Below are 60,948 nucleotides of genomic sequence, written 5' to 3'. Positions count from 1 at the left end.
GTGAAGGTAGGATATAGGAGGAGATGGAGCGACTGATTAAGGCCTTATCGGCAGTAATGAACTTGGTTTGAAAGATTAGGTGAGGAACACCGCCATCTAGTGGATGCTTAGGGTGGCGCTGCTCCTCCACTGCATTTTAAGATGTTAGGTGGTTCAGAATTTCTTCTCGTTTTTCTCCTGAGGTTTTCTAGATGTATCCCAATGGAACTTAATATTTAAAGTTTTAGAGCAATGAGTCCTGACTGTCTCAAAACCTATAGCCATGAGTGAACAGATATTTCTTTCTAATAACTGGTTCTTCTTTCTGCCACATGGTGGTGCTATAATGCAGTAACAGATGTTTTGTCAATTTCTGTACTTTGTCAGAACAAAGTACAAAAATTCAAATATTGATTAGTTATGATCAAGAAGCAACCATAATCCCCTTAAGAGGAGAAACATTGTGGACAAAGCTGTTGTCTCCCAGTTATTTGTGTTTCCCATTTTTTACTCCTTGTAGTTCCCCCCGTCAGTCAAAAACATTTTAGTTTCTTTTAATTAAAGACTGACCTCACATTCCCCTTGCAGATTATGGATCTGAAGTAATGACTTGGGTTTTAATCACAGCAGATCCATCCACAACACTTCCTAAACACATTACATGATCTCTGGCTGTTCACCAAGGCCTCCAAGGCTGGGCATGTGAGGCAGAAGCAAAATTCTGCACAACCTGCCAACTCCAACATGCCTTTCATCGTCAGACCAACCCACTTTCTCTCCAATTTCTCCTGAGGGAAAGATCTCACTCTGAACCAAATCTTGAGTGGAAAAAATGGGCAACATGGCAACTGAGATCGTTGCCTTTCTTCTAACTATCTCTGGGTGGATCTTGATATCGTCCACAGTGCCCACAGACTACTGGAAGGTGTCGTCCGTGGACGGGACGGTTATCACGACTGCAACGTTCTGGTCTAATCTGTGGAAAACATGCGTGACTGATTCCACCGGGGTGTCCAACTGCAAAGACTTCATGTCGATGCTGGCACTGGATGGTGAGTTAGTGGATGTTTAAACTTTGTGACTGCTGGAAGCCAAGACCATATTGAGGTATATCATTGTGTACTTGTGTAAATCCACAATAGGGAAATTGATTTCGAACTTAATATTTTCACCATAAGTTGCAACGTCTTAATAATAAAGACCACCTGAAGTGTGTCAGGGAAGTAGGTGTGCTAGACTGGTAAGACCTCCCATTGTCATATGACCCAATGCGACAAAGTCATACAAACATAAAGGGTAATTTGCGACCAACCAGAATACACTAAGGGCCTTTAAATACATCTTATTTAGTTTGTGCATTGGTCCATTTTTCTAAATACTAAATTTCGACGTCTCATTATTGCAGAACCATGGCCATGTCTGCACAAGCATTTGCTGTAATGGGAAAGTTTACCCTTTCATCAATTTTTACTTCCATTTTTTTACCTGTAAAACTACTTCACTGTTTGTTTTGTAACCTAAGTCGTTGCATCATAGGTTTGTTTTTTGTAGTTATTATGACAAAAGTCATAAAAATGCTTAAATCTGACATCTAAGGTGTATTTAAAATGACTTCCTATTTCTCCCACAATATGGCAGATACCCTTGATCAAAACAAAAATCCTAAGGTGGAAATTTATCTTTAAAAAGGAACAAACATAAATGTCAACCTCATACAATAGCAGACTTGAGTAGTTTTTACTAAAATAACACACTTTCAGTCGTTTCTCTAAATGTATTTTCATGTTAACTTTTAAACAAACAGTTTACTAAGATTTCATTACTGGGCTTTAATATTTTTTGTTGAAGCAGTTTTGGCAGGAATTACAGTTTTAACTCTTCTTGGGGATGTATCTACAATGGGAGTGAATACTTGTGCTTAAATGTCACCATTTTTTGGTGGAATGAGAGAAATATTCCAAATAGATTGTTTCAACTAAATACTTTATTAAACATTTGTTGAAGACGTTGATATGAAGGTATTGTAAAGCTGCACAGTTACTGCCCACTTTTGCAAAAATTCCGTTTTATTCTCAACTTACAGCACATATCCAGGTGTGTCGGGGTTTGATGATCGCTGTCGTTTGCCTGGGTTTCTTTGGTGTCGCTTTGGCATTGTTGGGAATGAAGTGAACAAAAATAGGGGGCTCGGACACCACCAAGGCTCGTCTGACTGTTCTGTCAGGCCTCCACTTCATTCTCAGTGGTGAGTCTTGACATACGAGTTGAAATTCAATCAGAATACCCAAACTTCCTCTGGAAATTAATGAATATTGTCTGAACAGGGATCTGCTGCTTGACTGCATGTTCCATATATGCTCATAGGATCACAACAGACTTCTTTGACCCAATATTCGTTGCACAGAAGTACGTAACCAGGATCATAAAACATCTCAGCCAAAGATTCACATGAACCTGTTGAGCAGATTTGAGTTTTTTCCCTACGTAGGTTTGAACTGGGAACGGCTCTCTTCATAGGCTGGTCTGGATCCGTGCTTTGTATTTTAGGTGGACTCTATTGTGCCTCTCCCTTTCTGAAAGCTTCAGCTTACGGTCAGCATTTTTTTTTTAAGTTTTACAAACACAATATGATAATATATGTAATCACTTCTTAAATAGTTTTTCTAATTTTTGCAGAGGCAAATACTCTTACACAGGAGCACCGTCATTCGGTACAACACACAACAACATGGCAAACAGCCTGCAAATGGAGCCATGAGAGCTGAGGAAACACATAAGAAACGCTTATGTGTGAAACAAACTGGACTCTGTCTTCTTTCTTAGGTTTACTGCATAGATTTCTATTTTTTATGAAATAACCTCTCAATAACAGAAGCACATATCTAAGGCCATCTAAGGTCAAATTTTAGATTAAGCTCAGAAATATTTAAGAAAAATACTATCAAAAGTTAAATGATTTTTTTTTACTTTTGAAGCTTTTATGAATTTCCGGTAATAACGTCGAGCTGACGCATTACATACATCACGGACAAATTTCAACTTCAATAGAATCCATGGCTTCCAAGAAGCAATCGTTTCTCATTGGTCGAGAGTCCAGACCTTCTGTACAAAGCCATTAGCATTAAAAAAAAAAGGACCTGGTTTTTACCAGGCTACCTGAGCAGTTGTTCATTTTTAATATCTCACTACAATAACTTACATCAAAATGCCAACTGGAACTAGTAACAAAGAACAGTTCTTTCATCTCTGCTATGAGAACATTCATTGCTCCCGGGAACGCTCATTATCTTGGATTTACCTGTAATTAGAACAACACAAAGACCCTATGGTGTCTCTCTGGGAACCATGGCACAGTGCGTACCTGGTGAAACGATCAATAACCAGCAGCTTACAGCCCAAGGCACAATCGAGAGTGATGCTTCAAGCAGCCCCACTCATGTCAGTAGTGCTATTACATGTTTCATGTAAAGGTCAAAACAACTGAAGCATACAGTTTACGGTAGCATCAATCAGAAGATAGAAGTCGTAAAACAAAACACAAAGATTTACGCCTGATGGGAGATGTTTTGTTGTAAGTTAAGGGTCAGAAAGTGAAGTTGGGCGAGTGTGAAATTGAAAGGGTACGCCAGTATTTCATGTCAGAAATCAGCCACAATGGAGAGGTTTTGAGAATTAATGCTGTGTTTTAGGTCATTTCAATCTGATTTAAGGCCACACTTTGACTAGACTTAAGCCATAAATGTGGTTAATAACAGGTAGCTTTTGATCTAACAGGAGTGTATTTACTTCATCTGGATCAGGTTAGTTAAAAACTGGCATTTAAAAACTGCATTTTGTATTTACTCTGGTAATTTCTGTCTGACATTAAACTTTTGCTTGAAGCGCTCAAACATTTTTTGCATGACAAAACATGAAACCATAAGACGGACATAATAAAAAAGGTACGTAAAAGTAGTTTGGCTTACCTTAAAATTGGTTTCAGACAATTTTAAGGCAAAACTATTTTAAGATAATTTTGTCTTATTTTGGACATATTCCTGAATCTGCAAGAAATTTGAGTAGATACATTAAGTTCTGTGTAACCTGATATTTGCTTGGTTAAGTGGTTTTAGTCTAGATTCTAATCTGGCCGTTTTCAGCAGTGGCTTCTGGGAACCAGAGTGAATTCTGTCTCCCACCCACATTTTATGAAACACCTGATCTGGTAAACACTCCTGCACTGCATCAGACCAATTCACCTGCTCGACTTTCTTTGAAGACTCATTGGGCAGGGGACCGACCACATAATCTGGAGAATAAACCCTAAACATTGGAGACGGTAAACATTGCTGGATGAGAAATCTAGAAGGAAACCCACCTGCAGAGGCCTAAAAATGAAGATCAGAGTGGTCCAAATCTGGGGATTTTTAATGACCGTGTTAGGCTGGATCTTTGTGGCCTGCACCATGGCTATGGAGGGCTGGAAGATAGCCTCAGTTGGTGGTATGGGTGGTTCGTCCATCATCAAAGTGGCATGGCACTGGTCCAGCTTATGGAGAAAATGCTTCACCGATTCAACTGCTGTCAGTAATTGCTATGATTTCCCTGCGCTGTGGTCTGTGGACGGTAAGTAAACACATAGTCATGTACTTTGATCTGTATCCACTTTGTTTGCAAATCTGCCTATATAAATGTCTGTCTGTGATTAAAGGGTACGTTCAAATAGTGCGAGGCCTACTGATGGGAGCCCTTTCTTTGGGTATGCTGGGGTTCATACTCAGCCTGCTGGGTATGGAATGCACCCATATTGGGGGTAAAGACCCTTCAAAGTACAAGAAGATCTTTACGGGTGGATTGTGCCACATCATCAGTGGTAAGATTATTTTATTTTTTTCAAAATGTGTATGATTTAATAAATCCCAGTTCTTTGTAATTTTCATGTTTTGTCATATTGCTTTAAAACATGTCCTCCTGCCTAATTTTTTCCAAAAGATGGAGTCGCTTAAATTGCTAACAAGAAAATTACCAGCTCAGACTTTGTCTTACTAAAATGGCAGAAAACTAGCTGAAATTGTTATATTTTAATATACCAACCAAGAAAAGGTTGCTATGTTTAAACAAAGTACTAAAAATCAATGTACTTTGATTTTTTTGTTGTGCTAGCTTAGTGGCAGTAAGTACTTTCCCCAGAAGCACAGGCATGCTAGCTAGCTCTAGTACTATTAAACTAATTTGAATGAAAATTTTTTTTAAACAGCTCAAAATATGACCAAACTCGTAAAAGATTGAAAATTCAGTTATCATAAATTGTCTTTTTCATACAATTTCTTTTGTAAAAAAAGATGAGGGAACTTTTGAATTTTACCTGTGATAGCATGCTAGCAATAAGAACACTACAAAGGTTCTGGAATGACCATAAGTTAGCTAGCAGCTCCAATTACAATTTGACTTTAATTAAAAAAAAATAAAAATAAATAAGTAAAAAATAGGAATAAAGATTATTCATGCTACTCTTATTTCTGCCATATCTCTTCAAAAAAAAGAACTATATTATGCATCTTTGAATAGGCTTTTTTAAAAATTCTTACTATAGACAAAATGTCAGCTCAATGAAACAATTACTTTTGCACAAGGTCTCTTTAGGTGACGTGAATGTTAAATGAAATTTGCTTCTGACAGACATTTTTAGAATTGTACTGAGTTTCATTGTGAATGGATAGAATTGTGTCATTATTTTTGAAGGTACATGGTCCTTTTGATAAAAAAAAAATAAAAGGATTTAATGAACTTATTAGATAATCCAGCATTATTATTGTACAAGATGCACAAATTGAGTTGTGACAGGCTATCCACCTATCACCCTGCAAGCTTCCAATCCTCCTTTGGAGTTCATGAGTGCCAAAATGAGAAACTTTATGATATCCATTAAACCTAACTATTCTAAGAAATTTGACAAAGTCTAGTGACTGGATACTCCATTAATATTTTTCAACATGATTTTCTCTCAGGTGCATTGTCCACATGTGGGTATGCCGTGTATTCAGAGTACGTCATGATCAAAAACATCGATGTTAAGCTGATTGGACTCGAGTAAGTTAACAGGGCTGATCAAACAAACATGCATTGACCACCTTACCTTTGAAACCATGACTTTCTTTTCGTTGTAAATCTGTTGTCTTTTTAATACAGGTAAAAATCTTAGTGTATTAATCTTGCATGATATCCATTTAACTATTTTCAGGTATGGCCTTGGCACTCCGATGTTCCTTGGCTGGGTGGGCTCAGCCTTTCACATGACTGGTGGTTTTTTCTATCTGTGGTCCGTATGCACGCCGCTCTGTGGAAGAGGAGAAAGGTCAGTAATGGAGTCATTACCTGCCATTGTATGACCAAATTGAAGTGACACTACAATACTCACTTCCACAGACGATAAACGATAAAACAACTTCAGTGGGCACATGGTTAGGGATTTTAGTAAACAACCTTTGACTTCACTATGAAATACTTAGGTCAGAATTTTGTGCCTTCAAAAAATTTGCAGCGAAATGTTGAGAACAGCTCATTTTGCAGTTTTACTTGTTAAAATGTTGAAAAAGATGCATATTTTCCTTATTCTTCCTATTTTCTGCACTACTTTCTGTTAGTCTATCCAGATTCAGATGTTTTATTAACCAAATATACTGCTCAAAAAAATAAAGGGAATATTTCACTTTAATTTTGTGTGTGGCTCCAAATCCAGGCCTCCATTGGTTAATAAATTTGATTTCCATTGATGATTTTTGTGTGATTTTGTTGTCAGCACATTCAACTTTGTACAGAACAAAGTATTCAATGAGAACATTTCATTCATTCAGATCTAGGATGTGTTATTTGAGTGTTCCCTTTATTTATTTGAGCAGTGTACTATATGACCAAATGTAATGCTTTTAATCGGAGGTAAATGGGAGAAGTAATACTAGCATTTTGGCTCTTATGTTAGCACTTTGTGTTTCGTGGGTGCTTTGGGATGTGGATTTCTTCAGCCAATTAATTTTAAAACTTATCCTCTCTCTTTTTATTCTTTTTTTGTTTAGGGTAATTAAGATAAAACCACAGCCAGACCTGGAGAAAAACAAGCCCACCACAGCTTCTTCTGCCGTATCAGAGGTCACCTCCAATACCAAACTGTCGTCCATCTCTAAGCTTTCATCCCGGTCCGAGCGTTCGGATGTATCCTCCTTGGCTTCCAAATCGACACACACATCCAAATCTGGGCGTACGGCCATGTCGGGACGGACCCCCAGATCAAATGGAAACTCTGAATATGGTTCGGGATCCAGAACAGGATCTGAGTTTCAGTCAGGCCTGTCCTTAGAGTCCAGCCTGTCTACACTGTCGGAATCAAGGAGCAGCAGTCGGAGCAGCGGCAGCAGTCGGAGCAGCGGCAGCAGTCGGAGCAGCGGAAGCAGTCAAAGAAGCAGCCACAGCAGTCGAAGCAGCCGCACAGTGTCCTCTCTGTCTGGCAGTTTGAGAAGCGGAAATACACCGTTTGTCAAAAACTCCTACATTTGATCAGATAAATTAAAATGTCGAATGTCAAAATTACTACATAAACAACTCTGCAAATGTTTCTGACATAAAGAAAATTCTGATTAAGTTACCAGATGCAAGCTAACTGAATCATTAGCTTATGAATGTTAGCCATTTTATGTTAAGCAGATTTGAGTTTTATTTTAACGCTGCACTCCAAAAATTGTTTGGCCTTCCCTTGACTTTTTAATGGTATGTTCCCTTTAAATACTGACACATTATTGATCTTTCAGTCACGAATACAACAAAAATGCCTCTTGATGTCACAAATCCAACTGTGTAAGTTAGTATGTTCTTACAATCAGTGTCCAATATGGCTGCCGCACATACAGAAAGTGGAAGTTGCCTAAATGGGAAATTCCACTTCCTTTCACAAGATGCAAGCTGAATAGTAAGGTCAAGAAATTCAATATTACCCTCTTTTTAATTGAAAACATGTCTGTTCAAATTCTGCATATTATTAAGTTTTTTTTGTTTGTTTGTTTCTTGGGCAAACTTTAAGATGCTAACACAATACACTGTATTCGTGCTGTAAATAAAGCTTTTTTTTTGTTGAAAACCTTTTATTTGAAAATCTCATGAAGATTTTACACTGACTGCTTATAACTACTTCACATAACCACAATTGAAAACCAGCAAATTAATTACTCTAATGAAAATTGAAACTGTGTGGAAAAACTTTACTAGTGAATGTTTTGTAATAATAGAATCTAAAGATTGATACATGAGTTTGTTGACTTTAGCTGAGTTTATCACTTAGGTTTTCCTAATTTGTTTATCCAAACATTATTTCAATGAGACCTTTTTGAGATTTTATGACCTGTAGACACCAAGCGAAATGCCACCATCCTGGACAGGTTTGGTTGACAGTAAACAAAGCTTTCTTTTGCTGTCATTCAGAAATTCAAGCAAATGCTCGTACAGGCTCAGAAAGGAAAATTCATCTGGAAGAAACGCATTGTGGTTTTAATGTTATCATTATATTATAAAAGAGTTTTTTTAAAGTGATGTCGAGGAGAACCATTCAGATCCTGGGTCTGCTGCTCTACATGCTGGGCTGGGTCTTCGTGGGCTGCACTCTTGCTATGGGACACTGGAGGTAAGCAAATAAATGGTCAAGAAAAATAGAAATTCTGTGACTAAGTAAAAATAGTTTCTACTAGCAATAAATGGTTGTTTGAGTTAACTTTTTTTTTTTTTTGCAAAAGCCATCCTAAGTATTGAACATTTTCTATTTTCCATTTATTGACACAAGACACAGTGGTGCTCAACTGTAAATAAAATGAGGATGTTACAAAAATAACATATTTTTGTAACTTCTACAAAAATATGTTTTCCCATATTTGTTGAAACTGTCAACAAATACACTGTCACGATAATACTGTCGTGACAGTCTAATATGAGACACAATCTGTGAAAAAGATCGAGCTCCTCCCCCTCCTCCCTGTGCTGTTATCACCATGTGAAGAAAGACACCACTCCCCAATCAAAAACAACCAATCACAGCACGGAGGAGGATCTTAGCAGTATCGATCAACCTCATGAACGCACAGCTAGATGTACTAATGGGGAGAAACAATTCACTGTTACAGGAAAACAGTTTATCCGTTGTCAGTGGCCATGCTAACTAGCCTTAGCATTCACAACAGGCTCTGCTGATGGGGAGAAGCTACACACACACACACACACACACACACACACACAAGGGCTGATTGACAGCGCTAAAGCCCTCCTCCCTATGATAAGATACATACTGCTGAAGAAGTATCAGAAATTACTTTTTGCTAACATGCTAGCGTTTAATTATTGTGACTGGTATTTTCAACTGGCTGCTTATGGTGGATCTCAGTTAACTGCAGAGCCCCTGATTAAGTTAAAAAGATGTACTGTAAGGTTTGTTCAGACACAGAACTTCATTCTTGTCTGCAGTTTTCACTGCAGCATGTAAACGAGGAAGTCAACAGTAACTGGTCAACATTACTGCATGTATCCCTCTCATCATTTGCTTGTGGTTTAACTCGGTGTCAGCGTTGTTGCACCCCATTTCTTAATTCTACTGTGTGGTTAAGATCGGGTAATTTGCACTAAGTATCAAAGCATAATTCACTTCTGATATAAGAATTTGAAATGTTCTTATCAAGCTGCTTCAATCTCATAATTAGATAAAGTAGTATTTCAATTTTGATTTTCTGAATTAAGAGTGGCCCAGCTTGGCGGACACGGGGGCTCCTCGGTGGTGGCGACAGAGTGGTACTGGTCTGACCTGTGGAAGGACTGCCGGCAAGACTCCACGGCTGTCGTGAACTGCGTGGACAAAGGTCTGCTGTGGGCAGTCAAACGTGGGTACAAGATATATATAAAAAGTAAATAAATAACCGGTGTTCATTTGGGAGTATTTTACTGTTTTTTTTTTTTTTTATTTTCTAGGGTACATCCAGGCAGTCAGGGGTCTGCTGCTGGTTGGGCTCTGCCTCGGATTGCTCGGGACCGTGCTCTCGTTTTTTGGGATGGAATGCACATGGATTGGCGGGGGGCCAAGCACCAAGGACGGGATGCTGATGGGAGCGTGTGCTGTCCAGCTGCTGGGCTGTAAGAGGGATGAGTTCTAGAAAGCTTGAGCTGCTGTTGTGAAAACAAAACTCCTACTGACCGGTTTGCCTCGTTCCCCCACTCCCTCTCTTCCACTTCCACCAGGCATCTCAGACGTGGCTGGTTACTGTTTATACATAAACAAAGTGATTTCAGCTGTTTTACACATCAAAGCAGATCCATCAAAACTGAGGTGAGGTGACGTTACATAAGAACATTACTATTATGAGTAAACATACTTTTCAATCACGTTTCCTCAGCTATGAGATCGGACCGCCCGTCTACCTCGGTTTGGTGGGGAGTCTTCTCCTGTTGCTTGGCTGCACTGTTCACTGTGCAACTGCATGCAGAGTTATCCGTCCACAAAGGTTAGCTTACTTACCTTTAAAATAAAAACAAAACTATAAAAAGTTTCACATTATACTCTCCATTGCAGACACGCTACATGTCCCTCCGTCAGACAGGACGAAGAACGCGTCAGCAAATCGAGGATTTCTTCTTACAAGATGGCTGCCGTTGTCGTCGTGTAACGAAACCTCACCGAAGCCGTCCATGTTTGATTTATTCTAGAGTCAAAATTGAATCATATCGTCCCCACACCATGATGCTGCCACTCCCATGTTTAACTTTTGAGGATGGATTGACATAGGTTTTGCTTTATATATAAGCAAATTAAACATTTTTTGGAGGAAAAAACCCCCCCTAAAAACTAGACGGAGTTCTCATACAAAAAAAATTTAGTTCAAATATATCAATTGATATTAATTACTGCTGTATAACCAGTTTTATTGAGTTATGCAGCAGTAAAGTGATCTAAAGCACTCAAATAAGAGCAAAAATTGACCAGTGGCCTAATCAAATCCCATGAGATGCCATGGTATGATGCTTAAGCAGCTTAAGGTCCTCCGAGCTCCATTAAGCTTAAATGGGTTAGTCTAGATATCTTTTACACTTTCGTAAATGTTTTTTTTATTTCCAAAATGTATTTGCTCTGGTTATTTTTTAATATATATTTTTTTTATTTGTTCTGAATCATGCGAGACAAAAACAGACGTTGAATTCCTCTGGTCTATTTTTGTTAAATTATTTCTGTGCAGCCACTTGGAAACTGTTGTTTGAAGGGAAGAAAAGCTATATAAATAAAATGATATTGACAATTTATATTGTTTCAATGAACTATAAAGAAATTTCACCTGCATTACTGTTATGTTTACATGCCACAACTATACAGTATATATTTTAAAAGTTGTAATATAAAATAGCAATGAGCAGAGCAGTCATATTAAAATAAAAAAAAGTTTTTAAAAATAAATATAAAAAATAAGTTATTTAAAAGTTCCTATTTAGTACAAGCATAAAGCTTTTTGAATAATAAGAATGCATCTTTATAAAGGAAATCTAAGAATGTTGATGACAAACAGATCTAAAAGTAAAAACATTGCGAATTTTTACTTTAATCTCAGATGTTTTCTAGGAAGAAAACATGGAACTTTCTTAGTCTCAAGAAGTCAAAAATTTTCCACCTTTGGAAATTTTTTTCAAAAGTCCCGTTTTTTTTCTAGAAAATGTCTGAGTTTTTGCAGAATATACTCCTTTTTTTTTCTATCCACAAAGGCATTAATAGGCTGCTGTATAGACATGTAGAGGAGTGGTGTAATATAATCCCTTCGCCCAGCTGGGAACAGGAAGGATGCTTACTTGGCAAAACTATCTCAAAGATAAGATGAGACACAGCCCAAAGCATTATGGGTCTATTACCTGTCCGCACTGCAGGGATAACGCAGAGGGAACCTTCAGTCCCGGTTCCCACGGCGAGACGTTATTATTTCCGTTTTTAGTCGAGAATCAGCGCCGACCATGGAGTACCGGATGGTGATTATGTACGTGGAGATCGGCTGCTTTGTAACCAGTCTGTGCGGCTGGATCCTGGTGTGTTCCACTCTTCCCACCGAGTACTGGACGTTCTCTGAGGTGAACAGCATCGTGCTGACAACCTCCAACTACTACTCCAACCTGTGGAGAGACTGCATCTCGGACACGACGGGGGTCTCCGACTGCAAGGACTACCCGTCCATGTTGGCCCTGCCTGGTAAGGCACTGAAAACTCCACAACAGACTTTTTTTTTTTTTTTTTTTTATAAATTGCTGTACTTCATTTTCAGAAGCAGCTATAGCTAATTTTATTTCTACTTTAGTGTACCTGCACGCGCTCAGAGCACTGGCGGTCTGCGCCGTGATCACGGGGTTCTTTGGAGGCGTCCTCACGCTTATCGGGATGAAATGCACGAAAATTGGTGGGACAGAGATTACCAACGCAAGGGTGACGTTTTCTGGTGGTATAACCTACTTAGTTTCAGGTGAACTTTTTTTTAAGTGTTCAGATTTTTTTTTTTTTAAATGATAAAACTTCAAATTTAAATAAAGTGAATGCTTTTTTTCTCTAGGTTTCTGTGGGATGATAACATACTCATGGTGGGCTAACAGAGTCATAACACAGTTTGTGGATCCAAACTTCAAGGCCCAGAAGTGAGTAATACTGAAAGCTTTGTTAGAATATTACTAAATAAAACGGATTGTGAACGAGTTCTGTCTTTCTGTCCAGATTTGAACTGGGCGCTGCTGTTTTCATTGGTTGGGGAGGATCCATCCTGCTCATTAGTGGGGGAATGGTGCTCACTTACTTCTCTGGAAAAGAAGGTCTACCAAAAAGGTAAATTGCAGCCCGGTCGTTGCGGTCGGGCTGGACTAGAAGCCACAGATCCATCAGAGCTTTCTCCCATTGACTTTGATTCCTCTGGTAGAATTTCAACTGGCAACATTTGAAGTTGCGAATGATGACATAATTTTTCTGCACCGTTTTGGAATTGTGGTCTGACTGGAGTTTTAGGAATAGCAGCGTAGAAAGTTAACGATACGATGTGTATTAGGGCCATTGAAGAATGGGGGGAAAAAAGCTGTAAATTTCTGCCAAAAAAAAAAAAGGTGGTTTAGCAATTGGAGATTTTAATTTCCAAGCTTTTTCTAGGAAAAAAAACTTGGACATTTCTGAATTACAAAAGTGGGAAATTTTCAACTTCTGAAACTCTGAAATTTTCACTCACCCCCCGCACCCCCAAAATTCTGAGATTGATCTAAAAATGTCTTCGCTTGGCAGAAATGTGCTCATTTTTAATGTTTTGCTTTATCTACAATGGCCCTAATATGTTGTCGTAAAACGAAGCAGTTCAGTCCATGGTGGCCAGACTTCCAAATATTAACAGCCACTGTGTTTGGCTCGGCATTTCTCTTTTTGTAGTGGAGAATGGTTGTTTACAGCTCAGGCAATTTTTTGGTAAGCTTCAAAGCATTAGCAATTGGATAAAATTTAAATCCAGGCTACACAGAGTGACATTTCAGATAAAAGATGATAACAACCAGGGCTGGGTGACATGTTTGTGTCTCTGTTTTCCATTACAGTTCATCAAAAGGACGACGAAAGCCGGCTTCTTATGCTACCGTCCGCACCAGACGGACGTACATGCGGCCGCCGTCGTCGTCCAGAGTGACGCTGGTGCCGCCGCTGTATTATCCAGATGGGAGGAGTCAAACAACCAGAGGGACAAGAATAACCACTCCCATCGAGAACCGAGACACCTTTGTATGAGCTAAAAACTCAAAACAGAGTGACTGAGCGGATTCTGTGGATCCATAGTGCCGTCTGTTTGAAGAAGTTAAATTTTTTAAGAGTTTAAAGAGAAATACAAGTTCTCCTTTCTGGATAAATCCCCGATAGTTTCTAAAGGAAGCTTTTGATGAAATGCTGAGTGCTTCCTAAAAGTTTAAACTGTTTCCCCAAAGAGAATAAGTTTCTGGAAAACCACCCTGTATTCTGAACAGAAGTCAAAGGTTTAGCATTTAAGAGTCGCACTAGTAAAGTTAACTGATAAATCATAGTTTTATTTAATCTGTTTGCTTTAATTATGAAAGCATTTTTCAGTGCTGATTTTATTGCCCACTACATAGATTCTTCTGTTCTTGAAGCATTTCTTCTGCTTATGTTTTATTTTTTAAACAGGGTTTAATTTTGGATTTCTTATTTTCTATACTGAATAAACCCTTATGTTATGTGTAACTGTAAGCTATTTGGTGGCCAGGCAGAACTGAGCAACGCTGAGGAAACTTGACTAATTAGATTTCTGATGAAGTGTGTTGTATTCATATTTTTTTGTAAATAAAGTTTTTTTTTATGTTGGGAAAAATACAAGTGAAAAATGTGCACCTAGCCTGAGATCATGATCCTATGCAACACAAGACCATAACTGATCATTTAAAAAAATAAACATAAGGGTAAAATAATTGCCATTTTAAATTTAAAAAACATACATATACATTTATTTTCATTTAAATGTTTTAGTTGCTCACATAAGCAGTAAAAGGCAAGCTAAACTATTTTTGCTGTCATCCAATCAGTAATAATCATTTCAGGTATTTGATTAAAAAAAAATGTCTGAAGACTAAATTTAGAAAACTGGAGTGGCTCCCTTTAAACTATGGGGAGTGGAAGGATGACCTGAGTGCTCAAAATCTCATCTTTATTGCTTGAATAAATATTACATGTAAATTAATACAAAATTTGATGTACAAAATCTGATAGAAATGTACAATATTTTACAAAAACATTCCGTGGCTCAGAAGATTTGAACATACAAAAGAAAATATATGGAAGTCTGACAAAAAAAAATTGAATTGGCACAAGGCATTAAGATAAAAATAGAAAGCTGTCACCTAGTTTGTAGTTAAAACGTTAACAAGATAATTCATATTTTTTAATCAAAATCTGATTCTGGTCCTGAACTGCCTACTTGAAGGTATTGCTTCATTCTCTTTTTTTTAATCACAAAGTCCATAGAATAAATAAACAGAATAACTTTTCTTTGGCTGGAGAAGTGAGAGGCTGAGGTCCTCATGTTAGCTACGTTACCTGATCTGCTGCAGTGCTAATGCTACTTATTGCTTATGTCCTCCGAGTCGCTGATGTCGCTGAAAGAGCACAGGCTGCTCTTCAGCGTGCTTCCTGTTCCCGTTTCGGTCAGACCTGCCAGGCACAACAGCAGCAATTACAGCATCACACACAGACCAACACGTTTGGAGCTCAGAGGAAGCCTAAGAGTCGGAATGACTCTGACCTGATTTGGGGGCTTTTCCTGTAGACGTCCCCCAGACGCTGGTGCTGGACGAGTCCAGGCTCTTCCTCAGGGGTCCGGAGCCACGGAGAGACGTTTGCTTAGACGCTCCCGGTTTGTCCTCCAGAGAGGAGACCATCCACTCACTGCTCTCCTCTAGATCCGTCAGCTGTCGACACAAACCTCATTCCTTTGGTCCTGCTGGTTAACATTCACTGGGAATTAGTTGCTTCTAATCTTGTTTTCTTACCGAAATCTCCTGAACTTCGTCCTTTCTCTCTGGAAGAACGCTTACACCCCCTATAGGCTTTTTTACTGCTCTCTCTGATATGTGCAGTTCAACTTTTCTGGCCAAATCAGCAACTTTATCTGGAAACAAACAGAACAATTCCAACACCTCTGACTCAAGAACTGAAGATCAAGTTAATCTACTTGATACTCTGGTGTGTAGCTAACCTTTAATGTGGCTTCCTTTTTCATTGTTGCTGTTGTGGTTTTTGAAGCCATGCAGCTGCCTGGGGTCAATTTCCGCCAAATCGCTCACATCCGACCACTCCTCGTCGTCTTCGCTCTGCGCCTTCGTGGCCCTGTGACGGGACTGCTGTGGTTTAGAGGAGAACGACGACTGGCTGACTGCGCTCTGCCTGGACAGAGCCGGAGGGGTTTTGTTCGTTTTGATCTGAACCATCAGATTTAACGACTTGACTCGCCGGAGGTCTGGTGGCTCCTCCTCCAGGTCGGACTTTGAGTCGTCAGAGTCTTCGTCCGAACTAAACGGCGGGGTTCTTAGGAGTAGAAAAAGATGTTTCAATTTTGTCAAATTGAAAAAAAAAATAAGGGATAAAAATCAGCTGAAAGTGAGTATCTCCATACTTGCTTGTGCTGCTCTTCAATATGGGCTTCATGTTGGGGGTGGACGTCTTCGGCTGCATGAACCCTTTGGTCCTGGGTGCCGGCTGTGGAGTCTTTGGCTGTGTGACGGTTGCTGCAGGAACCGCCTGACTGGCTCTGGAGGGCAGGCTGCTGGAGCGCGGGCGAACCTGCATCACTTCACATAAACCCGTTAACAGCATTAGAGACGACGCGTCGGGATGATCTCAGGCGTTAAGAGGCTTTTGTTGCTGACTCACCTTGATGGGGCTGTTTGGATCTTGGCGCGGCTTCACTGCCTCGCCTCGGTCCGCCCAGCTTCTGCTGAACCATGCTTGCGATCTCCTCCCAACAGCGCCAGTAGTCGGGCATCGTCTTGGCAACGGCCTCCTGCTTTAAACGCATCTTGGCGAGGAGGGAAGCCAACTCCTTGTTCGTCAAGCCTTTCTGGTTCTGAAGAGGAATAGAAGTAGGAACGCTAGTAATCAGTGAATCAACCTTAATCATTAACATTGATTGGTCTTATTAATTGATGGTTAACTGATAAGTAGCTGTTTCCTTAGAAACTTTAGTTTTCTCTTGTATCAAGAGTAGTGAATACCATTCCATGGTATATCTCCACCGAAATGTATGAGCTTCGAACTGGTGATAAATTTTCACTTATTTGCCGCTGCTCCGTCATACAGCCTGGCTGAATGAGCATTATTAAGGCGATAACTTTAATGAGCTTGTCGAGTGTTTATGTTTCAAAACATAACCACATAAAGTGTGTTTTTTGTCCCACACCACTCCGTTTAGACCGTTTCTCTTTCCTGTTTTAAAGTGACGCCGCCATCTTTAGTCCTGGCTACGCTTAAGGATAACCAGAGGCGCCCTCTGCTGGAGGGCGGCCAAACTACTACACTAAAGGACTGTAAGTGGATGGTTGTTAATCCATAGGAACTCATTTTAATCTAACCATTAATTGAAAATTTATCATAACTCAGCTAATTGTTTGCATCCCTAATTAAAAGTTAATTAAATATTGATTATTCGTACAGGCTTGACCCCCAGGCTCTCCAGCTTCTTGGTAAGGGAACGTTCCAGCTCGGATCGCATCTCCTTCTTGATGCTGGGGTTCTTTTTCACAGCGCTGGCCGTCACCTTAGGTTTCTTAGGCTGTTCGGTCGCATGTTTACCGGACAGCGGTCTCTTCTCAGAGATGCTGGAATCTGGAAAAGAGAAGACAGACACTCAAAAACAAACCAGAAAAAATAAACAAACAAAAAAAAAGTACAAAATGACGCATGCATCAATGATATCCACAGGAAGCCATGCCATGAGGGGAGTTAGATGCAAGTTTGTTTTTTCTCTCTTTAGCCACCAACCAGACAACAAACATGATGAACAATCTAAGAATTCATCACAAATCAAAAACATTTCTTATTCCAAGATTTTCTTTTTATTCTCTTGGCACAAGAGGAGACTGGTGCACTCATGCAGCATCATGCAGCCGCCCCGGTTCCATCAGCCTGACCCGCGTTTACCTTTCTCCTCTTCCGACAACTCCTGTATGGGATCCAGCTTTAGAGCAGAGGCTGGCTCCGCTGAGCGTTCAGGTGAACAGGCAGTGGGAGCCAGAACAAACGGGGGGTTACAGACGGGAGACTGGGCTGCTTGGGAAGCATCAGCCAGATCATATGTGGACAGATGGAAAAAAAAAATAAAGAAGCTTGTTCTGATTAACTCACCCTGTGAGAATTTCTTTGGTTTGGGTTCTGGGACTGGTGCGCTGGCAGCGACTGGAAGACAGGAGGGATTAGAAGGTTTATTTTAAGGATAGTGTCAAAAACCTGCATTTTCGTTTTGAATATGAAGATACAAAATACAACTTTAATGATTTAAAGAAAACAAGAAGCCTTCCAGGAATCCTCACCTGGTATTTCTTGCACTTTAGTGGGCGGACTGATGGAAATGGTCCTCATCTGTGGAATGACATCACAAAACAAAAGGAACTTTACTTTTTACTTCTTAAATTTTAGTTCTTGTAAAAACTTGAATGTAAAGAAAGGAAAAGTCTAATGCTTTTGTTACTGTATGTTATCAGAAGTAGTGTCTCAAAATACAACAAATATTAAACTGGTTAGCAGTTTCGCATTTCATCAACTAACAAATATATTTTTAAAAGATTCCTACTTATTTATCACATTAGATAAACAGACAAGTTGTAGAATGAACTAGTTTTTTCCTACAAGCCAACAGCGGTTAGAAACATCAATAATCAGTCATTTCGCAGCTCTTTCTGGAGCTCCTCCAGGAAAGCAGCATTCACTTCCTGTGTACAGTATCATTATGCGTCAACGCTCAAATCCAGGATATCCTGAACAAGGGGCTACCACTCCGCCCGCTTCCCCTGGCGACATAATCTCCGACTGCAGCGGAGAGCGAGAAAGCGGAGGCCACCTGCTCTCTCTGAGCCTTGATGGTCTGCGCCTTCTCCTGCAGCCTGCGGTCCATCTCCTGCTGCAGCCGCCGGCTCTGCTCCTGGTGCTCCGCCACAGACGACTGCATCCTGCTCAGCTCGTTCAGCAACTGGAAAGCAAAAAAACGGTTGGGGGTTTGGGAGTGGGGGATGGGGGGTGTTACAAGTCCACTTGTTTCTGCTGAAGACGGTTTGATAATCATGTGTACCTGATTCTTTTCGGACTCATGTTGAGCCTTGATCTCTTTGATTCTGGATTCCCACTTTTTGTCCTAGGAGGGAAATGTACAAAATACAAAGATATTTCCTTTAATTTTTTTTTAATTTCATGCCACAAATATCCACCAACTTTTTACTTAGAAATACACTTGGGCAAAATTTTTAAAACAAAATTCAAATTTTTTGTTGCTGGAAATTAAGTAAAGAGAAAACCCCCCCAACATTTTACAGATTTTAGAAAATAATTAGCCCAAAAAGTTAAATGACTGTAAACATTATGGCAAATCTCTTACTAATGTTGGTTTCATCAAAATATTACTTGTTTAATTTACTGTTGTGCAGGTAAACGCTACAAAAACACAAAATCTTATCAAGTATTTTAGTCTAGTTTCTAATTGAACTAAGACAAAACTAACTTACAGCAACTCTTTAACAAGAAATACAAACTTGTTTTAAGTCAATAATTCCTTCATTTTGATTTTTTAAAAGTATGTGTTCCAATTAGCAATATAACAAGGCATTTTTCCTGTTATAAGTGAAATAGACTTGGCACTTCTTAATCAATATTAAATAATTATTAACTGAAAACAAGCTCATTCATGTTGTTGAAAACTTAATTGTAAGTTAGTTTAGTTTCAAGTGAACTAAGACATTTGCACTAAAAACTAGACTAAAAATACTTGGTAGGATTTTGTGTTTTTGCAGTGAAGGAGAAAGAATTCACAACAGCATTATGTTGGCGTTTTTGACTGGAGACAAGAAAAAGCTAATTTTGGCCACTGAAGAATTTCAGTGCGAAAAGTTTGGACACCTGAGTTAGAAGATTTGTTTTTTTCCTCCCTGGCTGCTAACCTGTTTCTTCATCTGCTGCTCCAGCTTGTGGATGGCTTGCAGCTGCATGTCTTTGTAAGCGTCTTGCTGTGCCTGAGAGTTGACAGGGCTGCTTGGCTTGTCCTGCTTGGCCGTCTGATTCTGATTTGCTTCCTGGGAAAAGGAAGGATTGTGTTAATTTGACAAATTTTAACTGAAATGATGCAGTAAAAAGAAGCAGAAGTGAGCGGAGCGGTTCGGTCCTCGTACGGTGAGAGCCTGAATGTTTCGGTTGTAGAGGAACTCCATCTCCCTGCGCATGCCGTCCCTGCTGTCTTCCAGCTTCCTGTCCATGCGGGCCATCTCCTCCGCCTTGAAGCGCTCCAGCTCCCTCAGCAGCTCTTTGTGCATCGACTGCTGCTCCTTTTCCTACGCCAAAAAAAAAAACAAAAAGAAAACATGGCGGCCGTCTCTCTTGTTTTTATAGAAACAGTATTTGTAGTTTTTATAATCCTAATTTGTGCGATTATAGGATAGCGAAAACAATCGTACCTGAGCAATTTTGGCCTGCAGATCCTGTTGCTGCTGAGTGATTTGATCCTTCAGACTGCTAATCTCCATTTTCAGACTATCAATCTGAGATTTCTTCTCGCTGTCGGACTGCAGCTCTGGAAGCACAAAGGTTCAAAACAATCTGTCAGTCTGTCCGATCGACGTTTGTGGCAAGTATTTGAAGCCTGCGATGGACTTACGCGACTGGTGCTGGTCAGGATGCCGCCGCTGCATGTGGTTTTGAAGGAAGGAGGAGTTGAGGAAGGATTTATCGCAATGTAGACACTAAAAAGAAAAAAACAAGAAAGAACATTTTGTTTACATTGATCACCTGTTAGAGCAGTTAATCAGTTTAACTGGTTTAAGGAAGGAGTGAAAAGTGTTAAACAGCAACAACAAAATAATTACTGACATGAAAAGCACAAAAGCCCTGAAACTGATACGCTGCTTTTCCGCTATTGAAGTAGAAGCTAGCACTAGCTCTGCACGTTTTAAATATAAAGTGTCTTTTCTGACAAGCTTCAAGTTTTTTTCCTAATATTCTCTGAGTAAAAGTAACATTTCCTCTTCACATAGCCGAACGGGACGAATGCGTGAAGGAATGTTGGAGACCTCTCTAATCGTGTGACCTTGAAACCGTTTGAAAATCATTTGAACTTGTAAATTATTTTCCAGCGAATTTAAATGTACTGAGGTGTGTAATGCACTTTTCCCCTTCAGCTTAAAGGCTTGATAGTCAAGCTAAAACAAAAAAACAAAAAAAAAAAAAACAAATCCAAGTTTCAAGTCTTAAAAATAATAATTTTCTGCCCTAAAATTATTCGAATAATTCAAAACTTTTCAACTTCTTTGTTGCTGTGATAAATTCCGATTCATGGACGGCACACTGATGTCCAGTTGGCTTAAAAAGGGTCCAAAGTTTATAACAGAAGCAACTAATTAAGCTGATATCAGGTTGCTAAACTTCCACTGTTGAGTTATACACAGCAAAATTGCAAAAAAGCATATTAATCTCCACAATAAGCACATTGACTAATGAAATCGTAACTTAAGTGTACACTCTTCTGGCAAATAAGAATAAGGTAAAAGAAATAATCAATATGATATTTTAGCCTTGGGATGATTTGTCTCTTTGTAGTGCAATTTTGTTGCTAAGTAACACCATTTTGACATTGGCTACTTCTGTTTTTTTTTTTACTTCGGTTTCTTCTTCTTGGTAGCTAAGAACTTATGATGAATTATAGAGATAAACTCACTATAAAAAATAATGTTTTATTGTAATAATTGTCTTTACGTAAACTGCTCAATACATAAAATTCACCAATGTATTTAATTTCACTGTTATTTTTGAACACTAATTTCCTCCATATGTAAATCTATTAGTCATCTGAACCCTGTTAGAATCAAATTATTATTTCTATGTATTATGAGAGCTATTAATTATCAATGCATATTTCCCTGCAGTGGATAAGAACATATACATAAAAACAACCACTTTAAAACATAGGTTGTCCATTTTGTGCTTAAACAACTAATTTTACCTTATATTGTTTTAGAATCAGAAGAAGAGCCTGATCATTTTCATTTTAAATGGAAAAAAAATATGTGCTGTACATTTTTGTTTCACATATTGGTTTAAAAACTGAAATCATGCTCATTAGATCTTAAGAATCTCACACCAGCAGTGATGCAAATAAACTCATAAATGAACAGGAGCATCCACTGAGTTAGGCTGTGCATTTCCAAACAGTAGCACTGGTGATGCCGATATGCTGCCTGCCACAGGCATCTCTACGGGCACCCCTGCTCTCTGTCAGACCCCGGCCAGCACAGATGCTGCCGGTGTGTCCACACGCTGCGTTTAACGCTGCAGTTCACTGCACCTGGGACTCCGTTTGGCAGTCAATCGACAGCTGCCGATACTGTCAAAGACCCAAAAACAGCCACACGGATCTGCAATGCTGCTTTCAAAGTTTTGAAACTGAGAATAATTCAAAACAGGCTGTGATTGGGTAGGTTTAAATGTTAAACAAAAAAACTCCAAGGAGAACGTCAGACGCCTCTATCAATTATTGATCTGGTTCTGTTAGTTGAGCTTGTGGCTTACACCTTAGTAACGGCCAGCTGCCATGAAACGCTAGAGCTGTCGTCATGACAACCTCTAGGTTAGGTCAAAGGCGACCAGTCGTTCATTCAAGGAGCACAAGGAGATTTCTGATTATTGCCTCCAGTGGTCTGACAATGAGCTTTATTCCAGACACAGTGACTTGCAAAAATATACACACACAAAAAAATCTGTATCGGTCAGAAAACTGCAACCAGTACAACCCTAATATACTGCATTAAATATATACTGCATTAAATCACAATAAAATACATTAACATATGACAAATTTTTAACGGAAGTGGAAATCTTTTTGCCATGACACTCCAGTGACAAAATGAACACAGCAGGTGGGTAGGGGGGGGGACAGTCATTCTGATTATAGTCTTTTTTGTTTTGTAAGTGGATTTACAAAAAACTACTTGGCACGAAAACACACCATCTGCTTAGCAGCTCTAAATCCTTTCTTCAGGTCTGAAAGCTTTGTTCTAATCTTACCAAGAGAACTCCAATACATTTTATGGAAAATGTCTGAGCTGCAGCTGTGCATAGATAATGAGAGAGGGGCCCAAAAAGAGGAGAAAAGCGGGGTGAGGGAAAAGGGGGGGGACGTCTGCAGTACCTTGTGACTGCTCATGATCCGTGGAGCCAGCAGCGACTGCTGGGTGCGTATCACCTTCTTCCTCTGCTTCAGCTCGCCCATCAGCGCCTTCGCCCTCTCCTCCTGCTTCCTGTGCAGGGCCAGCAGCTGCTCCCGCTCGCCGGCGGCCGCCACCAGCCGCTCCTCGGCGCCGCGCAGGTTGGCGCTGAGGACCTCCTGGCAGTGCAGGAGCCACTCCACCGAGAGCTGCGCCAGCCGCAGCAGCTTGACGAGCGCAGGGTCCACGGGGCTCTGGCACCGCTGGCAGCGCTCGCCGTCCAGGCTGCAGAAGGTCACGGTGCCGATGTGCTCCTGCAGGGCGTCCACGTCCAGTTGGCTCGCCACCAGATCCACGTCCACAGCATTGATGCGCCGCCAGTCCACGCTCTCGCGGCGCGGGCGGAACTTGAAGGCGGCCGGGGCCATGCCCGGCGCAGAGTGCTGGCTGAGCGGGGAGTTCAGGAGGGAGGGGATCCCCACCGACGAATGGGTCCCCTGGGCGTCGCTGCTGTAGGGGTAGTACACTCCATCGTGAAATGGCTGAAACAAAGAGCAAAGAGCTCATCTGAAGACAATCACTATTCAGTTCACGTTTTCATCAAATGTCCTAGAAAAACCTCACAGCTACGAGAAATGAGGCAAAACAGCAGCCGACTGAGCCTCTGTCCTGCCCTGCTTACCATCCTTCACTCGGTGAGGTCTCCTCTCCGGTTCCGCCCACCCCCTTTCAGGCAGCTCAAAGCGTCAACGGGCGCGTTACCATGGAGACAGAGACCAGCGTCCCTGGGGAGACCAATGTTATCAAAACACCGCAGGCAGTCGGCAAATGTTCGTCCCTGTAGAGCACATATTCGTCTGAACGTATGGAGAAGTTAATACTATACTTAACAGCTTGGATACATTTTAAATAGTGATAAAAAGAAGACAGAAAATGAAAAGTGGAATTTAACTTACCTACCAGTGTGTTACGGAAAATGGTTTCCGGTGCTAGCAGTGGCTAATTTGTCGGTGTTTTTGAATTTCAGGTTGGGGCAGGATTTTTTTCCCCCCCCTTCCACTCCAGCTTGGACCGCTATCCAAACAAAGCAAAACAAGCCCGAACCTGTCTTATCCAGAGTTCCGAAGTCTTAAATTGCCGTCCAAATTCAAAACATCTGCATATATTAAAAAACTCAAAGCTTTTTTCCCCAAAACAAACTTAGAGTCAGTTGTATCCCGAAGCCGTTAACTAGCTAACGGGGAGTTTTTAGAAACCGCTTTAAAAACACATTTAATACAAACGTACCCATCACTTACAACAAAAGATGAATATCAAGGTTTAATTTAGCATTTTCTATCAAATAAACTTACGATAGTAGTCGTTTCGTTCAGGTAAAGCCTTTTAAAAAAGTTTTTCATCGACGACACCTCAGGCAGTTTGTGGGTGACGTAGCTGCTGGTCTCCACATTCCTAAATCCCTGCTCGGTTGGAAGAGGGGCCGCCATGAAGTTAACGCTAAAGAACAAAGCTTCCGGTCAATACCTTCAAAGTAAAAGACTACAACTAAATCTAAGTACATTCAAACAAAAAGGGAATTTTTTGAGCACATTAAATGGCCTTCTTGTACGAAAGTTTTAGTTCCATAAGCCGAGTCCACATCTCTATAATATTTTTGACCATACTGAATAAAGTTAGCCTTTATAAACTTTCTCTGGAGTATGAAATGTTTCCAAAAGGTTCCTGGCACAGTAAGTTTCTGCTAAGACACATTGAAGCTAGAACTAAGAAGAAACATTTCTTGGAGTATACATTTATGTTCCATGTTGAAACTCTTACCTTTCTGGAAACCTAAAGACTAAACCCTGTGCCTGATGGTTCTCTAAGGGTAAAAACATGATTTCAGAAAACTTTAGGGGGAACTTTCTCTAAAACCTACATGATGTACCGTTATCTTTCAAGGCTGTTAAGCCTTATCAGTAAACTTCAGATAATGCTCAGAGAATTTTCTCTAAAGGTTTTAAAATATGTACTCTCTAGAGAATATCCATTGAAGGTTCACACTGGGACAATTCTAATGAACTTTAGAGAATGTTCTCTGAATGATTTTTTAATATGCAGTGAAATAGGAACTGAATGGAGAATGTCTAGGAACGTTTCTCTAATGATTCAGATATTTGGGAAACGTCCCCTAAGGCTCCCTATGATCACTCTGAAAAAGTTACAACTTAGGTTTCCTCAAACAAGTGTTACCACTTAATTTTAAGATGCTTTTATATATAAACCATAAGTTAAACAGATGCCAAGTGCATCATGGACATGTAAAACTACAGCACCCATTTCAAATTGTGAATGTCTAATGCCTAACTTTTAATTTGAAACTACAGCCGCTCGTTTCCGGTGTTGGTCCGTCTTTTATGTTGCAACTTGCAATGAGATGGGGGGAAGGGAGAAGACAGCTTTGAAAAAGAGGGGGAGCCTAATGGGATGGTGACTTTGAGGGTCCATTCGGAGGAAGGAAACTTTTTTGGAAACATATTACCAGACATTGACAATGATAGATTTCCTTTCTTTTTTCTTTAAGTGACAAAATAAAACAAACAAACAAACAAACAAACAAAAAACAACAACCAAGTTTGAACTTCAGTTGGGTAGCTTCCTTGATTACAGTATTATAAAGATTGTTCTGTATTTGCTAAAACGTCACACATATCCATCTTACTTCAGGTAGATAAGGTAACAAGTTGAATAGGAGTACCCTTGACATCCAGTCACCAGCTCTTAATGCATAATACCCTGATTCATGCATCTATCTCTTGTTCTACCTTGAACTAACCGACTCTGCCACTATCTAGAAAAGCTACAGTCCCAGTCTTAAAGAAATTTATGCAGGCTTCCTATATCAAGTCAAGAAGCAATCATATATTATCCCACTGGGCGAAACTGTTAGATTCACCACAGGTGAGCCTGTCCACAGCAATAATTAAAATAGATTGTCAAGTCCTAGTAACCAAAATTGCATGAAATAATAATCATCCTAAACAGGAAAAAGTGGCTGGCAGTGCAGGCTACTTTGTACTTTCAAAGGTTTGCAGAAAACCTTTGAAAGTTGATGATGATGTTAAAGGGAAGCATCTCTTTAACGACTGTTATCAAAGTGAAAGTTATTGCACTCATTTTAATTTATGATGCGAATAATTGTGTAATTGTAGGGTTTAGGATCTACGGATAATGAAAACCCAAAATTAAGTATCTCAGAAAATGATAATATACCATAAGATCAATTTAAAAAAAAAAAAAAAAAAGAATATTTTAAATGTCATGTTTCTGAAAAGCCTGACATAAAAAAATTCTTTGAATTAAAATATTGTCTGGGGTTTCTTTTGTATGAATTACTTTGTACCAAATACTTTTTTATTCTTACTTCAGTAATTTCTTGGACGACTGCTTTTTACTTTTACTTGAGTAAAAATGTGTTGAGTGATGATCTAGTGTTGTCTAACATGTTTCCTTTTTTTGTAAGAACTCTTTATTTAATGTTTTTGTATGTGATATAAAATCAAATACAGGTATTAAGATTAAGTGAACATACAGAGAAAAAAAAACAAGAAATGCGCAGTCCTATACTACGGAGTGTGTTTTTGTTAATATGTTAATATGTTAATATGGTAGAGAAAGAAAGACATGGAAAAATAATTCTAATAAAGCATTATATTTTATACAATCAACATGTTTCCGAAAAGATAATGGGAAAAAATGCTAATTTGGAACAAACAGGTTTTTATACCTCCAGGGTATGGTTTGAGTTAATTTCCTAGATTTTCACAGCCATACTAACATGTGCGCCAAACTACCAGAAGAGGTCAGTAGAGATCTGATCTGACTTCTGTCATGAGTCGGCATCTCCTGGTGGAGGATTGGTGACAGGAAGAAAATGACTCTTTACTTTATGAAGGAGAGAAACCAAAAAAAAAACAAAAAACAGACATATTTGCTTGTAAGGTGCTTTGATTGCACAGGTTTGCTCTCTGAATGTTTCATTTAGTCGTAACATTAAGGAACAAGTAGCACACAGGGCGGTGCCGTGATGTCAGGCAAACTGGACTGCATTGTGTTAAACTCTTCATCAGAGTCCCAGTGCTGAGGGAAGCTGGGCCATCTCTGCGATCAGTCCTCTGACAGCTTCAGCCCGCTTCTGATGAATAGAGATCTTAATTCTTCCAGACAGGGCCGGGGACTGTCAGCACAGCCTGAGGCAAGAAGGGAACATCTCCTCCCAGGCCTCTCTCACCGCCGCCATCTCGACGGAGAGCTGAAGTTCAGCTGTAGGACAAGGCGCCGATACCGTCCTCGCTTCAATTTCCTATCAAACTCAATTTTCTGTCGAGTTTTTTATCTCATAAACGGTCCCTTTAGCCCTCAGGTCAGAACTGTGACACAAAGTTGGGTGTAAAATCCACACTTTTTTTTTTTATTTTGATAAGTTTCTCCAAAGCAAGACCCAAATGCACAGCAGAGGAGTTGCGGCGTTCCATTAGTCACGCAGTAAAAAAAAGGAGCAAAGCCAGTGCAGAGGTAGAGGAGCAGACCTCTTGAGATGAGTAAGCACAGCCCTACACTCAATTTACTGCTTGATTTATGAGTTCATTTCCTGTACGAAAGTTCTCAGCGGGGGTGAGGTGGTATATCTTCCCACTATAGGTAGCTGTGGCTCCACTTCCCAATCCCCAGGAGAGCCACTCTCACCACTGCGGGCCTTAGCAGGACTATAAATAATGGCTTCTGTAACAAGTGCGCATTGAACACAGAATGTAGAGGACGGCCCAACATCTTTATTCATGAAGGAGCTTCTTATCTTCCGATGCGGCGGAGCACTCTGCATACCGAGACACCGGATACAGTGAGGATGTACAGTATCTCTGCTCCCTAATAACAATAACCCAGATAGTTTTAATGCTTTGATGGTAAGAAAGATGCTTTTTAGTTTAAAAAAAAAAAAAAAAAATCCAGTTCAACAAAAGGACTACAGATGAGCCTCGCTTAAATAGCCGAGTGCTTTTGTGAAAAGAATATTTGGAGGATTTAACGTGTTAGAATTAAAATTTTCAAAGAAAGGGATTAAAATACACTTTCACCTCTTTAGTATAATAAGAAAAGAAGATTTCCATGGTAGAGAGCTCGACTTGAGAGGCAAATGCGTCTCATTTTATGACATTGTTATACAACAAATGAGTGGTTTGACTTGGTACTGTTTAATCCGTCATCTGAAAATGGAAAGAATGTCCCACAAGTGTTAACCCACTAAGTCATGAACATCCATTGGTACACGACTCAGAGAAGCAGCCAAGAAGAACCACAGTAACTCTGGATGTTAGTAGTTGCCAAAAGCCACGTAGGGAACACCGTAAACATGTAGAAGAAGAAGCTCTGGTCAGATAAGACCAAGGTTCGACTGGTGTTTTCCATTTGTAGTCAGAACTCAGAAAGTCCCAACTTCTCAGTTGAAAACAATCAACTGACTGAGGTAGAGTTTCAACTTCTAGTCAGCACGAGCTATAGCAAATTAGCTTGAATCAAAGCGTATTCATGTGTTAGAATGGTCTAGTCAAAGACCAGATTGAGATCTAGTTTAGAAAACTGACATTCACAGACTCTCTCAAGGCAATTCCTCTGAGTTTGGGCTATCTTGACAAACACAATGGTCAAAAATTTCAATCTCTACATATGCTAAGCTAAGCTACATGCGGTAAACGCACGTCATGGCAACGGATAGTGGGAATTTCATCCTGCGATAATGCGCACACACATGTACCGCCTTTTTCGAACCAGTTCGGACCATTTACCAGATTGCAATCCAGACAGACTCGAGTGTCAGCTCAGCTCAAGGAGAGATCTCGCCACAGCAGGCAACTTGAAGCCGAGTGGCGATGCAGCCTGCCGCTGCCCACCGGTTTACCACTCAGCTACTTTGTTGTCTATTTTCTACGAAGCAGCAGCAGCAGCAGCAGCAGGGGTCACCAGTAGTGAATCAGCTTTGTGGGAAGGAGAGATGAAAGAGTTCTGCAGTGAGGAGGGGAGAAGGAGAGAAGCATCCCACTGTTAGCTTTCTTTGTCCCCTGTGAATGTTGCTCGGGTCATAAAAGACCCCAGCACTAAAGAATTATATAAATATAAAACCGAGAAATGACGAAGTTTGCACTTTTTTTCCCCCTGTTATCTTCCCACTAAGCGTGGAGGTTTTGCTCTATAGGGAAAATCAGCCACAGCAGCAGGGGAGGTTTTTTTTAAGAGAAGACAGGTAACAGGACTGGAATATATGTGGAAAATAATATAAGATGAGTGTACTCATGGGCAGAAGTCGAAACGCAAACACCATTTCTACATTCCCTACACATTTTATCCACATCATGAAATGAATACATGTTTGCAAATGCTAACTTTAGGTGGTTTTCATCGGAGAGTTCCCATTTCGGGTGTGTCAAAGTGAAAATTTCACTCAAATGTACACACAAAGAGAAGTACTTTGGTGTTGCATCCCCTTCAACACACTCTTTCTAGTAGGACACCCTGTAGCTGTCCTCAAAATGTCAGCTTAACATATTGGGCTCAACCGGCTACATTGTTAGTGCAGATAGTTGCAGAGGTTAACCCAAAAAGATAGTTTCATTTTGCAAGTTGGCCGATCCGACCTATAAAAAGTATGTCTTGTGCTACTTAACGCTTTTGTTGACTCGAGGAAAGAATTATTACCAAAAGTTGACGCTATTTTTTGTGTTCAGTTGACATTTTGCCCTTAGCATGAAGCTAGGTTAATGGGAAAATTGTCTTGCAGAGGAAAAGTGGGAAGAGGTGGCCTGGTTTCATGCAAAGGGCAATAAAAATGAACTATTTCTATCCTTTCAGTCAATGTCATTTAATGTGAGGTTTATTTATATGAGCAGTGTTCGATTTTTAGCCACAAACAACATTTCAACCCAAGCTTTCAGTGTCAAACAAAGAACTGTTAAATCAATCGTCATGACTGGGACAGAAGGTATTCTGTCCAGATGGGACCAAAATGTAACTTTTGGACAGAGATGTAAAGCACTGTGTATGGAAAATAACTAACTATGTACATTAGAAAAAGTTTAAGGGGTGTGAATACTTTGGGAGACTGTAACTGTTGGAAACTCTTACTACCAAATAACACCTCGGCCGCATCGTTTGAAGAAACGTCGCCCTGACTTAATCAAGATTATCCACGAAGGCTTTGCACCGTTTCTTCTCTTTACACACCAGCTTCCTGGCATTTCACTGATGTATTTCGCCATGTAGATTGAAAAAGGCTGCACAGAGGTCCTAAAAGTTCATGCTCCATGTCACCCAATTTATAATTAGAAATCAATGTTGGAATCCCAGTTGGCGCTCACTCGCCCTATGTTGCTATAGGCCAATACTGCTGAGAGACTTCCTACGACGCACAAAACACCGCCCCTATTCTCTCTCTTAATCTTGGCATTTATATGCCACCACTGCATGTCATTAACTTTGTGTCGCCTCTCTCTCTCTCTCAGTTCATGCTGCATCTCTCCTTGTACATTCCTGCCGGCTACTGTGGCTACAGAGAAGCAATTTCTCTCCGCAACCATTCCCTGTTGCTGTTCCCTCTGGGGACAACAACAAGGTATGCATGACTGTTTGCTTGGAAGACGTGTTGAGTACCTGCACAATGAATTGTTGGATGCCAGTTAGAGGTATTTATGTGTCCTGTGTGAATCAAAGCAAAGCGATAAGACAAGAGATACTCAGTATGCCACCCTGAGTCAGCATTCGATTCATTCGTCAGTTTCACACTGTAAGGTGGCACTGGCTTGTCAACTCTCTGTTTGAGGGATATAACTTAAAAAGTGGCTTTCAATGTGAACGTTTAGTCTTTGTACAATCTCTCTAGATGGTCCGGGGCAATCTCTCTCTGTCTCTCTTTAGGATTTCTCAAGGATTTAGGTCTGGAGCCTGAGTTGACCACAGGATAAGGTTGATATTTTGATGTTTGGATTTGCCAAGAAAGGGCCAGTTGTTTTACTCGCCTTTCTCTTTTGGCCCAAATGCCGTTTTCCACTCAGTGTTGAGTTACTGAGCAATTAGAGGACAGTTTCAAGCTGCAGTTCCATTGCCAACCCTCGCTGGGTGAAGAGTCTCAATTTCAGTCTTATTGATTAGAATGGTAATACACCTTTTCATGCAGCAATGGGTTTTGTTTTATTAAAGCATTTCAGCTCTGAATGTTAGATACAGCCAAGAGTGGAAGTATTTTGTCTTTTTTTTTTCTTTTAGGGCAGTCCTATTAGGGACTAAATGTTACTTCTGACAGCCTGAACAAATGAGAGCGAGCGGGAAAGAGTACTGTCGCTCTCTTTGAGCCCCGGCTGCACTCCAATATAAAACGCCTTTGTATTCAGAGAGCGTCTCGTTTTCGTGTCAGCGCGGGACAAGAGAAGCACTTAATGTGACATTTAGAGATGCTCAGGGATTCTCTCCTGGGGCTGCAGAGAGGGAGAAAAGAGCCAACGATGTTATCGGAGGCATGTGCTTTAAATGCCAAGAGGGGTGCTTTGCCAAAGAGCTTTGGCCACAAAGATAAGAGAACAACCTGGCCTCTGGTCGTGCACCTCTTGCACCAATTCTGAGCCTCAAGTTAAGCTTTCTCTGAAATGGCTTCATCTCTTTTTTATCACATATGATCTTTTTAAAGCTCATAGACAATCTTCTTAGATTGGACATAAGTGCTGGTGTTATCCTCACAAGAAAGCCACACATGCATCGGGCATTTTAAATAGTGAGCCTTAGAATAGAACACTGAGTTCGGTGAGTAGGCGATTGAAAATCTTAACCAGATGGTGGCAATGCACATCTTAGCTGTGGATCACAGTCATTTTTAAGACACTGCTTTCCGTAGGATAATGGAGAAATCTCCTTTCCGCTTATACTACACTAAATACCTCTCATTCATGTAGGTTTATCCCAAAGGGACGTCCACGTAAAGACGGCATGAATATTTAACAGGTAATGAAAGGTCAGTCCTCTGGCATGGTGACAAAGACCGAATTAATCCATCATCATTTCTCTGTGAAATCTTTTAATCTGAATGAAATGTGGCTGGTTGTAAGGTGTTATATTTAACGCAAGTTTACAATTGCGTTAAACGGAAGATGGGTGAAAGAACATATGATGAAACCTTGCAAGAAAACCTACTAGAGTCACCACAAGACTTAAAACTGAGGCAATGACCCTAAAAATGCTACTGGATCTACAATGGAATGGTTTAGTTTAAAGCCCATCATCCAGTCAAAACTTGATGATCTCTCTGTTGAATCTACAAGGCACTGTCAATAATTTTAAAAACTCATCTTACTAGGTCTTTGCAATCATATTATGTGTAAGTATTTGAACTTTTGTGCAAAATGTCTCAGTGTTTGATGCAAGGTCTGGAGTCTGCGCCTTACCTTCCAATAAATCAAGCTGAGTGTTAGGTATGAAGATAGAGCTGCATAGTGATGAAGCTGCTGCACTGGAGCAGAGTCGAGGAAACAAGGTTAGCTATTCATCACAAGACATCATACCCCATAGCTCCACAGGACTTCCTCAGACTCATTTCAGCCCATCCGTCTCTGATATTTTGACGTGCTCCTGTAGGCGCTGGGTCCTCTCTTTCACAGCTTCAGCCGCCCCGTTGAACAGTTTGCTCGGAGATGCTACCTAATACAGCGGAAGCGGCGCGATATGGGAGCGTCGGCGGCGACAGCAGGATATTGTGGGGAGCAGAATTGATTTACTGGTTAAAAACTGCAGAGAAAAGTGTCTGATTTATGTGGATCTGCTGTGATGACTTGGAGACGGTTTCGTTTTTTATTGCTCTCATCATTTTCTGTCGTCTCGAAAATCGTTGGGAGTTTTCTGAATGCTCCCCCCGAAGACGGCGTTTTCCTCCTCGCTTTAGCAGGTGCTTCGTCTCGGACTGTGTTTACTCGAGGAGAAATAATCCATTTGTTTGCTCCGTGCCATCTCAGGGCTCCGTGAATATTTAAGGCTTTGATGTTTGGATGTCTAATACTGTTACCTAAGCAGGCTGCCATGACTGGCCTCCCAGAGATTCTCTTTATACGTCTCTCTCCTAAATGTGTCTGGTTTGTGACAAAAGTATCCCTTTGAAGCCACTCGGAAAGGTGTTTTCAGTAGATAATGATTTACTTCAAATTGTACCTCACCCCAAGACATGAACATGAATCTTTTTTTTTCCCTTTAATTCCTCCTTACGAAAGGTTTGAGTACCTGCAAGTGGGGTGACCTGAATTTAATCATGACACCAATAGCACAAACACACATGGCAGATTCTGATTAATTTTTCCTTCTCCGCGGCTCATATAACAAAGAGGCCCAGCTGTCAGATGGCTGGCATGAATGCGATGTGGATAAACACCTAAAAAGCATTTGGTCACATTTCAACAAATGTGGGACTGAAACATGAGCCGTGAGGCTCCACGCAGGCTGAACGCTGAGGAAATGCTGCCGTGAAGTGGCTCAAACCCGTCGACGGACCGCCAACTTTCTTGACCAATTTTTGACAGCAAATAAATACACAGAAATTCAGATAAAGTAATCTTCAACATGAATTTAAAATGTAATTATTCGGGGGCTTTTAATGACACATTTAAAGCGTTCTTTTCTGAGGTGGAATGATTGTACTAAAACATTCAGGACGCCTCACAGTGGCAGTTCTAGCATGAAAGAGGCTGCTCTTTGTGTGCCTACTCATCACATGGGGATGCCAATTCCCTGATGATTTCACATGCAAAAAAGCGACAGAAAATCTGTACAGGGAACAACTGACAGATAAATTATAGTTGTATCATATTTATTCATTTTTGCAAGCGGTTGTCTGATGTCGCTACATTGATGCTTGTCCAGGAGGAGCGAATGCTTCAAGTCAACAACTCAATGCAATTTGCTTCGTTATATAAAAAGCTTTTTAACCAATTTCAAGAATAAACTGAACTTGACCGAATTGTTTGCATCAATTGAAAAGTATGTATGATTGATTTGAACTGACTTTTTTAAAAGTACCTTTTTTTGGATGCTGCCTTTGGCAACTGAAGTCCATTTATCTTATGTTGCAAATTTGACCTCATTATTGTGGCAATAAAGGCAATTTTGGGGTAGTTTTACTGGATACTTAAATGCTCGCATTGCTAGAATTGGCAGAGCTCATTTAAATTGATTTGTATTCTGGGACAGACACACATTTTAGGCAGAGTTTACATATTTCTAATAGTGTTGCAAACTGGGATTTGGAGGAATTCATTAAGGCATTCTGATAGGCCTTCTACAACCAGCTAAGGATCAATTTTGTTGGAAGAAAAGAAAAAGAAAGAATGCTGCAATACTGCTGCAAGCAGGGCAGAAGAGAAACAGCAGCCGACAGCCTCACACAATGGATCTCAGAGGGTAGTCCTCTCAGTAGCCTTTTTTATCCATCAACAGATAAAAACTGTAATTTTCTGTCCTTAGGCAATCTTTCAGGATCGGGTCTACTGGTTACCTGGTGGGCCACTCCCTGCCTGTAAGCTGTGATACTTTAGGTTTGATAACTTTCCAAACTAAGCAACTTTAACATTCCTATATGTGATAAAGCTCCAAGCCAAGCTTCTACACCATATTCACCGTCAACAATACCTGACTGCGATTAGATAAAATAGAACAAATAACACAAAATTCCCAACAATTGTCCAGTTGGAACCCCTAAACCTGTGATGCTGAGTGGAAAATAACTTTATAACAGGGGTAAGGTATCCTAGCCCTTCACCAGTTGTGGACACTAACAACTAAAAAGTCAGTTGTGCTAATCTTAATTAAAGCACTAATCAGAAACATTAGTGCTGCTAACAATAAAGGGCTGCACCAACACGGTATTTACAAATAGCTAATGCCAAAGCTAACTTAAATTCAAATTATATTTGCCGCTGAAACACTACAACCCTTGAGTACCAGTTTTATTTTGACATAACATCTTCTATAGCAGTAGTCCCCAAAACCCAGTCCGTGGACCAGTACAGGTCCGTGGACCAATTAGTACCGGGCCGCGCAAGAAATAATTAAATATTTCCGTTTTATGTATTATTTGAGTCTGGAGGATCTTTTATTTTGAAAATCCTTTAACCGGATTCTCTCAGTTACTTGTGCGCCAACACTGAGCCCACAGGCAGCAAAATGAGTAAGAAACGGATCAGATGTCTTTGGGAAGTTTCTTGGCAAATGGGAAAAGGCCCAGAGAAGAGACAGGAGAATGGATTTATCCCGGACCGGTAGGTGAGTCAAACATTACAAGCCGCTCTGTGTAACATGTGGCAACAGGTGTTATGCAAACGCATGCCTGCCCAAAATTGCATCCCCTCTCGCCGGAGCGCGCATCGCTCTAAGCTCTCGCATATTGACGAGAAAACGGACTGAAATATGACCGAAGAGGAAAATTTTAAAGATATAACATCGGTCAGAAAGACGCATTTAGTTCAGTGTCCATGAGATGATATTCAGAAAGGATTCTTTTACTGACTGATTTTAGTTTCCTCTGCGATGAACTCTTTGCGTAAAGTCTATCACGTCCTCGCATGAGGGTCTTAATTATAACCTGTCAAATGACCGACGGGCTTTAAATTTTCATGTAGTTAAAAAAAATAACCGGTCAAATACGGAAAATATTCCGCTAACGCGACCTCTGGGTCGCATGTAACGAAGCACAGCACATGGCGCTACACCCTCCCCTCCCCCACCTCCCGCCACCAGGAGGCGGCACCCTGCTACAGAGCTAAGAAGGGCCGGTGGAAACGCGGTCACTCCGAAATAGAGCCGAGCCGAACCGGGTTGTTTCTATTGCCGGTGGAAAAGGGCCAATTGAAAGTCATCAAGCAAATCAGAACAGCGGAGAGGACTTAACAGAATGTCGCCAGTGAAAGTCCATGAGTAGGAGGAACAAAACAAGACCACCAGAGGGCGGTGTTGTCACATAGAACAGAATGGAATGGGTCAAACACGTCACAGGGTCCGAGCTGCGTCACGTGTTCCCTCATGACGTAATTATTATAAGACTTAAAAGTATTTTTAGGCCTTTATAGCGTGCTGCGCAGTTGGTAGCGCTGTTGCCTTGCAGCAAGAAGGTTGTGGGTTCGATTCTCGGCCCGGACGCTTCTGCATGGAGTTTGCATGTTCTCCCTGTGCATGCGTGGGTTTCCACCCACAGTCCAAAAACATGACTGTCAGGTTAATTGGGGTCCCTCTAAATTCTCACTAGGTGTGAATGTGTGTGCATGGTTGTCTGTCTCTATGTTCCCCCTGTGACAGGGCTGGCGACCTGTCCAGGGGCGTTAACCCTGTCGCCCTCCGATGTTCAACTGGCGAACGATTCAGAGTAATGTTTCGTCCGAAACGTTACCCTCTGTGAGGGCACCTGTTCGGGGGGATACTCACAGGGGGATAAGGGTTAAAATGAATGATGAATGAATGTTTTACCTCACATTCAAAAAATAACATTTTTCAAATAAAAATATTTACACCATTGTTCCATTTCTGAAACATAAGTTAGAAAAACAAAATATGACTGTGGAATCAAAAATAAAATATAAGTAAGACATAACATCTGTCTGTTACGGGCAAGTGAAATCACGGAAAAAATAAAAAAAAAATATAAAAAAATCCTTGCACACACAGGGTAAAAAAAGAAAAGTTTAATGGATTGGTTTGGATCAGACAGATCCAACTGCCTGATGAACCAGCGCAGATTTCTCTGCAGATGCGAACCAGGAGGAATTTGTGAAGCTGTGCGTTCAGACCCCAGCAGGTGAAGTGCTGGTAATTTAAGTGGAGTCGTTTAATTTCATTTATTATAAGTTATTGGGGCAATAGTCAGTGGTTTTTGTCTCTAATGGGGGGGGGCATTTATGTTTTCGCATCCACCTGAATAATGTGTAGTTGCACCACTGTTCAATAGTGACAGTTTGTGGAGTCATTTTAAAAGATAAAAGACGTAACAAAAAGAAAAGGCGGTGGATAAAAGACGACGGGAGCAGCCGCTCTATTTGCTGTACTATGATTTGGAGGTGAATATGTTTTTTCATAGTTAACATTTTTAACTGAATAAACATACACATATATAATAACGACCTTTACATAAAATAATAAACATTTCCACATATCATCTCCGATATCCACTGGACTCTCAGTTGCGCGATATGTCAGCTGTTTGGGATTCCCCTCTGTTCTTACGTCACCGCGCTTTCTGATTGGCTACCTGTCACATTCAGCAGGTTGTATTCTCGTTCCCAGTCAGGGAAAACCCCACAGGCTGTGATAAAAGGGCAAAGACAACCCAAATTAGGTATATTCAGGATTTAGCGGGAACACCACCATGCAGAAGCCTTATTCTCTCTGTTGCTGTCCCCCGCTGCTGAGAAGACAAACCAGGAAGAGGTAAGTGCTTGTACCTCTGAACTTATACTGTTAAGCTGACAAATATAGATACATTTAATAAAAACAGACATTAGAAGTTGCACTCTCATTAATACAAAACCTAAAGCCAGTCTTTCTGCTTCTCAAGAAGGCTTCAAATGTCAGAACACAACTACAATGAAGAAGAAGTGAAAAAACTCAAACCATTTGGTCTGTAGCTCAATCATAAATCGCCACATCAATAATTATGTCGTAAAATAATGGTTTCTTTTTTTTTTCCACAGCAACTTTTATTGCTTTGGGGTTGTACTGCAATATGATCTGATGGGAGGGTAGTTACAGCAGGACAAGCACTACATCTTGCAAATGTAAAAATGATTTCAGGTCATACACGCGGTGTGTCTGACGCGGAAATTGCATGGTTGGATGTGAAAGAATAAACCAGCACCAGTAAAAGGTGACCTCAGTGTTTGGGTGGAATAAATCCCGATGTGTGAAAGTACAGCAATTTCCCCTCTGACATTCACTCAGCAGCTCAAATCAACTCCTGCATTTAAGGAGACACAGGCTCTGTTCGAGGAGGCAATAAGCATCCATCAGTGCATATGTTAAGGACAGAAGGGCCGATTAGCTCGCTGCAGGACACGTTACTATCCGCTGCATCGCCAAAGCCTCAATCACCTGCGAGAAAATACTGATTGTTTCATGGCTCTCCTCTCTAATATCCTCACTGTGCAGTGGATAGTTGCCCAGTTCTGGCAATTTCTTGTCAGGCAGCCAAAGTGCACAGCATGGGCCAGCAGCTCCCTTTTCATGCGGTACCAAGCAGAGAGAGTGTCCGCTTTGATTAAACGTTTTGGATGTGCTCGCGCTGGAAGCCCGGAAATGGTTGGCGTGGTGCCGCCGCTGCACTGCAGGTTTGTGGGCCCGCTGGTGGAGTGTGTTCATGCATCTTCAGCCACCCCCACCATACGCAGCCGAAGCAAATGGCCCCATTTGTTGATCCACTGAAAACCTAAGACGTGGTAAGACAGCTAATATGATTTATGCTAAAAATGTAAAGCTGAGTACATTCCCAGATTGAGACAGAGGTGAAATGTTGCATAGAGTTTTGCAAAGCTCTTCACGAATTTTGGACTTTTCCACATTCTGTTAAGTTACAGCAATAAACCTCAATGTTTTTTTCTTGGTCTTCAGATAAAATACAAACTCAAATGAGCACATAACTGAAGTGCAACAAAAACACTTCTTTTTAAATAGTGATTGAAAGAGTAATGTTGGCTTGCTTTGGTATTTATAGTGCTGCACAGTAAACTGCTCTTTACATCAAGCTGTTTTGTATGCAACATCGAGCAGATAAGGTTAGGAGTCAGCGCAAACAGTTGCATAGTCGATCACTAACTAGTGCTAGACTAGCTAGCTAGAGCTAGACTGCTGCTCTAGGCCGCAGTAACAAGTGTGTGGTGGCTGCCCTGGTGGAGAAGAAACATGTCTAGACACTCAACTAGCTCATCAATTTTGCTATAGCAACGAATGGAGAGTATACTCTCCATTCGGATTCTTCAAAATGAAGTAATCTGTCACGAGAAATGTAGGCAATCGGAACGCTTGACTATGAAATCTCAACCGTCCACGTACAGAGTGGCAAAAACAAAGCCATTGGTGTAGGACCACCGAATTACATTTAATTGTAATAATAGAGTAGAATGACATTCCTTGATCGACTACTTTGCAGTGCTAGCCAATAGCATGTCAAGTAGCATTGTCCCAAGGTATTGTGCATTCCCAAGTTGTGTTTTCTTTTGAATATTTTAGGTAATGCTCTATGACAAAAATATGCAAATAAGAAGGGTTTTCTGCAAATATTTTGGAGTTACGCTCCACAGAAAGATTCACAAATAAGTGGAAGTCCACTGAATTGTAGCACGCCATAGAGCCTGTATACAGTGAAGTTATTGTATTATGCATTTCCAGTCATAGCCACAAATTGTAAATACACGTTCCAATTTGTGGTTGCAATGTGGCAAGGCAAAGCATGTTAAGCTATTGTTCATTAACATTTGTTAACATTCAGCTACAAAAACAAGCTAAGGACCCAGATGGCCTGGTGGAAATGAAATTGTATGTTGAGATGTTGTGTGACTGCATTGCAATTATCACAATATTAGATCAAATTGAATAACAGAGCTGGCAGTACTGCCGGCTCCATGTCGTTGGTGTCACTAATGACGCAGATTTAGCGTGTCACTGATGTGCTGTTAGGGTCCCCCTGAATCACTCCATCTGGGGACCTGAAGTCATACCTCATGACTCCTCACGTCAAGATGGAGTAATGCCATTTGTCACAACGTTTGCAGAATTAATACAACTCTGCTCTTACGTTAATGCCAACTTGCAATGCCAAGACAACAGAAACTATAAACTGGTTTATGCTGAGCTAGTGGTTCATCTGAAATTTGTCATCAAGTTGATGTGCAATAATATGCACTGTTGTGAAGCTTCCAAAACCTTTGTCAAAATATGGCAATCTTCCTATGCCATTTCCTTGGTGATCAGATACTTCTCAATGTGGATGGGCACCAACCTTTATAACTCATTGTTGCCTGCTATTGAAACCACCTGACATAGTTATACCACTCATTATGCCACTAGCTGAACTTTCTTATGTCCATTCTAGATGAACTAGCCTCTTGAAAATAATACGAAGCATTTACATGCCCATCAGTGTTCTTCTTGGTACGTAACGTTTACGTCATATACCTCCAATGTCTCTTTTTTTTTCCAAATTGAAGGATATATTTACTTTGTCTCGGTAGACTAACTAGTCATTTTGAAGGGACTAGTTTCTGATTAGCAATTTTCATCTGGAATAATTCAGACTCACGTTTGTATTCTCATCTGTCTTTGCCTGTACCATAGGTCTGTCTTTGCAGACCTATGTGGAAACAAAACTTCAACACCTCAGACCAATTATATAAGAATGTAAAAATCATACATTAAGATTTTTTTTCATCCAACTACTGTCTTCTTTTTCTCTCAGATTGTGTAAGGATCCCTAAGAATCCCTTTCCTAATCCAGAATTTCCATAAACGCCCGAAGGGCGGCATCTTGATCACCTTAACTTCTTTCAATACAGGGGATCAGTGGGTCTACTTTGACCTCCATTATATGTATGGCTGTCAAATAAAATCTAATTTCAGCTGCTTATAAATAAGATCTCATTCTTTTCAAGCAATAGTTTATTTTTAAAGATAGATGCGGGTTGTAATGTTAATCCATTCGTAATTCAAGCAATAGACCTTTATCTGCCTCTATTTTTCTGCAGAAATACTCCTGTCAGTTTTCAGTCTTGTGTTTCTGAGCCTTAGGTTGCTAGTATGCACTAGCCATTAATGGACTCCACCAACTTGGATGCCCTGAAAGCAGGGCTGGGATTGCAAGTAAAAGGATTCATCAGTAAGACAAGTAGATTTCTCACCTTTGAGAGAAATTCCTGGACGTCAAGAACAGCAGATGAATGCTACATTTTCTATCGTGAAAGATAAAAAACAATAACTGAAGTTTAATCTCCACCCAATGCACCTGTCATGAGTTTAGTCTCAGTTGATGTTTTCAGCCCCAGCTGAACATCTAGAGAAAAACTCTGAGGTACCTACTGGAAAGAAGGATTTTTGAAGACAACTATTCTTCTCGCTACAAACAGATTTAGCTCAAAAAAATTATTTTTGAAAATTCTATGCGACCTAAAACAGTAAAGGTTTAGCTTAATTTGATATTAGATTGTGACAACTAGAGCATTGGTCTTCTTTTTCAACATATGTAAATATCTGATTTCAACTGTAGGTGAATAATGGTTTGAGGGTATGAAATGGAAGCAGAATGGGAACAAATCGGGATATGGGTCAATTTGTTTGTTGCTACACACAGACGCTTAAATAAATGTATGTGCGCAAGCAGGATGATGCATAAACAGAAAGCAAAAAGAAGGAGGGTTGTAATGAGACATTTCCACAAGTCAGCTGCTACATTAATGACCTACATAAATGGAAATCTTCATACTCGCTATGATGGAAAGGTGCCTGAACACACGGTACATCACAGCTCGCTGCATATGGGTCTGTGGAGCTGCAGATGGGCTTGTGGAGGCAGTGTGATGTTCTACTTTGAGATGTACCACCAACCTAAACATTGGCGCCTAGCAGTTTCCAGTACCACTGACTGATCCCAGCAGACACCCTCAGTGCTCTAGTCAGAGCATATTTGCAGACAAAATGGACAGCTGAACCATTATTATTTTTTTATTTAACGTTGAGTCATGGCTAGGGTTAACCATATGAGGTGTTCAAATGTAGCCTTCTTCACTACAACATTATTGTTTATTCATAATTGCTACTGTAGTAATGTTATCTTTATGATTTACGCCATCTTATTGTTGCCCACTTAAAAAGAGCATGTATTCTGGTTAATTTAATTAGATTATTAAGTACCAATGATTTTAATAATAGAAATAGAAAATCTATAGCTTTTTTTAAAAAAGCTGCTAGATGTGAAGATTGTAGAAGTGTGTCAAACTTGTGTCAAAATCTAAAAGTCCAGCAAAGACATTTTGAATGGACCAAAGCTGTTAAATAAAACCAAATGTTATATGTTGGTTGCTTTGTTCATTGCACTGCCTCGAGAATTGTATTTCTTTTGCTCAACAGTGATTATTGCATTTAATTTCTCTCTTCCTGACCAGATTGTCTGAGTCTTTCATGTAGTTAATCAAACAGCCTATCAGGGCTTGCGCAGGCGAAAACTTTCTTCAACCTCGTAGACACCGTTTTCGGATCAATACCAATTACAGTCACTATAAAATACCCACATATCTGTTGGTGCATCAGCCCGACTCTGCTGCTGCTGCTGAAATTGGAAAAGAACTAAAACGCATTAGCAGAAACCCCGCACCAATCCAATCATCATTTCTGCGAAATTTTCAGTCTCATTTCTCGGAGCGCCGCACACTGCCGCGGCCAGCAGAGTCAGCACTTCCCGAGGGTTATTTCTCATAAAGGCGTGCAGTATGCACCAAGCGCCGGGGACCTTGTAAATACCTCTGCCGCACAGTCAGAACAACACAAGTCTCGCCTCACTGCTCGGAACATTAAAGGAGTCTCTTTCACATCGGGGCTCTGACTTTAATAGGCAAAAAAAAAAAAGCAGTTTTTTTTCCATAAAGTGAGCTTTGCATCATTCTTGAACGAGGTCTTGCAGGTAAAGTGCATGCTGACATAAGACGTTATCATCACCTTGGCAAAGTCCAATGGTTTTGTTTCAGCTTGACCTTTAGGAAATGCCTCTAATTGTGATACTTTTCATAACAGATTCCTCTCATGCCAACCCCCGACTTCCCCAGGATGTGAGAGGATGGCACAAACAAATTAAGGCACAGACTAAACTCCTATACAGATTAAGTCAATGTCAGGAGGAGGGGGCAAAGAGCACTCAGTGATGAAAGAGGATTGAATACAATGCACACCAGAGTGCCGCCTGGTTAAATCCCTTGATGGAGGGCATCTTAGGCAAAATAACAAAAGCTTTTGATCAGCACAGGCTTAAAGAAAATCCATTACAGACGACTAAAATGCCTTTAGTTCTAGCCTCTGCTGTCCACACAATGCTGTAAATTTCGCTCGATCTTCATTAAAAGCTCGAGTCAATCTGTATCAGTGGTAAAGGGAAACCTATGTGGGATGGTGGCTGTGAGCGCTCTTGCACATTTCCCTCACATACGGTGCCAATTATTGACTTGACATGTTGGAATCTGTCCATGGTGCTGAAATGAATTGACTGGTGCTCACCCTGAGGCTTTGGAGCACGGCAGCATGGGAAACAATGATGGAGAGGCGTTGTTCCTGATCTCCGTGGAGACCTGCTTATAACATCTCCACTTGTCCTCACTTGGATCTGAGGCATAATCTCCCGTAGATGTGCAACAAACAGCATGAAGTTAAAACCAAACGGCATAAAAGAAACAACAATATACCAATGGATATACATAGTTTTGTACTCGCAAAAAAAGACTTAAATGAACAAAAATTCTGTTGACATGTATATCATTTACAAAATCCTGCTTATGCTTCCCAAAACAATTCCTAGATTAAAGAAAATCTCACTACTCCTGCAAGCTTTTATTCCCCAGATATTTCATTTAATGTGTGTGTGTGTGCGTGTGTGTGATTAGAGGAGCCGTTGCGTCATGGTCTCGGCAGCCGGGACAGATGACTGGCGCAGATGTTGGGTCAAGTTAGCCAAATCCACACCGAAAATGCTACGAGTGGCTCTTCAAAATAAAATGCAGACAACTTTAACTTAGTCAATGTGTCTCCCTTATTTATTTTTACTTGCACAGAAAAATAAATGCAAAATTGACCTAATCCAGACCCTTTAAAAAGTTTTTTTCTTCTGGTATTTCACATTTTTAAATGAGCAGAAAGAAGTATGACAAAAGAATAGGATTCACTGAAGTTAAAAATGTGGGCTTAATTTACTAAGTAGGTGGTTGGTGTGACTGGATTTTTTTTATTGCATGCCATATTTTTAAATTTTTCTTTTAAAAAAAATACCCCGTAAAATGTTATGAAAATAATGTTTCCTTTTCCTACTACTTTATCCTTAAGTGCTACTTTGAGTTTGTATATTGCTTTAGATCCTGAACTTTTGGTTGTGATCTGACAAAATATGAAAATGTTTAAATACTTTTTAAAAATAATTGTATTTTTATTAATGCAGAATATGAATTAAAAACTTATATAGAACCTACATAAGCCATCTATAGCAACAAAGGGTGATTGGTAATATGCTGGAAGAAAAACAGATCAAAGGCATTAGACCACCTTCAGTTTACTCGACAAGCAAATGTTGCGTCATTCTTTTTTATTTCTTTTAACTTCAAAAAAATATCTGTCATAAAAAAATGATAGGAAGAAAATGTGACTAAGTAAGTTCACGTTTTATTTAGAAAGTCTAAACCGGAACTCCCATTGTTGATTTTGGTGAACTTGACGTTGGACCCACCAGCTCAGATACCGATCAGCAATTGGCAGGTCAGCCGAGCACGGACGCTTGAACGCGGGGATGAATCGTTTCCGTCCCGGTTGCATTGCGAAAGACTGCCGCTGACAGTTTGTCACTTTTTAAAAGCGAAACATGTGTCATTAGCCTTCGTTGCTTTATTGACAGCGTGAAGTTTGCGGAGTGAGGTGTTCTGGTGCGGGACGAGGCCAGTCCAGTGCTGGAAGTGTTCATGTTGGGACCTCAGCTTCAGTTTCAGCTGGCGGCAGCATCGCGAGTCCAGGCTGAACGTGCAGGATGAGACCGGGGCGACAGGCGCGCGACTCGGGCATCACGTTCAGGTTTGTGCCGGTGGCGTGATTCACATACCCCCACCATGGAGGAGAAGTTCAGCAGACTCATTTTCATCCCCATTGCTGCGGTCATTTTCCTAATGATCGGCTACCAGTATGTGTGCCCGGCGGACAGCAACACCTGCCGCTTCAGAAGTGACGAGAAGGGGCTCGTCCAGCAGCGCTTGCCGGCGTTCGACTCGCTTTACTCGGAGCCGGAGGCGGACGAGGACTTCCCGGCCAAAATCACATCCAAGTTCAACTTCACGGAGCGGGACCTGGACAGGCACGTCGACTTCAACATCCGAGGGGATGATGTGATGGTGTTCCTGCACATCCAGAAGACCGGCGGGACGACTTTCGGTAGGCACCTGGTGAAAAACATCCAGCTGGAGCAGCCGTGTGACTGCATGCCTGGCCAGAGGAAGTGCACCTGCCACCGGCCAGGCAAAGCCGAGTCGTGGCTCTTCTCCCGGTTCTCCACTGGCTGGAGCTGCGGCTTGCACGCCGACTGGACGGAGCTGACGAGCTGCGTGCCGGTTGTGATGAACAAGAAGGACAAGGACAAGAAGAATGTCCAGAAGAACAAAAAGTGAGTGCACCACACTCTGATTTTCGTATTAGCCAGGCGCACAAACAATTCAGTGCGTAAGCAGCCAAATATGCAGGCATTGATCTGTCCTGTCAGTTTCAACAATTCAACAACAATTTTTTTAAAGAGTGCAAAGAAAAATTAAAAACAAGTCAAACTGTAATTTGAATGCAAAATTATGTTGCATTCATTCACTTTATCCCAGTGCAGATAGGGGTATTTAGAGGTTATTTTTGGATAATTCACTTTAAAATAATGTGACACTTTGACTTAATATCGTTTTAATTCACAATAAGAAAGTCAATTTCCAATTCTAAATTCAAACCGTTTTGAACAGTTTTGATGTTTTTTTTAGGGTAACTAGATGTTCCAATGAAGGGAGACGAGGAGAAAAAAAACTATCCTAAAATTAGCATAATAAAACAATATGTAAGTCTTACTTTCCTTTGTTCAAATTGCAACTTTCTTTATGCAACAATGACTCAGCAAAAAAAAACGAAAGAAAAAAAGGTATTTGAGACAATGTAATAAAGAAGTTGTGTGCTCAATTTTGTGCCACAAATACTTTACTATATTGAATGTACATATTCAGATTTTCTTTATGTCATTAAATGCAGTTATAGTTGTAGTTTGGAGGTATGAGAGAGTCAGAGGAGGGACTTAACTGTGACGCAATTGGTAGAGTTGTTGCTTTGCAGCAAGAAGATCCTTCTGCATGGCGATTGCATGTTCTCTCTGGGTACTCTACCTTCCTCTGATAGTTCAAAATCACCACTTTTAGATTGATTTGTCTCTTGGTCACCTTGCAATGATTAAGTGAATATGCAAAAATGGATGGATGGATATATAAGTTATTAATTAAAAATGTAAACAAAACACCCATCTGATATGTAACGGACTTTTCCCCCCTTTCATTTCTGCAATAAAAATCTCACTTTTGTCAAAATGTCCTATTTTTTATGACATTCAGTCCACCAACATCAAGAGCTGACACAGCTAAAGTAAAAAAATGAATACATAAATATAATTCTTATATTTAAACATGTCAAATCGAAAGGTAACATTAAGCAAATAAGGTTGTTTCTGGATGTCATTATTCAGCCTGAATCTTCATTATATTAGTACTTCTACAATATTGTTTTGAAGTATTTTAGACATAAAAATATCTCAGTTTCTAGCATTTCAATTGAAAAATCTGGTTTTCTTTATGTTTTTGAACGCACCAACACATGTAGATGACAACAAAATGAAAATAAAAAAGAGAAAATGAAGTAATTAGTAAAAAAAAAAAATGAAGCAATTCTCAACATTTGCCATTGGATGAAAACACAAAGCCTCCTCCTAATTCACTGTTTCATGTGAAATTTTCAGCTTCTTTATGCCAGTGAACGCACAATGATAGAAAGCTAATAGAAATAAAAAAGTAAAAACTTTTAAAAGATGTTCAAGGTTTGGCTTATTAAAATTAACAGTAGAAAATGTTAAAAATCCTTGGGGCTGGCATCGTATGGAAAAGTTGTTTCTACCTGTTGAATTAAAAGTGAGCTTATTGTTTTAAGTCGTCATTGTTTCCCCTGTAAAAAAAAACAAACACTTTGTGTCTTTGACTGTACCAACATTCAAGTAGAAATAAACATTACTGGTTAAAATTTTCCAAGTTAAACCATTTTTTTTTACCATTAGCCAACATTGAATACCCAAACTGTCTTTTTTTGGCCACCTTTAAAGATGGACTATTACTCACTAAATGAAGCTTTATGTATTATTACTATTATTATTGGGCAGGTGATATCTGTTCTTTAAACAGCAAAGCATATGTATTTTATGTTACTTCAGATAATCAGAAGCTTCACTTACCATGATAAATTATAAGTTTTTTCTGTTTGACTTGGTAGTTTTAACAGGTCTTACACAAGATTTATCTTATTTACCCTTATTGGCCACAAAAACATCAGACGACTCCAAATAAAGTCACATAACAGGAAATTGGGTGTGTGATGCCTTATTGGCAAGTATAGCCGGGTAAAAAGGTGATAAAGATGCGGCGTTAACAAGCACAGCACACGTCAGCACCGGAGAGTCGCCTCTAACGCATTCGGGGCCCAGCCAGGAGGAAAAAGGGCTCCTGCTGATCTGAAAGGTCTGTTTCAGTTTCCTGTAATTACAGCAGCAACATGGCTAATCTTAAGAGAATAAATCACTTAAGCCGACAGGGTCCTCTGAGGTGTGTGGCTTATGTGTTCGAAGCCAATTTGGCTTGCAGCTAGTTCAGAGAGCAAATCTCCATATGTTACTGAGAGCACCAGCGTGTGTCGGCGAGACCAAGGAGGGCCTTAAAGAATCCTCAGGAATCCATTTGCCCCCCTAAGTGGCAGCCGTCAGACTTAATTTAACACTTGGAAATAGTTTTGAAGAGGTGTCTTAAAAATCAACACCATGGGTGAGTCAACAGCACTCCAGCCGTCACTTGTCCATTCAGTATAATGTTGGACAAGAGGAAAACAGCAGTCATCAAAGAACAGCACTGCTGGCTGCCTTGAGTTCATGATTAAAGATGGAATCAAATGTGCATTTTATTCAGAGTCATGTTTCACAGAGCAAGTAAGTGCTCAACTGGCACATGTGGGTGTTGATAAGTGAATATTCCTCAAGACTGCTTGCATTTTGTCAATTGACAGCCTCTATATAATGTGCATCTATCAGCACAAAGTATTGGTTACATACGGAAAACGAGAGCGTATATAATTTTTCCTCATTTTCTCGAGATAAGTTATTTTCTTAATGGTTTTCTCAAGATCACTACGTAACTTCGAGTTTTTTTTGAGTTAAGGAGTTAATTTCCTGTTTTTGAGGTAATGATTTCCTAAAGGTTTTGTCGAAATAACGAGTTAATTTCCCTTTTACTCAAGATAACGAATTAATTTCCCGTTTTCTTGAGATAACGAGTTCAGATCCCAATGGTTTTCTAGAGATAATGACTTTGTTGGAACTGAGTTATTTTAGTGTTTTCTTGAGATAACGAATTAACTTTCCAATGGTTTTCTTGATATAGCAACTTCATTTCCCAATGGTTTTCCCAAGATAGTGACTTAATTTCTTGTTTTCTTGAGATAGTGAGTCAATTTCCTGTTTCTAGAGGATGGCGAGTTAATTTCCCAATGCTTTTAATGAGTTCATGACTTCATTTCCTGTTTTCCGCATGTGCTTTTTCCCCAGTTGTTTTCTCAAGATAATGAGCTAATTTCCCAATGATTTTGTTGAGATAAGGAGTTAATCTCAAGAAAACAAAGTCTGGTTTCTCAACATAAGATGTGTGCCACGGCAGAAGGCATTTGAAGGAATGAACATGAAAATGAATCAGGTTTAGTGATCAGATCAGTCATCTCGCAATCTCCAGAAAACAAAGGTTGGTTTCTCCAGATTAACTCATTATCTCAAGAAAACCATCAGGAAATGAAGTTATTATTTTGACAAAACTATTGGGAAAAGGTATAAGTGGAAAACATCCACTCTTGGGCAATTTTGTTACAAATTCTCAATTGGATTCAGGTCTGCACTTTGACTAGGACATTCTAAAGATATAGATATGATTTGATTTGAACCATTTCATTGGTTCAGAACCATCTGCTTCTAACAGGCTTTCCTTCAGGATTGCCTTATATTTCAGATGATTTGATATTGGAGTGAAACATCCTTTATTACTGCGCCATAAGGAGTTCACAGGGCCAACTCCTCGGAGAGATTCAGCGGTTTCCTCAAGGACAGATCTCAACCTGTTTACTAGCACTTATAGTGATTCCTCCATTTACAATATGTCTGTTTTACAAAGGAGGGTGTCGAATTTGAGCCAAATGCATCATAACTCGGTCGTTTTCTGAGAAATTGCCAGGCGACCTGTGTCACAAATCTGTCGTTCTGAGTTTTGATTTCCCCGAGGATGATGCCCACTTGGTTTCCTGACTGCACAGCTTTAAAGACAGAAATGTCAAATAAGCAGTATATATATATATCTATATATATATAACGCGCATGAAAAAAAGAAAAACAATTCGGTGAAGGTTCCTGGTCTTTTAAGGTTAAGATTGCCTAGTAAGGGCCACATAGGGATGATCCGCGCTCTCACCGGGCTCTGTCGGTACTGAAAGGCTCTTTTCCTGTCACTTCAAGGTCCATCATGGATTGTGACACAGACGTAGATGGCAGCGCGGGGAATTGAGCTGAGTTTGTGCATGAGTGTGCATGTTTGCAGTCATGGTTTTTTTTTTTTTTTGGTCTCTGTAATGCTTTTTTTGGTCACCAAGTTTTCCTCTACCTGATGTTATGAGACAACTGTGAATTCAGACATTTTTCTCTCATCTTATTGCCGTAGAGGTCCAAATTTTCACAATATGTTTATCTGAAAGGATACCTCATCTTATACAGGTCACAAATATAGCAAGAAGGATGCAGTCAGACATGAACGGGAAGGAGACCACCCACACTTGTCTTGAGGCTACATCCAGAAGGTTTTGATAGTTTTCAAAATGAGGCTTATGGGATATCTATCAATCTATTTATATATATATGTGTATTGTGTAATATAAAACTATACTTTGATACTCTAATATGTAGTACTCAGTTGATTCCCTGTTTCTTCCTGGTAAATTATTTACACAGCATAAAGGGAAGAAGGCCTGTAAAAGCTCAGGTCTTGGAAAACTATCAAACATGAGTTGAGGGTTATGGATTTTCTGTCAAATTAAGGTTGTTTACCATCACATGGAACTTTCTAAATTTATAATATTTATAAGTTGCAATGATTTCTTAGGTTTAAGCCTATTTATGTTCTCTGGAGTAGGAGCTGATGCATATTTCAGAGCACCTGCCCTGTTCTCCATTATCCATCTCATCAGTTCAACTTCTTCAACCCTTACCAATAGTGAAAAAACATCGACAATTTATGTAAATTGGAAAGGCAGACTGAAGATACAAACAGCTCAATAAAATAAGCGGAGAAAAACTCTAAAATATTTGATTAGGGAACTTGTTAAAAATATTTTTACAAGCAATTTTAGCCTTTACCACCATTACCATTGCTAGATGTAACAGTAGCTTCTCCATGTCATTTCTAAACTGGAAATATTTCTACCTTGAGTCTTTCAAGGATTCCTACATATAGGATTCCCAACATTTTGAAATCCTACATGTGTCATGGCAGATAGTTTAAAAGCTCAAAAAGGAGAAAACTAATTTACTAATTTACTCACTTTGTTTTTGCCTTGATTGTTTTATTTCCTCTACTGCAAATGTTTGCACATCAAAACCAACTTTTATTTTCTTTATTTTCTTCTTTCTGACACTAAAGTATCTCTATCCACACAATGCTACTGTAGTACTATCTGATTTAGTAGAATAGCTACTGACTGTTCTAATCATATGTAAAATGTATGAAGTTAAAACTTTTGGTGAATGGTCAGTTTCAGACTCCACGTAGTTCACTGTCATCACCTGCAAATTGGTCAAAAATCTACTTTTGATAGGCTGATCATTCCTGGTTTCTTCAGACACCATGTTCACCATTAGTATGCTTTGTTAGATATTTGTTCTAATTACTTGAAATAATAGACATTATATTTCTCCCTATAAGCTTTAGTTAACAGATTTTGTTTAACCAATTAAATAAATATATAAAAACTGAAAGAACTCTCTAAGTGTGCATAGAAAGGTGTGATTCATGAGTCTGCTAAAAGTAATTTTACTAATAAGACGTGAGACTTCTTTATATCGCCATCTGGAGTTTGCACTTGTTTACCTACAACTTCTTCAAAGACCATCTGTAAGACATTGTAGCACTTTGTGGCAATAGTTGGAAATAGAGGGCCAAGCGTTATGGTTAAGGGATGAGCAGACTGGCATTTTGTTGCACTAAACCAACAAAATGATGGAAAGTATGAGCATTTTTTTGGTCCAACGATTTAAACACAGGGGGTTGTTTCATCCCAGCTTGTCTTATAGCCAACCTCTTAAAATCTTGATGATTACCTGGGGTCAGATCAATAAACACTGCATCTATGGTTCTATTGGAATCATACTGATTAATAAAAAAAAGTTCCGCCTTCTATTTAGGGCATAAAGTGGTAAAATTCTGCATTTTCTAATGATAAAAAAGCAAAACAAGGTGAGTAAAAATGTCTTGTGTAGTATAATTCTATGCTGTAGACTTTAAACTTTATGTTTTTGTGGCCATAATGTTTCTGCGGGGCGGTTATTTAATAGACAGAAATATGCGGAGCTGTCTAAATTTGCTACTCGCTTAATTCTTCACCATCTATCAACTAATGAAATATCTGGGCCTCGGAGGGGTTCTTATGGGAGGATGACCCACAAATTCTTCACTACTCTCTTCATACTGCATACAGAATGTTAGGAGTACAAAATGTAGGACGGTATTGTTTGTCAGTGGACACATTGTTGAGCTTCAGATCAGATTTTTGACATCAGACAGACATAAGTTGTTTAAATGCAGAATCCAGTTTTCAATTTCTTAAAAAAAGTCTTAAATTCTTGCATCTAAAATTGAGGCCACAAGATGTGTTTGATTCATTCAAAATGCAGGGCGGCCTTAAATATGTAAAATTTTGTCATGGTGGGAATATTTATTCTCATTTATTGGAAAAGGGCTACGATTTCACGTGATTTTTTTAACTACTATTTTTCTTTAATATTAAAAAAAATGCTTGAAAGCTAAAATATTTCAACGTGGCAAGAAAACATAAACAGAGGTAATCCGTGAAGGGATCTTTAGGCTTTCACCTAAACTAATCTTACCGCCATCACAGGAAAAGACGAATATTTTGTACATTTGGTGTATGTTCCCGTTCCTGCTGGTCCGTTACACAGACACTCCATCTGTCTGCTTTAGAGATGCACTTTACAGTCACCTTGAAATCACCTCTCTCCTACACATCCTTCCACCACTAATGAAAGCGTGAAAAACGCAGACAACTGCTCAATGTTACATAAGTGCCTCCACGCCTGCACTGGGAATGTTCTATGTTGTGTCTTTGACAGATAAGTATGTTCTGATATGCAGGAATAACGACCAAGAACTGGAAGGGAACAAGCACCAGTGAGCTCCCTAGTTAACGAGAGCTTGTTAGATTAATGCGGTATGTGAATCTTGTTTACAGAGCACACCAACAAGCTAGTAAAGAGATTTGATTAAGAGATTTGTAACCAAGTCTTCTTTAGCTGGTGTCTTCCTTTGCTCTTTCCATCCTTTATCCATTTACATCTATCCATCTTCATGAGTTCTTTTCTTTTTCAACTTGAGAAAAAAATCTAAACTAAAACCCAGAAGAAGTGTCTTTGAATGCTAACTAATTGCTTTTGTAGGGCTTTTCTTTCAGCATGGGGTTACAGCACTCGCATCACAGCAGGTAATGTAATTGTTGTAAGACCAGACGGTAAACCTGCTTCAGTCACTGTTCTGCCACGCTTAATCTCGGCCGCAGGCCTCTTATGGAGCACTTAGAAAGTGTAACCTTGTAATGAACCTCATTATTTCAGATTTCAGCTTGTACTTGTACTTTTAAAAAAAGGCACCGTACTTAAGGTTCGAGCTATTCTTCTGGTAAGAATATAATAACTGGGGTGACAACAGCACTAAAGGTTTCAGTTTTAAAATACAGAAAGATAATAAAATAAAAGTCCATCCTCTGTCACTGCATTCCAGTAATCAGAGATTGGCTCATAGGGGTAGCAGGTCAATGAGAGAATCCTGGACATCTCTCTGCCCAACTAAACTCTCCAGCTCATTCTGGCGGATACTTGGCCACAAAGGATATACGTACTCTCACTAGTGCCAGGGTTTTCAACTCTAGGCCTTAAGGGCTGGTGTCCTGCAACTTTTAGATTTGTCCCTCGTGCAACACACTTAACTGAAATGGTTGAAGTACCTCCTTAGTGCAGTCAAGTTCTCTAGAGACCTGCTAATGACCTTATTATTTGACTCAGGTGTGTTGAAGCAGAGACATATCTAAAAGTTGCAGAACATCAGCCCTCAAGGCCCAGCGTTTAATACACTTCTTAGCAGGAGATTTTTTTCGGCATACCCAAAAAATCTCCAAAGGGAATCTTCCAAAGAAAGGAGCCCAGCAGGGCTCTAATAAGATACCTGACTAACCTCAGCTGACTTGGATGTAGTCCTTCTGGCCACCTGGTACTTGTCTGCTGTTTTAGGAGTTCCAAGTACTAAATAAGCCCAAAAGTACTCCCTGTTCTGATGCTCATCTTCTATCACCACTTCTATCCGTTCTGGTTGCCAAAACAACTGGAACCAATGACCTTCAGACCAAAGGTCCTGGAAGACATACTGACCCTGTTCTCTACTCCACTAGAAAGTTACCTTTGGGTGAGCCATGCCAGGTTACTGAAGATAACCTAGAGACATGGGTTTAACTATTCTGAAGGTATACACTGTAGATCAGGTGATCTGAGCTCACCGTCACATTTGGGTTCATCAGGTCGGTAGGGCAGTCTCTCTCACCAACGAATTAAACTCTCAAGCAGGTGGTGATAAGTTGACACATCTACTCTTTCTTTAACAGAATTGTAAAGAGTCAACGCCATATGTCCAATAATAACAAACCTCAAAATAACGTTAAGGTCCAAACCCCAACAAGACTAGGTAATCTTAGCTAATGAACAGTCAAAACATTCCCTTTTGCAACTCAAAATCATAAGGAAACAATCCTCTTGCTCACCAGACAGGATTTCACAGATGCATCAGCCAGAGGTCTGCAAGAATCCCCTCATTCATCAGTCCGGCTTACCTGGACATCTATGGATTAGAAAGGAGTCCTGCACTCCTAGAGTTGGTTTTAAGAGACCAAACTGCTTGAAGAGTTTTCCCACACACACCTACCTGGCATGGCTCAACCAAAGGTGGCATTCTAAGTTCTAAGAGACAGATGGTACCAGAAACAAGGATGGTCCAATCTCCACTATTGTCATCCACCCAGGTTACAAAACACCCAACCTTCCTGGAGGTGGTGGTCCCACTTGGAGACATAAATATAAAATTGTAAAAATGACTCCAGGCTAAATAAAAAACTCAATAATTGCCGACAAGAAAACTACTGGTAAATTCCTAATCAATTAAAGTGTAGATATCTAAAATTTTAGCATCTTTTTCAGACATCAGCTGAAATTTCGATCAAATCATTTGCTAAGATATTGTAAAAAGTCCTCCAAACTTTGGTTGGATATTATTTACAGGTCAGATGGTCATTGTTCTTATTTCAAGTAACATTTTTATAATTTTTAAACAATAATTATCACAGTCAAAATTGTCGTTATTTTGTGGGTTAAAACACTGTAATACATCAACTTTGAGAGTAGGCAAAATTGTATTTGCTATGTATGTTCTTTAGCTTAGAGGACAAGAAGACCGCAATGACCTTTGGCAGCATTTTATTTGTTGAGCTTTTCTGAAATCATTGCTATGAACAGATTTTTTAAATTACTCTATTGTCCTCACTATTCTGATTTTGCATAGACACTTACAGGTATTCAAATAAAATAAAAAAATTTATATTGTGGATCTTGCAGGTTTTATTATCACCTTTCAACCTGAGAAGTGTATTTTTAGGTAAAGGTGAAGATGTAGATCTTTTTGAAAAGTAGGCTGACGAAGATTAAAAAGATTCAGCGTTTGGTGTGCATTCACACTCATTTTCTCACACAACCCTGGCTTACGGGTGGATTCGGGGCAAATGACGTCAGCTTTTTGCTGATAAGGTGTTGACATTTGGTGTTCCTATTTGGGCAGCGTTTTAAAGCACCAGCTTGTTAGTGCCGTCTGTTGCAATATAAAAAAATATGCAAAAAAGAAAACGCTTACCAGGTTTACTACACTTTATATGTCAAAATCATATACTTTATAGATTAATATGTAGGCTTAACAGTGTGCTAAATCCATTAACTTTTTCTGAATGAAATTACCAAAAAGTACATTTGTATGAAATATTAACCCAATAAGGATTTCTTGTATTTAGAGATTTGTTGGAATAAACTTTTGTTCTTTCTAGAAAATGAAATACATTTAATGGAACATTGTGTTTTTCTCCTTTCCAATAGCTAGCTTAAATGACAGTTAGCTATACTATAAATACGCTAACTTCATAAATGCTAGAAATAGGGATGACGTTAANTGCTGAAATTGGAAAAGAACTAAAACGCATTAGCAGAAACCCCGCACCAATCCAATCATCATTTCTGCGAAATTTTCAGTCTCATTTCTCGGAGCGCCGCACACTGCCGCGACCAGCAGAGTCAGCACTTCCCGAGGGTTATTTCTCATAAAGGCGTGCAGTATGCACCAAGCGCCGGGGACCTTGTAAATACCTCTGCCGCACAGTCAGAACAACACAAGTCTCGCCTCACTGCTCGGAACATTAAAGGAGTCTCTTTCACATCGGGGCTCTGACTTTAATAGGCAAAAAAAAAAAAGCAGTTTTTTTTCCATAAAGTGAGCTTTGCATCATTCTTGAACGAGGTCTTGCAGGTAAAGTGCATGCTGACATAAGACGTTATCATCACCTTGGCAAAGTCCAATGGTTTTGTTTCAGCTTGACCTTTAGGAAATGCCTCTAATTGTGATACTTTTCATAACAGATTCCTCTCATGCCAACCCCCGACTTCCCCAGGATGTGAGAGGATGGCACAAACAAATTAAGGCACAGACTAAACTCCTATACAGATTAAGTCAATGTCAGGAGGAGGGGGCAAAGAGCACTCAGTGATGAAAGAGGATTGAATACAATGCACACCAGAGTGCCGCCTGGTTAAATCCCTTGATGGAGGGCATCTTAGGCAAAATAACAAAAGCTTTTGATCAGCACAGGCTTAAAGAAAATCCATTACAGACGACTAAAATGCCTTTAGTTCTAGCCTCTGCTGTCCACACAATGCTGTAAATTTCGCTCGATCTTCATTAAAAGCTCGAGTCAATCTGTATCAGTGGTAAAGGGAAACCTATGTGGGATGGTGGCTGTGAGCGCTCTTGCACATTTCCCTCACATACGGTGCCAATTATTGACTTGACATGTTGGAATCTGTCCATGGTGCTGAAATGAATTGACTGGTGCTCACCCTGAGGCTTTGGAGCGCGGCAGCATGGGAAACTAAATGATGGAGAGGCGTTGTTCCTGATCTCCGTGGAGACCTGCTTATAACATCTCCACTTGTCCTCACTTGGATCTGAGGCATAATCTCCCGTAGATGTGCAACAAACAGCACGAAGTTAAAACCAAACGGCATAAAAGAAACAACAATATACCAATGGATATACATAGTTTTGTACTCGCAAAAAAAGACTTAAATGAACAAAAATTCTGTTGACATGTATATCATTTACAAAATCCTGCTTATGCTTCCCAAAACAATTCCTAGATTAAAGAAAATCTCACTACTCCTGCAAGCTTTTATTCCCCAGATATTTCATTTAATGTGTGTGTGTTTTCGTGTGTGTGTGATTAGAGTAGCCGTTGCGTCATGGACTCGGCAGCCGGGACAGATGACTGGCGCAGATGTTGGGTCAAGTTAGCCAAATCCACACCGAAAATGCTACGAGTGGCTCTTCAAAATAAAATGCAGACAACTTTAACTTAGTCAATGTGTCTCCCTTATTTATTTTTACTTGCACAGAAAAATAAATGCAAAATTGACCTAATCCAGACCCTTTAAAAAGTTTTTTTCTTCTGGTATTTCACATTTTTAAATGAGCAGAAAGAAGTATGACAAAAGAATAGGATTCACTGAAGTTAAAAATGTGGGCTTAATTTACTAAGTAGGTGGTTGGTGTGACTGGATTTTTTTTATTGCATGCCATATTTTTAAATTTTTCTTTTAAAAAAAATACCCCGTAAAATGTTATGAAAATAATGTTTCCTTTTCCTACTACTTTATCCTTAAGTGCTACTTTGAGTTTGTATATTGCTTTAGATCCTGAAGTTTTGGTTGTGATCTGACAAAATATGAAAATGTTTAAATACTTTTTAAAAATAATTGTATTTTTATTAATGCAGAATATGAATTAAAAACTTATATAGAACCTACATAAGCCATCTATAGCAACAAAGGGTGATTGGTAATATGCTGGAAGAAAAACAGATCAAAGGCATTAGACCACCTTCAGTTTACTCGACAAGCAAATGTTGCGTCATTCTTTTTTATTTCTTTTAACTTCAAAAAAATATCTGTCATAAAAAAATGATAGGAAGAAAATGTGACTAAGTAAGTTCACGTTTTATTTAGAAAGTCTAAACCGGAACTCCCATTGTTGATTTTGGTGAACTTGACGTTGGACCCACCAGCTCAGATACCGATCAGCAATTGGCAGGTCAGCCGAGCACGGACGCTTGAACGCGGGGATGAATCGTTTCCGTCCCGGTTGCATTGCGAAAGACTGCCGCTGACAGTTTGTCACTTTTTAAAAGCGAAACATGTGTCATTAGCCTTCGTTGCTTTATTGACAGCGTGAAGTTTGCGGAGTGAGGTGTTCTGGTGCGGGACGAGGCCAGTCCAGTGCTGGAAGTGTTCATGTTGGGACCTCAGCTTCAGTTTCAGCTGGCGGCAGCATCGCGAGTCCAGGCTGAACGTGCAGGATGAGACCGGGGCGACAGGCGCGCGACTCGGGCATCACGTTCAGGTTTGTGCCGGTGGCGTGATTCACATACCCCCACCATGGAGGAGAAGTTCAGCAGACTCATTTTCATCCCCATTGCTGCGGTCATTTTCCTAATGATCGGCTACCAGTATGTGTGCCCGGCGGACAGCAACACCTGCCGCTTCAGAAGTGACGAGAAGGGGCTCGTCCAGCAGCGCTTGCCGGCGTTCGACTCGCTTTACTCGGAGCCGGAGGCGGACGAGGACTTCCCGGCCAAAATCACATCCAAGTTCAACTTCACGGAGCGGGACCTGGACAGGCACGTCGACTTCAACATCCGAGGGGATGATGTGATGGTGTTCCTGCACATTCAGAAGACCGGCGGGACGACTTTCGGTAGGCACCTGGTGAAAAACATCCAGCTGGAGCAGCCGTGTGACTGCATGCCTGGCCAGAGGAAGTGCACCTGCCACCGGCCAGGCAAAGCCGAGTCGTGGCTCTTCTCCCGGTTCTCCACTGGCTGGAGCTGCGGCTTGCACGCCGACTGGACGGAGCTGACGAGCTGCGTGCCGGTTGTGATGAACAAGAAGGACAAGGACAAGAAGAATGTCCAGAAGAACAAAAAGTGAGTGCACCACACTCTGATTTTCGTATTAGCCAGGCGCACAAACAATTCAGTGCGTAAGCAGCCAAATATGCAGGCATTGATCTGTCCTGTCAGTTTCAACAATTCAACAACAATTTTTTTAAAGAGTGCAAAGAAAAATTAAAAACAAGTCAAACTGTAATTTGAATGCAAAATTATGTTGCATTCATTCACTTTATCCCAGTGCAGATAGGGGTATTTAGAGGTTATTTTTGGATAATTCACTTTAAAATAATGTGACACTTTGACTTAATATCGTTTTAATTCACAATAAGAAAGTCAATTTCCAATTCTAAATTCAAACCGTTTTGAACAGTTTTGATGTTTTTTTTAGGGTAACTAGATGTTCCAATGAAGGGAGACGAGGAGAAAAAAAACTATCCTAAAATTAGCATAATAAAACAATATGTAAGTCTTACTTTCCTTTGTTCAAATTGCAACTTTCTTTATGCAACAATGACTCAGCAAAAAAAAACGAAAGAAAAAAAGGTATTTGAGACAATGTAATAAAGAAGTTGTGTGCTCAATTTTGTGCCACAAATACTTTACTATATTGAATGTACATATTCAGATTTTCTTTATGTCATTAAATGCAGTTATAGTTGTAGTTTGGAGGTATGAGAGAGTCGGAGGGGGGACTTAACTGTGACGCAATTTGTAGAGTTGTTGCTTTGCAGCAAGAAGATCCTTCTGCATGGCGATTGCATGTTCTCTCTGGGTACTCTACCTTCCTCTGATAGTTCAAAATCACCACTTTTAGATTGATTTGTCTCTTGGTCACCTTGCAATGATTAAGTGAATATGCAAAAATGGATGGATGGATATATAAGTTATTAATTAAAAATGTAAACAAAACACCCATCTGATATGTAACGGACTTTTCCCCCCTTTCATTTCTGCAATAAAAATCTCACTTTTGTCAAAATGTCCTATTTTTTATGACATTCAGTCCACCAACATCAAGAGCTGACACAGCTAAAGTAAAAAAATGAATACATAAATATAATTCTTATATTTAAACATGTCAAATCGAAAGGTAACATTAAGCAAATAAGGTTGTTTCTGGATGTCATTATTCAGCCTGAATCTTCATTATATTAGTACTTCTACAATATTGTTTTGAAGTATTTTAGACATAAAAATATCTCAGTTTCTAGCATTTCAATTGAAAAATCTGGTTTTCTTTATGTTTTTGAACGCACCAACACATGTAGATGACAACAAAATGAAAATAAAAAAGAGAAAATGAAGTAATTAGTAAAAAAAAAAAATGAAGCAATTCTCAACATTTGCCATTGGATGAAAACACAAAGCCTCCTCCTAATTCACTGTTTCATGTGAAATTTTCAGCTTCTTTATGCCAGTGAACGCACAATGATAGAAAGCTAATAGAAATAAAAAAGTAAAAACTTTTAAAAGATGTTCAAGGTTTGGCTTATTAAAATTAACAGTAGAAAATGTTAAAAATCCTTGGGGCTGGCATCGTATGGAAAAGTTGTTTCTACCTGTTGAATTAAAAGTGAGCTTATTGTTTTAAGTCGTCATTGTTTCCCCTGTAAAAAAAAACAAACACTTTGTGTCTTTGACTGTACCAACATTCAAGTAGAAATAAACATTACTGGTTAAAATTTTCCAAGTTAAACCATTTTTTTTTACCATTAGCCAACATTGAATACCCAAACTGTCTTTTTTTGGCCACCTTTAAAGATGGACTATTACTCACTAAATGAAGCTTTATGTATTATTACTATTATTATTGGGCAGGTGATATCTGTTCTTTAAACAGCAAAGCATATGTATTTTATGTTACTTCAGATAATCAGAAGCTTCACTTACCATGATAAATTATAAGTTTTTTCTGTTTGACTTGGTAGTTTTAACAGGTCTTACACAAGATTTATCTTATTTACCCTTATTGGCCACAAAAACATCAGACGACTCCAAATAAAGTCACATAACAGGAAATTGGGTGTGTGATGCCTTATTGGCAAGTATAGCCGGGTAAAAAGGTGATAAAGATGCGGCGTTAACAAGCACAGCACACGTCAGCACCGGAGAGTCGCCTCTAACGCATTCGGGGCCCAGCCAGGAGGAAAAAGGGCTCCTGCTGATCTGAAAGGTCTGTTTCAGTTTCCTGTAATTACAGCAGCAACATGGCTAATCTTAAGAGAATAAATCACTTAAGCCGACAGGGTCCTCTGAGGTGTGTGGCTTATGTGTTCGAAGCCAATTTGGCTTGCAGCTAGTTCAGAGAGCAAATCTCCATATGTTACTGAGAGCACCAGCGTG

General features: G+C 39.8%; 5 protein-coding genes across 16 annotated transcripts in view; 4 read left to right on the top strand and 1 right to left on the bottom strand.

Annotated features, from left to right (window-relative positions):
• Positions 1–770: 770 nt before the first annotated feature.
• On the top strand, positions 771–2,400 carry LOC103147228 (claudin-10-like). Its single transcript, XM_016678233.1, has 2 exons — positions 771–1,031; positions 2,063–2,400. Exons 1-2 carry the CDS (start codon positions 812–814, stop codon positions 2,149–2,151), a joined length of 309 nt encoding a protein of 102 aa, XP_016533719.1. The 5' UTR covers positions 771–811; the 3' UTR covers positions 2,152–2,400.
• Positions 2,401–2,748: 348 nt separating this feature from the next.
• cldn10e (claudin 10e) lies at positions 2,749–7,854 on the top strand. Its single transcript, XM_007565428.2, has 5 exons — positions 2,749–4,584; positions 4,670–4,831; positions 5,967–6,048; positions 6,200–6,313; positions 7,032–7,854. Exons 1-5 carry the CDS (start codon positions 4,353–4,355, stop codon positions 7,507–7,509), a joined length of 1,068 nt encoding a protein of 355 aa, XP_007565490.1. The 5' UTR covers positions 2,749–4,352; the 3' UTR covers positions 7,510–7,854.
• dzip1 (DAZ interacting zinc finger protein 1) lies at positions 6,124–24,443 on the bottom strand. 12 transcript variants are annotated; one of them, XR_001663836.1, is made up of 22 exons: positions 24,285–24,377; positions 23,889–24,006; positions 23,615–23,789; positions 22,917–23,474; positions 20,391–20,475; positions 20,191–20,306; positions 19,909–20,067; positions 19,681–19,812; positions 18,819–18,881; positions 18,591–18,719; positions 18,064–18,112; positions 17,879–17,929; positions 17,675–17,800; positions 17,187–17,359; positions 16,409–16,601; positions 16,152–16,326; positions 15,735–16,063; positions 15,529–15,647; positions 15,282–15,447; positions 15,077–15,190; positions 10,356–10,498; positions 9,714–10,243 (listed from the first exon to the last, which is right to left on the bottom strand). XR_001663836.1 is itself a non-coding variant. In XM_016678229.1 (21 exons), the coding sequence occupies exons 3-20, from the start codon at positions 23,615–23,617 to the stop codon at positions 15,099–15,101; spliced, it is 2,718 nt and encodes a 905-aa protein (XP_016533715.1). In that variant the 5' UTR covers positions 23,618–23,789; positions 23,889–24,006; positions 24,285–24,377; the 3' UTR covers positions 6,124–6,295; positions 15,077–15,098. The 12 variants fall into 12 exon arrangements, 11 of the variants coding, with proteins under 11 accessions (XP_016533715.1, XP_016533714.1, XP_016533708.1 ...); XM_016678229.1 differs by lacking the exons at positions 9,714–10,243; positions 10,356–10,498 and adding an exon at positions 6,124–6,295; XM_016678228.1 differs by having other exon boundaries at positions 9,713–10,498.
• On the top strand, positions 11,666–14,475 carry cldn10d (claudin 10d). Its single transcript, XM_007565426.2, has 5 exons — positions 11,666–12,205; positions 12,312–12,473; positions 12,561–12,642; positions 12,719–12,826; positions 13,573–14,475. The coding sequence occupies exons 1-5, from the start codon at positions 11,974–11,976 to the stop codon at positions 13,757–13,759; spliced, it is 771 nt and encodes a 256-aa protein (XP_007565488.1). The 5' UTR covers positions 11,666–11,973; the 3' UTR covers positions 13,760–14,475.
• A 33,156-nt stretch (positions 24,444–57,599) lies between the features above and the next one.
• LOC103147195 (heparan-sulfate 6-O-sulfotransferase 3-like) overlaps positions 57,600–60,948 on the top strand; it is a 23,494-nt gene continuing 20,145 nt past the window's right edge. Inside the window, exon 1 of the mRNA XM_007565425.2 lies at positions 57,600–58,638. Coding sequence (XP_007565487.1) covers positions 58,091–58,638 — 548 coding nt within the window. The 5' untranslated portion in view covers positions 57,600–58,090. The remainder of the gene's footprint in view (positions 58,639–60,948) is intronic.

This window comes from Poecilia formosa, unplaced genomic scaffold (genome assembly GCF_000485575.1).
Source record: "Poecilia formosa unplaced genomic scaffold, Poecilia_formosa-5.1.2 Scaffold175, whole genome shotgun sequence".
In the NCBI taxonomy this organism is placed as follows: domain Eukaryota; kingdom Metazoa; phylum Chordata; class Actinopteri; order Cyprinodontiformes; family Poeciliidae; genus Poecilia; species Poecilia formosa.
This window is presented reverse-complemented; position numbering and strand designations above follow the sequence as displayed.

What these genes read in the sequence shown, in the direction of transcription:
- LOC103147228 (XM_016678233.1), top strand. Translation starts at nt 812, where the DNA reads ATGGGCAACATGGCAACTGAGATCGTTGCCTTTCTTCTAACTATCTCT. An exon ending in GTCGATGCTGGCACTGGATG is followed by an intron (nt 1,032 to 2,062) that starts GTGAGTTAGTGG and finishes CTCAACTTACAG; the next exon opens with CACATATCCAGGTGTGTCGG.
- cldn10e (XM_007565428.2), top strand. Translation starts at nt 4,353, where the DNA reads ATGAAGATCAGAGTGGTCCAAATCTGGGGATTTTTAATGACCGTGTTA. An exon ending in ATTGTGCCACATCATCAGTG is followed by an intron (nt 4,832 to 5,966) that starts GTAAGATTATTT and finishes ATTTTCTCTCAG; the next exon opens with GTGCATTGTCCACATGTGGG. An exon ending in CTCTGTGGAAGAGGAGAAAG is followed by an intron (nt 6,314 to 7,031) that starts GTCAGTAATGGA and finishes TTTTTTGTTTAG; the next exon opens with GGTAATTAAGATAAAACCAC.
- cldn10d (XM_007565426.2), top strand. Translation starts at nt 11,974, where the DNA reads ATGGAGTACCGGATGGTGATTATGTACGTGGAGATCGGCTGCTTTGTA. An exon ending in GTCCATGTTGGCCCTGCCTG is followed by an intron (nt 12,206 to 12,311) that starts GTAAGGCACTGA and finishes TTTCTACTTTAG; the next exon opens with TGTACCTGCACGCGCTCAGA. An exon ending in TATAACCTACTTAGTTTCAG is followed by an intron (nt 12,474 to 12,560) that starts GTGAACTTTTTT and finishes TTTTTTCTCTAG; the next exon opens with GTTTCTGTGGGATGATAACA.
- dzip1 (XM_016678229.1), bottom strand. An exon ending in GGATCATGAGCAGTCACAAG is followed by an intron (nt 20,476 to 22,916) that starts GTACTGCAGACG and finishes TTTTCTTTTTAG; the next exon opens with TGTCTACATTGCGATAAATC. An exon ending in TGCAGGCCAAAATTGCTCAG is followed by an intron (nt 20,068 to 20,190) that starts GTACGATTGTTT and finishes TTTTTGGCGTAG; the next exon opens with GAAAAGGAGCAGCAGTCGAT.